This window comes from Barbus barbus (genome assembly GCF_936440315.1).
Source record: "Barbus barbus genome assembly, chromosome: 12".
Lineage (NCBI taxonomy): Eukaryota > Metazoa > Chordata > Actinopteri > Cypriniformes > Cyprinidae > Barbus > Barbus barbus.
In genome coordinates, this window is record NC_136740.1 from 29,999,020 (window position 1) to 30,071,108 (window position 72,089).

The window sequence follows — 72,089 nt, forward strand, 5'->3', positions numbered from 1 at the left end:
AGCACCCCCTGCTGGTCTCACTACCACCTCTTCCAACAGCAACCTAGTTTTCACCGGAGGTCTCCCATCCAGGTCCTGACCCAGCTCAACCCTGCTTAGCTACAGTGGGCATCCAGTCTTGGGCTGTAGGGTGTTATGGCTGTGGTACTGTTTACACCACACTGTTTAAAAATGTGAGGAAATTTATAATGAGACAAAACAACATTTCTATTTCAAATAAATGGTGTTCTTTTGAACTTTCTGTTCATTAAAGAATCCTGAAAAATAATGTAAAATGGTTTCTACAATAATATGAAGCAGCACAACTGTTTTCAGCATTGATCATTTCTTGAGCCGCAAATCAACATATTAGAATGATTTCTGAAGGATCATGTGACACTGAAGACTGAAGTAATGCTGAAAATTCAGGTTTGGTCACAGCAATCAATTACATTTTTAAAATATACTCGCATAGAAAACAGATATTTAAAATAATTTAATATTTCACAATATTTCTGTTTTGTAACTGAGCATTTTTGAGCATGCAAACATAAGAAACTTATTTCAAAAACATTAAAAATCGTACAAATCCCAAACGTTTGAATGGTAGTGTATATTTGTAGTATGCATTTTTTTCCTGAAGGCCATTTATAAATGTGTGTCTGTATCAAAACAGTCATAATTTTGTTTTTCCTGATCCCTGCCTCTGATCCTTAAAATTAAAAAGGCCTTTTTTTGGCTGATTTTCCCACTAAGACTTTTATGTAACTGGCCTGTTCACATGGAAAATGAGCAACAAGGCTTAGTTGCACAAACACACAGACTCAGGTTTGCTTTTGGGCTGATGTATTTTTTAATTGCTCTATTCTGCTTAAAAAGCTGCATCCCATTGTGACAGGTTCATTAAAGAATCAGGGCAGAAATAAGCTGTTAGACCATTTTTACGGTTTAATTTCAATCAATGGTATTTTTGGACTAAATAGTTGTTGAAGACAAGTTTTTTTTTTTTTTTTTCTCAGAAGATCAAGGAAAGTTGGATTCCTGATTATACTAGCTTTAAAGCTTATTCAGATTTGCGATTCTTGTCACCTGGTCTGATCCGATGTTGCTCAGACTGTTCTCCTGCGGTTCTGCCGGCTTTAGGGAGGATTCTGAAGTAGTACGTGGATTCTGGGTTGAGTCCTGAGACGGTGGAGGCTCTGGCCGGCTTTGATTGGATGGTGCAGAAGTCTGATGCGATGCTGAGTTTGGGTTGAGATGGGCTTGAGAGCTCTGGGCCCTTCATCTGGATGTCAAAGCCTTAAAAATACAATGGCACTTTTATTATGCACTGATATGCAAACTATTTGTAATTTATTATTCACAAGCAAAGCTTGAATGGAAGCAACACACGATTATTCGCATGTATCTGTAATAACAGAGGTGAGAGGAACGTCCCATGTTAGAGTCACTTCTGTTTGATCATTACTCAGGAAAACACTTGAATTTGAGGGTCTTAAATAAAAAAAATAAAATAAAAAAAGATTGAAATTGCATATTTTGAGTATTGTATAAATCAAGATAACAGAATGAACAGAACTCAAAAACATGCACTAACTTTCAAACCATTTTAATGTTCACCAGGGCTGCATTTATTTGATTAATAATACAGTAAAAAATAATAACATTGTGAATTATTACAATTAATTACAATTATGTGAATATATTGTAAAATGTCATTTATTTCTGTGATCAAAGCTGAATTTTCAGCATCATTACTCCAGTCTTCAGTGTCACATGATCCTTCAGAAATCATTCTAATATGCTGATTTGCTGATCAAGAAGCATTTCGGATTATTATCAATGTTGAAAACAGATGCACTGCTTAATGCTTTTATGGAAACTATGACTCTTAATTAATTCAATGCATCCCTGCTGAAAAAAGTATTAATTTCTATAAAAATAAAAAATCTTACTGACCCCAAAATTCTAAATAGTAGTGCAGGCAGACAAAATGTGCCTTTAGAAGTCAATATACAGTTTGTTTTGTTGCATTTTAAGTTTTTCCAGTGGTATAGACTTTCATATGGTCAAAAACCCATTATTGGTAATTATAATGTACAATGGATCCATACCCAGTAGTGTAGTTCCCACAGTTTTGCTGCCGAGAGGGTTGATGGCAGTGCAGGTGTAGGTGTCGAGGTCTATGGTGACATTAAAATCAGAAATAAACAGTTGAGTTGTGTTTGTACTGATCTGGTATTTGGGCCCAGTTCGCAAGCGGTTACCGTCCTTGATCCAGTGCACAAGAGCTTGAGGTGTTGCTTCAGCAGAGCAATGAATCACAACCATCGTCTGTTCGTCTTGACTCATGCTGGTTAAAATTACTGGGAAAAAATCCACAGGACCACCTGCAACAATGCATTGAGATAAAGGTGCCGTTCCAATGCCTTACTGTCCTCAAAGCATCCTAATTGAAATGAGTGAAGTGAACTATTTGGAACACTCTGTATACACTGAAGATCTAAGACTTTTTCTATGTACACATAAGGCCTATTTCTCTCAAATATTGTTCACAAATCTGTCTAAATCTGTGTTAGTGAGCACTTCTCCTTTGCCGAGATAATCCATCCACCTCACAGATGTTACAACAGAATTGAACTTCTCTGTTGGAAAAAAACAATACAGTTGTCTATGCACTTCAAACTGGGGTAGCAAAAAGTATTTTAACATCGCGAACACAACGCTGCAGCTTTAAGAGTGGAAAAATAACATCAAGATTAAACAAGTCCCATTGCACAGATCTCCCCCAAAATAATAATGAGGCAACAGGAAATATGCATATGCATATGAAAAAGACAACTTTTTATTGTCATCAAACGATACTGTACAATCAGAGGCGCTTGTGGTAACGTGATTTACTCTCTTGTTATGCTGAGAGACACTGTCCTGTTAAAACTTTAAACAACATAACTAAACTACACTGATAACTTTTTAATTACACGATAAATGACAGGAATCACAGAAAAGGACCATTCAGTTGATTTTGAGTGAATGTATCAAAGAAACAAACTTAATGGCTTATTAATGCATTCAAAATGTTCCCTACAACATTGATGGATTTTGTCTTGAAATACACTGAAAAACTGGTGAGTCCTCGTGGGGACGAATGGCTGTTGATGGAGCAGTGTCTCTCAGCATCCACATGAACATAGAGTCACACACAGAGGAGCAGGTACTACATGATCTACATGGGTCTGGTCGGGATTTGTGACGGGGCCGAACCAGACTTTACTGGCCTCAAAGTTTGCTCCATCACCAGTGATGAAAGACCTAGAGAAGAAAACAACACAGAAGAATGTGTGAATTATACAGCTCTGAATCTTGAAAAGAAAATGCTGCTTATATGCAAAAAAAGGCATAATATTACATAATTCATCATTTATGAAAAATGTAATATTTTATAATATATATTGCTGAGTTAAAAAAAAAATCCAATACAATATCATTAATCAAACTTTATCACTTACAGTTTTTTCACAAAATAAGAATTAATATTTTTCAAACTATAAATATGTATCAGGTTTAATGCACTTAAAAGCAGTCAAATTTAATAAATTGTTACATTTTAATGACAAAGTAGTAAATGTGTCATTTAACTTACAATCTGCAAAGGAGTGGAAAAAGTGGAAATCAGGATTAGGCATAAAATAATGAATGCATGTGAAAATGGGCTGAGAACTGAACAAACAATTCAGAAATCATGTCTTTGTGGCAGTTTTTCACCTGATTAAGTGATAATACAATACATATTATTAAGAATTAGAATTACGTGATATTTTTATTAATGGTAATTTTTATCCAATAGGGGCGACTTTTTGCATGTTAAATGCAATATCTTTTTCAAGGCCTCACGTTTTGTTTCTTTTCATTTATTTGTGCGAATTGTCATTGAGAGCATTTAACAATCACATTATATTCTTACCTTCGGTGTTAGTCTGCACCGCCCCTCCTGCATCTGCTTCCTCTATACTCTTCCAGCCTCTTTCAGTTTTGCCACCAGATCATCGACCGTCTCCACTTTGACTCCAGCTTGTCTCTGAGGAGGTTCATCCACCTTCAGCACCTCCAGCCGTGAGCTCACATCCACTCCCAGATCTGCAGGCTTCACATTCGCAATCTTCTTTTTCTTCGCTTTCTACAGGGGCGCAAAAATGCTTAAACATGCCTTATTCTGCACTTTTTTCCCCGTCCTGTCCACTTATGTTGGTCAATGTTTTTTCATGAAAAGCAAGTATAGTTTACTATTATAAGAGCATTTTTCATTCGAAATTTAAATATTGCTTACATTAAACAGTGATCCCACGGCAAAAGTGCCAGTAAAATTAATAAAATCCTAAAACATCTTACAGTTCACATCACAGATTTGTCATTGACAAATGTACATACCCTAGCGGTAAAAGGTTTGAATAATTACATTTTAAATGTTTTTGAAATAAGTCTCTTCTGCTCACCAAGGCTGCATTTATTTGGACAAAAATACAGTAAAATCAGTAATATTGTGAAATATTATCAATTCCAAATGAAATTAATTCTTGTGATGTAAAGCTGAATTTTCAGCATCATTACTCCAGTCTTCAGTGTCAGATAATCTTTGAAAAATATTACTAATATGCTCAATTTTTATTGGTGCTCAATTATTAATGTTGGTTCTTATTATCAATGTTGACAACAGTTGCTTTTGTGGAAACCGCGACAATATTTACAGGCTTCTTTGATGAATAGAAAGTTCAACAGCATTTATTTGAAATAGAATTGTTTTAAATAACTTTATAAAACACCTCACCAGTACTTTTGATTCATTTAATGCATCCTTGCTGAATAAAATTATTAAGTAAAAAAAAAAAAAAACAGAACTTACCACAAACATTTGAATGGTATGGTTTCACAGTTTCCACAAAAATGAAGCAAAAACTGATTTGAGCAGCATATCAACATTTTAGAATGATTTCTGAGCGATCATGTGACACTGAAGACTGGAGTAATGATGCTAAACGAATTCAGCTTTGCATCACTCAAATAAATTATATTTTAAATTGTAATAATAATCTACAACATTACTGTTTTTACTATATTTATAATCAAATAATTGCAACCTTGATGAGCAGAAAAGACTTCGTTTGAAAAAGAAAAACTGATTTTTTTATCCAAAGTGACTTCTATTGCATTCAAGCTATACATTTGATCTGTTCATGCATTCCATGGGAATCAAACTCATGACCCTGGAGTCGCTAGCGCATACAATGCACTGTAACCATTGGCGATGTGCAGTGTGGCATTACTGTACCATGATGTTAGGCAGTGTGGCGTATCTGGGAGTGTTGAGACGGAGGTCAGCGGTCACCACGGCTGGCAATTTGATCTTAATGGTCTCCAAACCACCATCAATTTCTCTCACCACCCTCAGCTTGTCTTCCTCTATGGTCACCTCAGATGCAAAGGTTCCCTAAAAAAAAAAGATACAATAATAATCCATAAATTGTTTAATTTGGGAGTCACTATCCCCAACTCAGACAAGAAAAAAAGTGACGTAGCAGGCAGCAAAAACATCAATTCTTCTGAACAACTGTAAAAAAAATGCTAGTGTGTTCAAATCCATAGTAATAGTGATGCTTTTCTTCTCAAGCTGTCTGACCTGCGGCCAGTCCAGCAACGCTGCTGTCATCTGTCCAGTTTGATTGCAGTCATCATCTATGGCCTAGATGAGAAATATTACCACGATATCATGAAACCTATTGATGAATATTCAGTCATTTGTTATCATTGTGGCATAATTAACAATCAGCTACCTGTTTACCCAGAATGATCAGATCGGCTTGCTCTTTCTTAGCGAGAGCAGCCAAAATCTTGGAGACCTGCAGGGGACCAAGCGTCTCGTAGTCCTTTCCGGACACTTCCACATGTATGCCACGGTCCGCACCCATGGCCAGAGCCGTCCGGATCGTCTCCTACAACACAGATATATTACTGAAAGGACGCAGAGTAATATTTCCTCACATAGTAAATGAACATAAAGACATAAAACTGTTTGCTGTTGAAGAAGCTGCCATTTTAGTTGGTTTTATATGACATCACAATAGTCAAGTTGGAGATTTCTTATTTTATAAAATTATTTATAATCACTTTTAAATATTTTTGAAAAAAGCATCACCAAGGCTACATTTATTTGATTAAAAACAGCAATATTGTGAAATAGTATTACAATTTAAAATAACAGTTTTCTATGTGAATATGTTAAAATATTATTTATTTCTGTGATCAAAGCTGTATTTCCAGCATTACTCCAGTCTTCAGTGTCACATGATCCTTCAGAAATCATCCTAATATACTGAAACATTTCTGATTATTATCAATGTTGAAACAGTTGTGCTGCTGAATATTTTTGTGGAAACTGTGATAAATGTTTTTCAGGATTATCTGATGAATAGAACAACAGCATTTACATATCCAAGTAATAAACTATCTAGATGTTTATTACTAATTAAAGATTTAGTATGTTTCATATGCATGTGAATGATTGCTTTTACCATGCCTTCAACATTTTTTTTTTTTACAATTAATAATTTCCCTCAGTTTTGGCATCTTTTCAATCACAACCAACAACTTTTGTTAGTGTCCTTCACAAAAATGGAAAAGTTAGCATCCTTCTCCAAGAAGAATCATCAGCAAACGTGAGTATGTCTTACCTGAACCTGCTGAGGACCACAGCTGACGGCCACGACCTCCTTAACAAGCTTCTTCTCCTTGAGTTTGACGGCCTCCTCCACCGCAATCTCACAGAAAGGGTTCATCGAATGCTTGACGCCGTCTGTAACCACTCCTGTGTGGTCAGGCTTGACTCGGATCTGAGGTGGACAGAGACAAAGCACTTCAAGAACATGAACAACAAATGCATCACATGACTTTTCATTCTTAGGTGAACTTTTACTTTAATAAATATCTTCAGCTGTACTGACTGGACGGTGACTTTCACAAAGTAAGAGGCGACATGTTTAACCTCAGATGACCGGTGCGCATACTATGCCAAAGGTGGCATGGAGGACACAGTCTGATTACGATACCATTTCGTAACCCACGGCATGCAGACAACACAGACTGATCCATCTGTAACCCAGCAGCTGATATTAGCAGTACTGTGGCCACATCAATATCCCTATATAAGAGTTACTTTCTGGATCAAAACTGATTTTCAAATCACAAAAACACAAGCTAATATACAACTAACATATCCAGCTCATTGCAACGTGTTATAAACTGCTTTGAAGGGATCATAATGAGACAGATTTGGGATATTTGACATCGCATTGATAGCCAGCCTGATCAATATGACCTGACAATCAATAAATTACAACATAGTAACTCATCTGTTATCGGACTACTTAATAATGGCCAAAACAGAAGAGCACAAAACCAAAGATTAAAGACCAAAAGTATTCAGATCACATTTTTAGATGACAAAATGGAAAATCAAATGCTCTAAAACGGCAACTTATATGATCTTATAATTAATATTGCTAAGCTTTTTTTGTTTATTTAAGATTATTTATTAACTTGCATAAAAGGCAGTTTGATCAAATAATGATAAAGTTGAAGAAACAGAAATATTTTAATATGAAAAACCATCTTGTTTCAACCACGCCATTTCGAAGTGCTCTTACTGCTTGTCATCATTTAATACATCTAATAAATGACAGCATGTCATGCATAATAAATATAAATCTGAACATGCAGTCATGCACATATATAAAACTGCTTATGTGCAATTACATATATTCTAAGACAATAGAAAGAACAAGGAATATTATTAATATTAACATTTATGAAAAGTGTTAAAACAATCATTATTTTAGTATTTAATGCTATGCCATATTAAAATCATTTTGTAACATTATCAAATGTATTATGTCACAGAACAACCCACATTCATACATGTTTATAAAACTACAGCTGAAGCAGAATACACATCACTATTATTAAGATTGCACGTTTGGATCGAATTAAAACTATAATAATAACAACACTGACCTTCATCAAACAACCCAGTTTACATGCATAACCTCATTCAACAGAACAGCTGGCCTAACATCAGCTCTAAAACAGGGCAACTCTGTGTTTATTCTTCATTAAAACCACCTTTATGTGTTTATTGAAAGATTATTTGTTGTATACCTTGACAGCATAATCAATGACCCGTTTAACTCCGACCAGAACTCGGACGCTCATCGTGACTCTTCCTCTGATGATCAACTTCAGGAGGATCCAGCCGGAGCGAAGGCGCTGTGACACCGTTTGGGGCGGGCTCTAAAGAACGCCCGTTCTGTGAGCCAATAGAATTGCTCAGATCAGAGAGCTGTCAATCAAAAGCTGAGAACTGGCCAATCAGTTACTCCGAATGTTCTCGCCTTCTTAAAAGTCGTGTTCCTATGTAAGTAGGTTAAAGGTCGTGTGGCTGTTGTGATTGAACGCAGGGCTGACAGCAAATCTATATTAATGAAATTATTACAACACATGAGGAGAGAAATGAAGATAATAAATGAATATAATCGCAAAATGATTCAGTGAAGCTGCTGGTCACAATGAAAAACTCCACTCAAAAGGACCAGCTTCACTTATTTTTATGCAAAATAAAGAGTTTGAAGTCTAAATATTACACAATGTAGATTTCTTAAAGTTGCTCCAAGTTTCGTGGCAAAAATATATTTCATTTACCATAAGATAAATCCTTTTTTTTATCAGAATATTATTTTTAGGAAGGATTTTTAACAATATTTTAGGCTTAAAATGTGACTTCATAGATACATTTTTAAGAAAATAATATTTATATAATATTTAATATGTATTATGCTGTATATTTCCACACTCCAGTTCAGTTGGTGGCAGTAATGCAGCATAAGCTGGTTTACCATCAAACCTCAGATGAAGAAGAAGATTGTCACGTGACTGGAGTGTTTGTTCCCATGATCAGCTGTGAGAGAGTCAGACTCACTTCCAGCAGCTCAGGGCTCAGGCAATGTCATGAGAAATCTGTCATGCATGCAGGATATTTCATGCACTGTAAGTTTTGTGAATGCACGGATTGAAAAAAATCTGTATTAATAATGCAATTTGATTGTGGAAGCATTGTGCATCTTCTACAGTTGAGGATACCATACTGTTACTGGTCCTCAAAATTGTTTTGTATATTTTAGAGACCAACATCTGTTGAAAAGTTACTATTTTGCACTTTTATGTGTCACAGGAACAAGAAGTTAATATCAGAAATATCAAGAAAAGGAAGTTGTACAAATAGCTGAAGGTATGTCAGTCATTAATCATATTTTTTCATGATGCATGCTTTATTTGTTGTGGTTTCCTCTTTTCGTGACATTTTACTGTATTCCCAAGATATCAGCATTATATGTGTGTGGTTGACATGAAATTTAACACTGTTTCTGGAAAGTCTATGTGCTATAATTTATCTAAAACTTATTTTAAACCCTATTTTTGTTAGTTTTTTTTATTGTATGTTATATATTATACATTATTGTTGTATTAAAAGACTTTTAGATTACTTCTCAATAGTATTACTTATAAACAATATCCTCAAATTTTGATGTCTATGAACTTTTTTGTCATTACCCATCCGCTGTGTGATTTTCTTGATGCAGGTGCAGCAGCCATTCACTATCAGTTTCACACAAACATACCGGTGGACAGGTGAGTTTCATCGATAAATCCTTTATTAGAGTCAAGCTTTTTGATAGGAAGATTAAACCGATGTTTGTCTGACACTTTATTTCTCTGGATAATGTTTTTTCATTTTGACTCTCATGAAATCTGTCAAGTAGCTGTGTGATCTTACTACAAAATTCCCCCTCCCCCCATTAATATATATTTCACATAAAAAAGTCAATTTTTAGGACAATTCATTTTTTTCATTAGTGTAAAAAAGTGTTGTATCGTCTTACGTTTATGCTGATTTAAAATAATAATAGAAACAATATTTTGACTGTAATCTGGTGAGAATCGCCATTGATAATAATTGGAAATAATAAAAAAACCCTCTAAAGTAAAACATCCAGATGCATTATGATAACAAGAAAATAAATAATGCTCCTATAAATAAGATTTATTGTCTTTATGCATATCTTTTTTATTTTATGTGGTGAGATATGACTGGGAAATGTTTTCTTGAGTTTGCAGTCATGTGATTCTAGTCTCTGGCTGGGATTGGCACTGGGCCTGTGTCACATGTCAGTCAGGCGGCGCCACAGAGGATTGAGGGGGGGGTTGTTAAGGGGGATTTACAAATATGTATTCTGTTAGTGAACAACTGTGTCATTCTAGACCTTTAAATTAGATTATGCACAGCTCTCTTCATTGCAGGAATGATGGATGATTGGAGAATTCAGTCAGGAGACACGGGAAATTTCCCATGATCACTTTATAGGGAATTACAGCAGTTTTCTCTAAACATCAGATTCTGTGGCTGACAAAAAACAGCAGAAGCTCTTGTTTTTATGATTATTTTCCTGTAGGGTGTCACCATACTTTAATCGCATCACATTATTCACAAATTTCAGCTGAAGTATCATGACCACATGCTGTTTGGATGCTTGTATTCAAGGCTGAATGTGATGGGTATTTTGATGTTGTGGTACCCCTTTACAGTTTAAAGTCATAGAAAAACAGTACCTTGTTACAGGTCCAAGGTTTGGAATAATTATATAATATTTTTTTTTGTATTGTGAAATATTATTACAATTTAAAATAACAGTTTTCTATGTGAATATATTTTAAAATGTAATTTATTTCTGTGATTTAAAGCTGAATTTTCAGCATTACTCCAGTCTTCAGTGTCACATGATCCTTCAGAAATCATAATATACTGATTTGCTGCTCAAGAAACATTTCTGATTATTATTGTCAAAGTTTAAGTGTTTTTATTTCTTATTTTTATTGAAAATGTGCTACACTTCCATTCAAAATTTCAGTTTTTTTCTTTTAAGAAAGAAAGTAATATTTTTATTCAGCAAGGATTCATTAAATTGATCAAAAGTGACAGTAAAGACAGTTATGTTACAAAAGATTTCATATTATGTTCATTAAACTTTTTATTCATCAAAGAATCCTTAAAAATGTATCATGTTTCCACAAAAAACAATGTTTTTTAATAGAACCACTATTAATAATTGAGCACCAATTATAATTGATAATAACTGAGCTCAAAATCAGCATATTATTATGATTTCTGAAGGATCATGTGACACTGAAGACTGGAGTAATGATGCTGAAAATTCAGCTTTGGATCACAGCAATTTACTGATTTTGCGTTTTTTTTTTTTTTATCAAATAAATTTAGCCTTGGTGAGCAGAAGAGGCTTCTTTCCAAAAATATTGAAATTCTTAATTATTCCAAACTTCTGACCGCTAGTGTTTTTTTAAGACCTGAAAAGGTCCTGGAAATGGGGCTATACATATTGTTCTACAATCATTTGAAAAAGGCACATTAAGAATCAATATTGGATTATTCACATGAAAAGCACAGTTAATCTGAAAGATCTATATTTTAACCAACCCTAGTAATGAAAGTCTGTGTCTTTATCCTCCTCAGGTGACGTATCGGGGTGATTCTAGTCTCAGAATAGCGACTGGAGAGTATAGGTGAAGCCTTTTAATGTGGTCTCTGCATCCAACCTCACTAAATACCAGCAGGTATGGAATCAACAGATGCGTCACTATGGCAACCAGCTCGGTTCCTGCATCAGCACCACTTTTACTTCACATCCCATTCACTTATACTTATTCATTATGTTGTGATGCTCCACAAATCTCATTCAACGCGCAGCAGAACATGACAACATGTCAGAGCAGAAGATGAAAATTACACAAACTCAGCTATAACTAAATAGCCAGATGTTAAGCAAATGTTTGTGGGTTGTAAAATATTTCATGCCTGTTTTCTCCCAGACAGTAATTCAAAACTCTTTCAGTAATGAAGACAGTCCTGCTGGAGAAGATACTGGAGCCACGACCATGTCCATGCAGACAGCAGCTGACCCTACACTCACACAAACAGCAGGTATATACAAGTTTGAGGTTTATAGAATCACATGCAACTTGTTTCATTAGATTGAGAGGTTGTCCTTTACCTACCTGCAAAGCTACAGTACTGTTAAAAGTTTTAGGCACTTGTGTAAAAATGCTGTAAAATGAGGATGTTGTAAAAAATAATGTGAGAAATCGATTTTCTTTATCAATTATCTTCTGTTAACTAAATAAAATCAACATTTGGTTTGACCATCCTTTACGTTTAAAGCAGCTTTTGCCCTCGGTGCACTTGTGCATAGTTTTCCAGGTAGCTTTGCAGGGAGGTTTCTTGAAGCATCTTGGAGACGTTGCCACAGTTCTTCTGGATTTAGTCTGTCTCAGTTTGTTCTATTTCTTCCAGACAGACTGGATGATGATCAGATCAGATCTCTGCGTGGAGCACTGGCTGTTATGCAAACAAAAATATCACTGGATTATTACAATTAATGGCAAAATTAATGTTTGGAAATATAAACTGATATTACCTACTGACACACTACGGCAAAAGATAGAAATAACTGACTTAAAACCATATATTAACTGGTGTTATTGTTATCGGTACATATATAAAATATAACTAAATATATATATATATATATATATATATATATATATATATATATATACATATGCACTCATGGCCAAAAATATTGGCACCTTGGTAAATATGATCAAAGAAGGCTGTGAAAATGAATCTGCATTGTTAATCCTTTTGATCTTTTATAAAAACAATTCACAAAAATCTAACCTTTCATTGGAAAATAAGAATTTAAAATGGGGGGAAAATATTATTATGATATAAATGTTTTTCTCAAATACATGTTGAACACAATTATTGGCACCCCTAGAAATTCTTATGGGTTAAATATCTCTGAAGTATATTCCCATTCATATTCACAATTTTGAGCACTCCAGGGTGATTATGAACATGAAATTATCCAGCCATGGCTTCCTGTTTCACAGAAATATAAATAGGAGGGAAAACAAAGCTCAAATTCCCTTAATCATCCATCACAATGAGAAAAACCAAAGAATATACACTCACCTAAAGGATTATTAGGAACACCATACTAATACTGTGTTTGACCCCCTTTCGCCTTCAAAACTGCCTTAATTCTACGTGGCATTGATTCAACAAGGTGCTGAAAGCATTCTTTAGAAATGTTGGCCCATATTGATACGATAGCATCTTGCAGTTGATGGAGATTTGTGGGATGCACATCCAGGGCACGAAGCTCCCGTTCCACCACATCCCAAAGATGCTCTATTGGGTTGAGATCTGGTGACTGTGGGGGCCATTTTAGTACAGTGAACTCATTGTCATGTTCAAGAAACCAATTTGAAATGATTCGAGCTTTGTGACATGGTGCATTATCCTGCTGGAAGTAGCCATCAGAGGATGGGTACATGGTGGTCATAAAGGGATGGACATGGTCAGAAACAATGCTCAGGTAGGCCGTGGCATTTAAACGATGCCCAATTGGCACTAAGGGGCCTAAAGTGTGCCAAGAAAACATCCCCCACACCATTACACCACCACCACCAGCCTGCACAGTGGTAACAAGGCATGATGGATCCATGTTCTCATTCTGTTTACGCCAAATTCTGACTCTACCATCTGAATGTCTCAACAGAAATCGAGACTCATCAGACCAGGCAACATTTTTCCAGTCTTCAACCGTCCAATTTTGGTGAGCTCGTGCAAATTGTAGCCTCTTTTTCCTATTTGTAGTGGAGATGAGTGGTACCCGGTGGGGTCTTCTGCTGTTGTAGCCCATCCGGCTCAAGGTTGTGCGTGTTGTGGCTTCACAAATGCTTTGATGCATACCTCGGTTGTAACGAGTGGTTATTTCAGTCAAAGTTGCTCTTCTATCAGCTTGAATCAGTCGGCCCATTCTCCTCTAACCTCTAGCATCAACAAGGCATTTTCGCCCATAGGACTGCCGCATACTGGATGTTTTTCCCTTTTCACACCATTCTTTGTAAACCCTAGAAATGGCTGTGCGTGAAAATCCCAGTAACTGAGCAGATTGTGAAATACTCAGACCGGCCCGTCTGGCACCAACAACCATGCCACGCTCAAAATTGCTTAAATCACCTTTCTTTCCCATTCTGACATTCAGTTTGGAGTACAGGAGATTGTCTTGACCAGGACCACACCCCTAAATGATGGCGTGGTGATGGCGCAGTGGATAAGACACATGCCTTTGGTGTGAGAGACCCGGGTTCGTATCCACTTAACCCCTAGTTGCGACCTCTGACATATATAGCAATTGTAAGTCGCTTTGGATAAAAGCGTCAGCTAAATGAATAAATGTAAATGTAAATGCATTGAAGCAACTGCCATGTGATTGGTTGATTAGATAATTGCATTAATGAGAAATTGAACAGGTGTTCCTAATAATCCTTTAGGTGAGTGTATTTCTGATGTGCAGCAAAAGAGCTTCACAAATTAGTGAAGTGGCTTTAAGAAAAGAGCTAGAGCAGTGAAAATTCCCATTTCTACCATCAGAGCAATAATTAAGAATTTCCAATCAACTTAAAATGTTACGAATCTGCCTGGAAGAGGACGTGTGTCTATATCGTCCTAATGCACGGTGAGGAGGAGAGTTTGAGTGGCTAAAGACTCTTCAAGGACCACAGCTGCAGAATTGCAGAAAATAGTTGAGTCTCGGGGTCAGAAAACCTTAAAAGAAAATTGTCAAACAGCACCTACATCACCACATGTTGTTTGGGAGGGTCTCAAGAAAAAATATCCTCTCTCATCCAAAAACAAACTCCAGCATGTTCAGTTATCAGACACAACTGGAACTTCAAATGGGACTGGCTTCTATGGTCAGATGAAACTGAAAAATGAGCTTTTTAGCAGCAAACACTCAAGATGGGTTTGGTGAACACAGGGATAATAAGTACCCCATGTGTACAATGAAATATACTGCTGTATTTTTGATGTTGTGGGCCTATATTTAAAGATTTTATCAAGATTTTATTTTTATTTGTCACATACACAATTATACAGAGTATAACCAGCAGTGAAATGTATTTCTGCTGGAGGTCCTGGACATCTTGTTCAGACACATGGCATCATGGATTCTATCAAATACCAACAGATAAAAAATCAATAAGTGACTGACTCTGTTAGAAATCTTACAATGGGCCATGTTTGGATCTTCCAACCGGACAATAATCCAAACACAAACCTCAAAAACAACACAAAAATGGGTCACTGAGCACAAAACCAATTTTCTGCTGTTCATTTCAGTCCTCTGACCTGAACCCTGTAGATAATGAGCACCGTCATGGAGCTGTGAATCTGAAGGATCTGGAGTGATTCTGGATGAAGGAATGGTCTCTGATCTCTTGTCAGGTGTTCTCTAACCTCATCAGGCATTATAGGAGAAAACTCCTATATTGTTTTGGCAAATGGAGGTTTCAAAAAGTATTGAATAAAAGGGTGTCGCAGCCTTCTTTGATCATATTTACCAAGGGTGGCGATATTTTTGGCCATGACTATATAAATACACGCACGCACGCACGCACGCACACACACGTATAATATATCACAAATAATTTTTACATTTACATTAAAAATTTAGAATTATTAGTGTTTAGTATAATTTATAGTTTTTATTAGTTTTAAATACTTTTTAGAATAAATGCTTTTTGAAAGTCTCATACTCAATGCTGCATTTATTTGATCAACAGTAAAACTGTGAAATATTACAATTTAAAATATCTCTTTTAGTAATTTATAGTGCTGCAATACTGAATTTTCAGCATCATTACTCCAGTCTTGAATGTCACACGATCATTCTAATATGCTAATTTAGTGCTATACACATGCACACACACAATGTACAATGTATGTATTTATATAAATAATATTTTAGAAATACCAGCAATCTTTGAACTCTCAGCCACTCTCTTATCATGATAAACATGATTTCTCCCAGTGGAAGTGAATGTGATTTGAATTTAGTATGTGGAGCAATACAACATCTGTCGTCTCTCTCATTTAGGTCAATTCTACGTGATGATGACTCCTTCAGATGTTCTGCATTCTGCCTCTCAGCAGACTTTAGCTCCACGCACACATATGTATACTGTGTGAGTAAAAACAAAAACTGCATTTACAGCTTGCCACAGGTGTTAGCGTAACTCGATCCATAACAATTACACCTTTACAGGTGAAATAATACAGTGTCTGGGATTAGTATTTTGAATTTGGGATGGGATTTACTCAGGAAGTGATTGTCTGCGGGCTCTTTGTTGCACCGCTGCATGTTTTTTTGTGCCTTGCTCTCCATTTAACCTTGAGATCCCACGAGTACATCGGTGAATCTACTTGAAAACAGGGCTGTTTGTCATAATTCTGTTTTCTGACAGGATCATGTGCTCAAATTCAGTCATAACTCATGGGAGAGCGTGGTTTGCTGTGCTTCCTTTTGAAGGTGCTGTTTTTACATCGCAGAAGCAGAAGTGTGGTGAAAATGGGTGATGCTCACACGTTTGTGCGGTTGCAACATCCTTATCCTCTGAAATAAGCTCAGTAGAAATATCTAGCTGAAGAATGTCGTTGGTGAATGGTGTTTGTTTCAGTCGTTCTTGATTATTTCCTTCTTTTAGGACACAGACAGCTTTTGCAGCTCATGTGACATGGATGCAGTGTAATGAATTGCACAAGAGTCCTAATCGTACTTTCTTCCATTAGAATTGCAAATCCTTCAGGTTATTAGATCCTGGGATAAAAACTACTACAGTTAGAGACTATGGCTTGTGTTCAGAATGGAATATTAATCACTCAGATGCATAGTACAAGTGTTGTTTTTGTTTTTAGTATTTATATGGTATTATAGTATTTATAATTTTTTTTAAATTCTCTTTTTATATACAGTATATTTTCAGTTTTTATTTTAAGTTTAGTTACTTTTTTTGTAATTTTGCTCTGCAATTATTATGAGTTTTTTTTATACTTCTACATAGCTTTAGTTATTTTTTTTATTTATTTCAGTTTTAATTTTAAATATTTATTAATTCAACTTTATTTCAGTTAGTTACCACTGAAAAAAATAAAATATAAATATTAGATAACTTCTACTTAAACAAATATTAGAAATTATTTAAGTTTAACTTAAGTATTTCATCTTAATATTTATATTTTATTTTATTTCAGTTACAGATTTTTATTTGAGTAATTTTTTAAATATTTTTTAATTTCATTGTTTTTAATTAGTTTTTATTTCAATTTTTGATTACTAATTTATACTAGTTTTAGTTTCTTAACATTACCAACACTGCAATATACAATGATAAACTTTAAAACAGTAGTATGCTATGCTGTTGTCACATGAACTGCACTGCAAATTTTAATTCAGCAGGCATCTAATAATTATCTCTGAAATAATATTTTGAAGTGTTGTCAAATATTGTGTCAAAAATTATGTTTTGCTTTGATGTTCACCCAAAATTTTAGCACGTTATTTAGGTCTTACATGATGCATACAGACAATTGCATATTCTGCTCAGAATAAATACTGCATAAATTGCAGGTTGTATATTATTCCTAGTGTATACTAGTGCTATTAATATAAAGAGACGTAGGAATAGACTTCCTGTAGTGTAAATAAAAACATCTTCAGTTTAAATGCACTTTTTGTTGTTTTGCATTAGCACAGATAAACATCTCACTTCCTTCCTGGCGTTTTGTGAGATGTTTTACCCCGTGTTGTGTGTTCTCTCCTCTGCGGTGTGACAGTCGTGACTTGATTAAAGCGTACCTGAGGGAAGATTCACGCGGAGAACAGTTGTGTCATTAGGGTAAAGTCGGGGCTCGTCGCAGACGGCAGCTGTTTGCAGCGCTGCAATTTATAACCTAATGAACACAGCCGATGCCACGACTCCCCTGAGATCAGACGCCAAGGGCAGAGAGACCTTACGCAGATCTCTGCCAGTCCGCACTAATACTAGCTTCAACTTTACAAAGCTGGGACTAGGTTTGTCATACCTGCTAGTGGTTGACCAATATTGGCTTTTTTAATGGACAATACCGATATCAGGAGTGTAGGGTGACTGATGGCAGATTTAATGTAATTAGGCGTACATACATGATAAAAGCAAATGAGATCCACACAACATTGCTGAAATTTTTAATGAACACTTATTTTGAGTTTGAGGATATTTGAGTTGAGTTAACTTCAAATTTGAAGGCAGCACAAACTATTTTTTTTTTACAGTGTACTTTACACAGTATTGACCTGTAATTTAAGTTTTGTGCAAATAGTTTAAGTAAGGCTGACAAGGCTGTCTCTAGCGTTTAAACGTTAAAAGAGGGGTTATACTTTTGTTAATCAATCCCAAAAAAAAAAAAAAAATTTGTTTACTATTATTTCCCAAAGCAGTACATTTTAAATAATAACTTTAGAGATACTGTAGAAATAGAATTGTAATTTTAATTTTACTAAATCGCAGTCTCTATTTTATTTTATGCAGTGTTTGTTCTTTATTTATGTATTTATTTATATTTTTAAATAATTTTTGTTATTTTTTTATTTATTTATCATTTTATTTTATCTTTTAGTTTTTATTCATTCGTTCTTTCTTTCTTTAGTGGTTTAGTTTTTGTTGTTTTTTATTTGAATATATTATGTTTTATATTGTAAAGATAAGATTGCAAGCCTTGTAAAATACTTACATTGAGATATTGAAGCTAAGAAATATATCAAATAATGAATATGCATTTTTTTATTCCATTTTGTGTTATTTAGTATTTGTTCTTTATTTGTGATTTTTGTGTATTTTTTGTAAGTTTTAAATATTGGAACAATAAGGTTGCAGATGTTAAGAACACCTTCACAGAGAAATATGCATATTATTAAATTTTTTCCCATTCTTTAGGAAAATGGACAGTCTGCGCACTCCTAGAGACGAGAGGAGAAGAGCACAACATAATGAAGGTCAGTTATCATAATGTAGTCTTTACTCTGTAAATGAAAGCAAAGTAACATGGCCTGGATAACTCAGATATTTCAGATATTGATACTGAAGATGAATCTCAGCAGGCGCTGATGTAAATCCACCTGTAGAGGCCAGTAGAGGGTTTATGGAATAAACATGTATTGCAATTTTGGACAATATGTCCTAGATTTTGCCTCTGATTGTTCTTGTTGTTAATGTGCAGTTGAAAGGCGACGGCGAGACCAAATCAACAACTGGATCGTGGCACTCTCGAAAATCATCCCAGACTGCAGCATAGACGGCACTAAGACTGGAGCGGTGTGCTGCATGATGCTTTTTCCCCCTAAATGAAGATCTAAACCTCAGTATTGACCTGTTCTATACAACAGATGCTTTGAAACTGCATCTCTCTCTTAAATGCATGGTGTTTCTCGTTCCTCCAGAGTAAAGGTGGGATCCTGTCAAAGGCGTGTGATTACATTGGCGAGCTGAAGCAACATAACCAGCGGCTGCAGGAGAGTTTGAGAGCAATGGAGAGATTGCAGATGGACAATGAGCTGCTCAGACAGCAGGTATGATGCTTTTAATAGCAGCTTAGTGGCAGTTCGGTTCTGACCTTGTCATGTAATCCCTATTCTTTGCATTGACATATTCATTATTTTACGTTGAATCAACATTTTCCTTCAAGATCTCTTTCCTAGGAAACATATTACTTGTTTTTTAAGCCAAATTAAGTTTTTTTGGCATCAAAAACGGCCAAATTTACTTTTTAGAATTCAACAGGCTGTTTTTGCTACTGTGCCTTTAAGACCGTATGCAAATGTCCTTCTGTGATTGGCTGACTTCTTCACATGTGAAGTTCATATTGCTGTTCATCATAGTGGGCTGAATATCTGTTAATATGTTAATGAGCACATGTACATCATAACATCATAACTATTGTTCCCTGAAATCTAATAATGAACATTTTACTCTCTATATAGATATTTTTAAATAATATTTCAACATTTTATGAAGGGTCTTCAAAGTTTTTCAGAGCAAGGAACCCATGATGGATAGAGAGACGGCACAGGAAATCCTGGTGACATATATGTCTGGCCTTCATTAACATGCATATATACATGTTTTGACATCAAAGATCCATTAAAATAAGCATTATTGATTTGCATTACATTTTATTTAATGCGTTTTAATGTAATCGGACAGTAAAATGTTTAGCTGAATTTAGCTTTTGCCCTAGGTTGAAGTTAACTTATTTGTATTCAATACACATTTTAGTTTGAGATCATATCAACATTATCAGACTACTTTTATAAAATACCAAAGAGAGTTTTTCTTCCTTTTTGTATTTTTTTTTTTACCCACAAAATCCAAATATATACTCCAAATATACACACTTATTCAATAAACACACCCATTCATTCAGTATAATTTCACACACAATTTAATTATCAGACTCTGCTTTACTAGAAAGCCGCAAACGTCACTTATTAGCCTGATGCACAGCACCAGAAGAGGGTGACAAAGAGTGGTAAAAAAAAGATGTGTAATCTCCAGTAATGCAACTCTATTTTATTTTTTTTAATTTGTATGATTTTATTTTATACTATTTTGATTTTATAAAATTTTGTTTAATTTTAATTCATATTTTATTGTATACTCGTTTTATTTTTATATTATTATTTTATACTATTTGATTATTTTAATGTAATATCTCTAATATTTATTTGCAATATTTGTATTTTATTTTATACCATTTCATTTTTATTATATATTAATACTATTTTTATTTTATACTATTTAATTTAAAGAAAATTTATTATTTTATTTTTATGCATTTTAATTTATACTGTTTTATATTAATTTGTTACATTCATTTTTTTATTTATGTTATTATTTAATAGTATTTTATTATTTTTATGTAATTTATTTAGTGATTTTACTTCCTGTTGCTCAAGTAGTAAAGTATGCAGTAACTATAGCATTGACACTATTTTTATTTATTTTGTTTTATTTATTTATACTGTTTTAATTTAATTTAATATATACAACTGTATTATATTATTTATTTTATTGTATTGTAAATATGTATAACTTGAAGGCAATGTTGCTTTGCATAAAAGTGTCTGGCAAATGCATAAATGTACATATCTAAAACATATTTAATAATCATTTTCTGTGTTGTTGCTTTCAGCTGGAGGAGCTCAAGAGCGAGAACGGCCTTCTGCGAGTGCAGCTGGAGCATCACGGCATTGACACGATCGCAGACGCCTCGGCACAATGAGCCTCAGACATTCTGGGAAAGAGAATCTGGCCAATCCAGACGACAAAAGGCCCTCAGAATGACACAGGACTGAAGTGGGCCGAATGACATACGCTAGCTTGTGCTCGAGAGTCTGTCTCGGAGACTGGATCCACTTCAGCGCTGATGTCTGATACAGTCCGGCTTGCTACCGATGAGGTCAAAGGTCAAGAAGTGTCCATTAGCACCTAACACCAGGAGCCCATGACTATTCATTCTTCCTAACTAACTCCGAGCTAAACAGTGGGATATACCGTAGTCAGACAGCTTCATTATGTGTTTTTAGTTTCCCCCGCTCTATAATACACCCCAGACATTTTCCTTTTGCTTTTCCTAATTTTCCAGCTTCGTTGCTTTCAATTTTGTCTTCATGCTTTACTTGAAGTATTAGTTGTTTGTTCAATTTAATTTAAAATTCTCCCGGAGAAAATCTGCCGCTTTGTGGTGTTTTGGAAGGTCGTTATGGGATGAATGAAGTCGTGATGAAATGTCATTAGTGGTTCCTGTGAAATTTAGTGTTAAAATCGGAACAAAAGCACCTGCGTACGGCTCCTGCTGAAAGAAAGCTCTGATGCAAGAAAATGAGCTCCGTCTGGGATTATTAGCTTCTTATCTCGGATCACCTTCGGAAGACAGTTCGGAAAGCATCGGCTAATCTAAGAAGCAAATGAGAAAATATTCACCAAGCCTTGTAACTAAACGCTGGACATCTCAGGACTGAAGAAATGTTTGTTATTGTGTGTTAGAGGATTATTCTGTTACCTAATCACCACGACCTCAACATATAGTGGCCTGTCTTGGTTGCTAAGTAGGCCTATTTGCAATCCTCAAAAGTTATCGTTTTGTTCTTAGTTTAGTTGGTTGAAAGTGCTTGAACATTTTGTGCCATATTTATATAAATAGCATTAACAGAATATGTTCCAGGCTGTTATTTTTCTCCATAATTCAAGTCATTATTCACTGATTAACCATTGCTCTCGAATCAAATGGGACGGCAAGAGACAGCCAATTAAATTTTCATATTTGATTTAAAAAGCGACAGAACCGATTTTCAGTGAATCAAGACTTTTTGTTCCTCACATAAATCTGCCAAATGATTTCAGAAAATGTGGGTTATAGTGCCCAAGTTATTTTTGGACTTTATTTTATTTTATTTTCGGGTCTAAAGGACCTGATAAACATGATGGAATGTCTTTGTTGGTAAGAGGGCCTATTTGCAATCCACAGATGTTACAAATAGCCATTTTAGTAGTTTTGTTCCAAACCCATTTACTGTTATTTTTCTCCATAATTTAAGTCATTATTCACTGATTAACCATTGCTTTCAAATCAAATATGGTGCAAAAAGACGTGCAAACCAATGAAGCTTGATGATGTGATGCATTTAAACGTTCCATTTTTTTAATCAGCAAATTTTTTCAGTGAATAAAGGCTATTCCTCTTTTTTAATAGAAAAAAGTTCTATTCCTCATTCAAATCTGTTAAATTATTACTGTTGTTTGGACTATTTTTTTATGGTGCACAGCAAAAAATCCAGAGTGCCATAAACTCTCCTGGGAGTACATGTGAGACCACACTCAAGAGTGTGAAAGTGTTACAATATGAGTGTTAAATGAACACTGAAGCAGAGTTAAAGTTAACGAGATAATTAAGTGATTAATTGAGTGATGATTGACCATTATTGAAGACACCTGATGTTAACGAGCAGAATCACCAAAGATGAAAATCCCAATTTTTATGTCACCATTATAGTGGTCTGCGTTTGCTTTAGTTACGTTTTTAAAGATAGATTTTGTTTGGCTGCTGTAACTGAGGTATAACAGACAGACAAGCAAAGAGAAAAAAGAGTGAGCATGTGATGTTGGTTATGTTTTTACATAACGATCACTTGACCTGAATTAACAAACTCATTTAAAGCCTAAACCTGAAAGAGTTATATTTGCCTTGTTTATAACAGCCCTGTGATTCTACAGTATCCACTAATTAAAAATGATTTCTTGAAAGTTGTTCTGATAGTAAAAAAAAAAAGATTGTTTTAGTGACAAACAGCATAGTCAGAAAAACAAATTAACTCGAATCATTAGAAAACAAGCTACTAAAAAGTCACACACAAAAAAAAGTAAGAATAAAGGAAATTACTAAAGCAATTCAGCTATTAATTTAATCATGCTGTAATGAATCATGGGAGCCATGGATGAATTTTGATTCACCAAAAAAAGCTTTGTAAATTTTGTGTTTTTTAGTGCTCTTGGAGCGAGTGAGAACCACGACGCTCCGACTTTTTAAAAATCCACTCCTCGCTCCACTCCGCTCACATACTCTGATTGTGAGTAACTGTTGCTGTCATGATAGATCTGTTTCAGAACCAGCCGCTATCAAAATAATCTGGCTACGGGCGCGGGCCAGATATTAGTGCTGGCGGGTCACTTTTGGCCGGTTTAAAGCATAAGAAAAAAATGGAAAATTAACAGTTTTGAAAAATTATATTTTATTCATATTTTATTCTATGTCCTCTGTAGAGGACACTATAGGACTAAGTTTTTCTTCAAAATATAATGGCATGAATAGACATCAAAAAGGCAAAAACAATGGGATTTAAAAAAAAAAAATCACCAATACATTTTTAGGTTTCAAGATTTTTTTATTCTAAACTTTGTTTAAGGATGATTCTCAACTATGTTATAAAATATATAACAAAACGATTTGATATACCATTTCATTTTATGCAATATGTGTGTAAAAATGTCCATAAACTGGTTTTCCTATAAAACACAGTGTAGGTTGTATCTAATTTGCATATTAATGTGTTGCTGTTGGGACAGCATGTTGAAAAAAGAATTGTCATAATGGGAGTAATAATTGACCAGATTTTCATAATATCATCTAATATTTCATAACAAAATAGATACAGTGCCCTCCATAAGTGTTGGAACAGTAAAGACAAAATTGCTCTGTTGGCTGTGGAGTCAAGACATTTACAAATATGATTAAAAGATGAATATGAGATAAAACTACAGAATGTCACATTTTATTATTAGCCGTTTCAACACATAGATGTTTTACCAAATAAAAAGAACAGCACTTTTAGAGTTCATCCCACTCATTGACGTATTTTCCTATTTAATTGTTATGTCTCCCAAAATGCATAATAAACATACTTTTAGTCCTGGTGTCCTCTACAGTGGACGTATGAAATGATGTCCTGTTTCATGATAACAGGAAGTCATATTTGAATTTGAAAACCCATAACATTTTCCTGAGATGTTGCTTTATGACAAGCAATTTGAAAATTATTCAGAGTTAAATGACAATTACAAAATATAATCATATTTCCATAAGGATGTAAAATGTTTCACTTAATTAAATTTAACCATCTTTAAAGACCTAGGAGAGGGTGTGGTCATGGTGAAACGTCCAATCATTTAGTAGACTATCTCTATAAAGCCCTGAATGTGCTCTGTACGGGACATCCAGACTTAAACTGTGACATGTGAGGTCTCGGAGAAATTCACTAAAATACAATGTCCACTACAGGAGGATATACAGGGGGTAGTTGGTGATTTAATTGCTACTGTTTTTTGACAAACACCAAGGTCATGTGCTAATTTAATTGCCGTTCATTTTAAATACATTTTCCACAATAATAAAATTAATAAAATAAATTTTATTTGAATACATCACCATCCGAATCCATGAGTTTGATCACTGAGGTGATATGTAAATTAATTTTTACAGACATCCATATGAGAAACGATTACCGTCCGAATCAGGCTTAAGTAAATCTAGCTCGGGGATTCAGGAAAAGCAATATTTTCTCCTCTGCTTGTCTATCTATTATAACAGCCAAGCAAAATCTAACTTAAAAAATGTAAGGATCAAGAACCCAACTAAAGCAAACGCAGACCACTATAACGGTGACATAAAAATTGGGATTTTCATCTTTGGTGATTCTACTCGTTAACATCAGGTGTCTTCAATAATGGTCAATCATCACTCAGTTAATAACTTAATTATCTCGTTAACTTTAACTCTGCTTCAGTGTTCATTTAACACTCATATTGTAACACTTTCACACTCTTGAGTGTGGTCTCAAATGTACTCCCAGGAGAGTTTATTTCACTCTGATTTTTTTTTTTTGCTGTGTGTTTTTGTCTTTTTTGGAGCTTTACACACTATGGTTGAATGGAAAAGAGCTGTATGACAATTCTTAATTTCTTCTTTTGTGATCCATTGAAGAAATAACAACATACGGGTTTGGAGCAACATAAAGGTGAATAAATGACCAAAGTTTTTATTTCTGGGTTAACTGTTCCTTTAAGACATTACAGTGAAAAAAACAAACAAACAAAAAACAATATATGCAACTAAAAATAACTTTTTTTTTTTTTTTGTCCACTGTACTGATGACAATGCAGCTAATAATAGACTACAGCGTCTGTTGTTTCATGTGAATCTCTTCATTCCTGCAAGATATCACACCTTCTCTACAGGACTGTTAGCAGATTGCAGCTTTATGATAATTATTTAGTAATAAATGCTGCCCTTAAAGGCAGTGATTACCCTAGTGGCCTTACAGTTGACCGAAAAATAAACAGTGAGAAATAATTGCAGGAGTTTTAATGACCGTAAACTCTCCTCAGAGAGGCAGAGAAACGTTCCCCTGCATGGCTTTTACAGTCTCTTCAGAAACTTTGCTTCTAAGTAATGGTCTGTGAAGGTCTCATTGACACGGATATTAAGCAGCTGAGGTTATTTAAACCTTCTTTGCCTTTCATATGGATTATAATATGAAGTTTCAGCATCCTAACAGTTTGTAGTAGAAAACATGAACAAATTGTCTCCAGAGCTTAGTGTATAACTGACCAAGCTTTGAGGACGTTTTTGAATGATTTTGGAATTAACTACCGAATTTATTTGTAACAAAAAATAAAAGTAAATTTACATGTGTAATCCATTAACAAACATTATTACACAAAGGCTTGAAGAGAAGCATTGTGGGCTATTGACAATAAAATCATAATTTTTCTCAATTTTTACTTTATTTTTACTAAGTCTTTACTTTTTGGGCTGGACTAACTAACCCTAACTACTGTAACTGACTAACTAACTAAATCAATAAATATTTTAAGACTTGAAGATATTTATTAAATGTCTTGGTATTTATGTGTTTTGTCTAATATGGCTTAAAAAGTTATAAATTTAAATTATGACAAACATTCTAAATTATTTATCTAATTTATTAACTTGTCATGCCATTTTAAGTGATATTTTATGTTAACTTTGTTTGTTTTTGTTTATTTAATTCATTATTTCATTATCCAGGCATAAAAAATAGCCATTGTGGGCTATTCAAATTAACAATAAAAAAAAAATCAGAATTTAATTTATAATATTTTTTTATGGCTGGGATATACAGCAAAAAAAAAAATATATATATATTTTTAAGCGTTTTGAAGATATGTGCGTTTTGCTTGATATGGCTAAATAGTATTTATTTGTTTAAACTAAACATTTTCTTTCTATACTAATTTGAATTAATCAGTTCAATTAATCAATTAATAATTAATCAAGCAAATAATTGAATTTAAGTTTTGAACTGATTTACTGAACCATCCTATGTTGTCTACAGTTGTTTATTACACAGAAACTGGAAAAATAAAAATGCAACTATTCACATTGTTGCTTAAGTTTATATAACCAGCAAATCATTGTGAAAATATTTAATATCGCCGATCCTCTTACTCTAAAGCTTTTTTCAGGTGACTCTGCTGGATTGGCAAGTCATTCCTGTATGCCTTCCTGTGATTGATGTATTGTCTCCAATATTTTAAACGTAGGCCTGTCTAATACAAATGACCTGAGAGATAATAGTTTGGAAGAGGAAAGCGCAGCTTACTCAATCTCTCTCAATTCATAACTGCCTCTATTGTGTCTTTAAATGAGGTTTGAGTCACAGCTGGGACGATTTTATCAGATTGTTCGTGAAAACAGAGCGAACGCTTGGCTAATATCTTTTCTTGTTTCAGACATCATTTATTCTCAACCATCTCGCCGTCTCCAGGGATTCTTCGCTCATTATAATTCTCCTCATCATTCATCATTGTTCACACCTTGCTTAGGAAGTGACCCTCAACTATCGGAGAACGGCACGTGAGACAGCAGGTAATCTCTTATCAGTTTTATCAGTATGAAAAACATAACGCTGCTTTCATTGATCAAATGCCAGATGCTCCAAAACCATTATTAGCATATTAATTTTCTTATGCATGCCATGGATACTCAATAGAGTGCAACAGTTTTTCTCCATGCCGTATGCATTGCAAATTATGTAAGAGTCTCTTTACACTCTCAAACTATGCAATAAATATTAAATTAATTGAATCGGCCAATAAAGCTCATTTGAATTGAATTATAGGCAGTAGGGTTATATTTTCTTTAACTGTGTTTTTTCAGAATATTGTTTTTAAATTATGAAGTTAGAAGACAAAATATAGAAAATGAGAAAAAAATCATGTAAAAATGTTAAAAAACAAAAACAAAATACTTTTTAATTTAAATCCAGTGTTGCAATGTTGTGATTCATCTTGGAGGTTTAGATTTTTTTTTTTTTTTGTGAGCACAAAACCAGTCATAAGTAGCAAGGATACATTTGTAGCAATAGCCAACAATACATTGTATGGGTCAGAATTATCGATTTTTCTTTTATGCCAAAAATCATTAGGACATTAAATAAACATCATGGTCCATGGAGATATTTTGTAAATTTCCTACTGTAAATATAGGTACATCTCAATAAATTAGAATGTCATGGAAAAGTTCATTTTTTCTTATAACTTATTTCAAAAAGTGAATCTTTCTTATATTTTAGATTCATTGCATGTAAAGTAAACCATTTCCAAAGTTTTTTTGTTTTAATTTTGATGATTAGAGCTTACAGCTCATGAAAGTCAAAAATCAGTATCTCAAAATATTATAATATTTACATTTGAGTTTCAATTAATGGCCATCCCTACAGTATAAATTCCGGGTATCTCTTGTTCTTTGAAACCACAATAATGGGGAAGACTGCTGACTTGGCAATGATCCAGAAGATGAACATTGATGCCCTCCACAAAGAGGGTAAGTCACAGAGGGTCATTACTGAAAGCTGTGACTGTTTACAGAGTGCTGTATCAAAGCATATTAAATGCAAAGTTGACTGGAAGGAAGAATTTGGGTAGGAAAAGGTGCACAAGCAACAGGGATGACCGCAAGCTTGAGAAAACTGTCAAGCAAAGCTGGTTCAAACACTTGGGAGAGCTTCACAAGGAGTGGTCTGAAGCTGGAATCAGTGCATCAAGAGTCACCACGCTCAGACATCTTCAGGAAAAGGGCTACCAAGCCACTTCTGAACCAGAGACAACGTCAGAAGCGTCTTACCTGGGCTGTGGAGAAAAAGAACTGGACTGATGCTCAGTGGTCCAAAGTCATCTTTTCAGATGAAAGTAAATTTAGCATTTCATTTGGAAATCATGCTCCCAGAGTCTGGAGGAGGAGTGGAGAGGCACAGAATCCATGTTGCTTGAAGTCCAGTGTGATGTTTCCACAGTCAGTGATTTGGGCTGCCATGTCATCTGCTGGTGTTGGTCCACTGTGTTTTCTGAAGTCCACAGTCAACGCAGCCATCTACCAGGAAATTTTAGAGCACTTCATGATTCCTTCTGCTGACAAGCTTTATGGAGACGCTGATTTAATTTTCCAGCAGGACTTGGCACCTGTCCACACTGCCAAATGTACCAAAAGCTGGTTCAGTGACCATGATGTTAGTGTGCTTGATTGGCCAGAAAACTCACCTGACCTGAACCCCATAGAGAATCTCAACATAGTCTCATGGCATTTACGTACTTGGGCGCACTTTTTAGCGAGACACGAAATACATACCAATAACTACATATTACTGCAGTTTCAGTTTCCTAAAGAAACAAACACTAGAGGCAGTAAAACTCTGACAGCTTTTACTACTTTCCTCACAAATTTACAGAGTTTTGATTAATAAAGCATATTTTTCGCACAATTACTTTAAGAATATCATGTTCCGACTTCAAAACAATATTAATATGCTGGGATCTTTGAAAACTGATGCTTTTGAATGTTGGCATCGCACATATCCAGCCTCGTATCTATGGGTTTTCATAGACAGAAAGTTTGTTCGGTAGCTCACGGAGTACAGAGCCGTACTTAGAAGGAAAGGAGCTCCGGTTTGAATCCCGTGTAACTACGGTCGACAAAACCGTTCAAATCTGCATAAAAGGAAGTTGAATTGGCACGTTTGCATCAATAAATTGTTTTTATACCAGTTTTGAATTTGTTACCACTATCGGGTAGGTTTAGGGTTGGGTTTGGTGCAGGGCATATTTCCAACACGATAGAGCATTAACGCTAGTTACGTATGTAACTCTGGTTCTGTGAATTCCGGATGACTGCCAGAACTGAGAGTATGCGGGGTAGCAATGTTGAGCTTGTAAAACCAGGCAAAGGTACAGGGAGAAGCCCAGGTAGCAGCCGCACAGATATTTGCCATAGAAACCCCTCTAAAAGCAGCCCAGGATGTTGACGCAGACCTAGTGGAATGACAAGAAACACTCCCTGGTAGAGGCTTTTGAGCCTTCTTATATGCCATAGTGATTACTTCCACCACCCAATTTGACACTCTCCTCTTTGATACAGCAGTGCCCCTCCGAGCAGTACCATAACACACAAAAAGTTGATCTGTATTTCTAAGATGAGTGGTAGCAGCCACATAACACCTCAAGGCTCAGACAGGACACAAAAGGTGATCCCTTAACTGGTCAAATTGGGATCCAGACTGAAAAGCAGCCAAACTGATGGACTGATTTATAAACTGAGGAAGCAGAACTTTGGGGAGAAAAGCTGGGTTTGGTCGAAGTACAACCCCAGAATCTTCTGGCCGCCAACGCATGCATAACTCACTAACGAACAAGGCATGCAGCTCACTAACACGCCTTGCCCGAAGCGAGGGCCAACAAACAAACAGCCTTCAAAGACGTCCATCTAAGGTCAGCTGCCTGTAAAGGCTCAAAAGGTGGTGAACAAAGAAAACCAAGCACAAGTGGTAAATCCCACCCCGGAAAATGAGGTTTGCGAGCTGGTCTCAATCGTCTCGTACCCTTTAGAAAACTACAAATAAGAGCATGGGAACCAAGAGATGACCCATTAACCGGTACACGATACGCAGAAATTTCCACAACATATACCTTCAATGTGGAGGCTGCTTTACCAGACTCCAAAACTGTTGTAAAAAGCTTAACACTTTCAGCATGTCACAGCACACAGGGTCCAATCCCCGACTCTTACAACACAAAGAGAAAAAACTCCAACGCGCTGCATAGAGCTGACGTGTGGACACTGCTGCTCTAGCACTAATTATGGTATAAACAACTGCAGGCTCACAATCAATCAAAAGAGGGTTGGACCCAGTGGCCAAACCCAAAGTTGCAGACGAGCTGGGTCCAGTTGCCAGACAGCACTGTCCATCTGTGACAACAGATCCTTCCGAGGCAGAAGTTGCCACGGCCTGCCCTCCAAAAGATTCAAAAGCATGGGAAACCAAGGCCTGGCTGGCCACCGAGGTGCGACAAGTAATACTCTGTGACTGCACTGTGCTATCCTGTGCAAAGTTTCCCACAACAGCGGAAGAGGAGGGAATGCATAAAGAAGGCAGTCTGGTCATTTGTGCGACAGAGCGTCCTGCCCCAACGGACTGGATGTCTCGGTTCTCGCAAACCACAAGCGACAGTGAGTGGTTGCCTCTGTCGCAAAGAGGTCTATTTCTGCTCTCCCGAATTGTTGCCATATCCTCTGCACCACATCCGGGTGAAGCCTCCATTCCCCCGGATACAGAAGATTCCTGGACAGAGCGTCCGCTACTTGGTTGCTTGACCCCGAGAGGTGAACTGCCCTTAGCGATGCTAGACGAGGAAGAGACCACGTGAGGATCTTGCGAGTGAGATGCAGAGACCCGAGTGACCTTGTGACACCTTGATGATTCAGATGAAACACCATCGAGGTGTTGTCTGATCGGATGAGCACATGGCAACCAGCCAGAGCCGGTAGAAAACACTGCAGGGCAAGGAAGACTGCATGTAGCTCCAGGAGATTGATGTGATCCCTGGACTGAACTGTAGACCATTGGCCACAGACACCCCTGTGATTCCATGTCGCTCCCCAGCCAAGGAGAGAAGCATCGGTCATGACCACTTCTCTGCGAAAGGGAACGACCCCTAGCGGTACTTCTGACATCAAAAACTCCCGGTGATTCCACCGCCTCAACGCCTGAAAACAGCGATGTGAGACCACTATCAAGCGATGATATCAGTGGTATCACAGAAGTGGCTGCCGTCAACATCCCCAGAAGTTGTAGCAACACTCTATATTGCAAACTCACTCCCAGCCGGAAAGGAGCAATGAGCTGAAGAATGTTGTCTGCTCGGGCTTGTGATAGGATGGCAGACATTGCACGAGAGTCCAGAAGCATTCCAATGTAAGTGATTGTTTGCATTGGAACCAGGCAACTCTTTGCCTTGTTTACAGAAAGACCCAGCTTCTGCACGTGCTCCAAGAGCAGACTGGTGTCGTGGACAGCTTGCTGTCTTGAGGGGGCACACAGCATCCAGTCATCCAAGTAGGGCAGGATTCGTATCCCTCTGGACCATAGAGGATATAAAGCTGCCGTCATGCACCTTGTGAACACACGAGGGGCCAGAGACAAGCCGAAAGGGAGGACTTTGAACTGGTAAGCTTGGTTCTTGAAACTGAAACGAAGAAACTTTTGATGATGGGGAACAATCGGAATGTGAAAATAAGCATCTTTCAAATCGATGCTCGTAAACCAGTCTCCCTTCATGACAGCACGAAGAACGTCGGCTGCACGTAACATCCGAAAAGGGAGAGTTTTCAGAAAAATGTTCAAGTGCCTCAAGTCTAGAATTGGATGAAAACCGTTGTCCTTTTTGGGAACCAGGAAGTAAGTTGAATAAAACCCGTCCCTTTGAACAAGGGGGTGAACCCTTTCTATTGCTCCCTCAGGGATCTCCAACAGTGAACAAATTTCCTGAGAGAGCCATTGAACGAACTGCATCCCCTATTACTGTGGGAATAATCCTTGAGAACTTTGGTGGTCGGTGTCGAAACTGCAGGGTATAACCCTTGCTCAAAGTAGTCCAAACCCAAGGATCTACTGCCGTCTACCTCCAGTACTGCAGGTGTACACTTGAAAAACGATCGACTACTGGCCCAACCAGATCATGCCTTGTGTGTGCGGCCTTTAGCAGCAATGGGGGGATGCTGACGTGGGCCCCCTGGCACTTGCTGCTGATGTGGTTGAAAACCTTGCGTGTCCTCAGCGACACGAGGTCTCTGTGGACCCGGAGACTGTGGGGTAAAGTGCTGACGAAATCGTTGCTCTGGCATTGTCATGCTATGACGAACCTGAGTGGCCGGTAACTTGAAAACAGGACCTCTGTGAGTCTGGGTCAACTGACGAGTCGTCTCGGACAACTTCACTCTTTTGTCCAGAAGTTCAGAGTCATTAGGTCCAAAGAGGTGTCCAGGAACGATTGGAAGATCTCTTAAAGTTGTCTTGCAATCCTCAGGCAGCTTAGCCTGTGCAATCCACACCTGGCGACGGGCCGCCAGAAGTGTGGCCATAAGGGTACCCAGTTCACGTGTAACATGGCCCATGGTCAAAAGAGCAGTTGGAAGGAATTGAGAAACTGAGGGGTCAACATTCGCAGATTCAAGTGTACTTGTAGTGGCGAGAAGCAATTGACACAATGTGTTCTCAGCGCGGGTTATATATGCAGTAGACTCATATGCCTTTTTCAACAATAAGTCTGTGCGACTGCATTGAACGCTGGGACAATGGACATTGTCTCGTAGTGCCTCATCCGGTGAAACTACCAGGGCAGCAACAGGCTGCTCAATTTCTGGAGCATGGCCCGCACCAATAGTGTCTGCATCCGCCATTGACGCCAGTGTACGAGCAGTCCTTGATCGCCTTTTGGGTACCCTGGCTCCCGTTAAAGCATTAGAAAATTCCGCCATGAAATCCTTACACGGAAAATGAAGATCCAGCTGATGTCTGCCTAAAGAAAACATTAGATTGAGCTGGTTGTGTAGGCGAGCTGTCCAATCCTAAACGAGCAACTGCCATCTGAAGCACAGACAAGGTGTTGTCCGCTGAAGATGGGTTTAAGCCCGAATGGACTGGATCCTCACTAGAGCCCCCAGCTTTTGACAAACAAGTCTGGGTCTCTTGAGGGAAAAATTGTACACCGACGTTCAGATGATCCTGGCAAAAAGATTCAGAAGCACTTGTAGAAAGCACATCAAATTCGGTATGGCGCAAAGGAGAAGAGGAACTAAGGGGCTCTTCCTCCATTCTCCTGCTTGATCGCTCCTCATCCCCCTGTGAAACAGTTGCAGGTGAGATAGGAACCACCGGTTGAAGTGTCTGAAGGAGGCGTTTCAACTCTGACATCTCCGATGAAAGAACCACCACAGTTTTAGAAAGTGAAGTTTCTTCCATATGATCTTTACATGAAGATGCTTTTTTTCTTTGAATGGGGAGCCCCAGCAGCCGCAGATGCACCACGCTTCCGAGTATGAGTGGTAGATTGTAAGTCTGCATCTCCAATCCCTACTGCAGATTTTGGATCCAATTCTGCGAGACGAAGTAGTCTCTCAGACATGGGTAAAAGACTACAATGCAAGCCCGGATCCATAAGGGCTTCCTTTAAATGCTGAATCCCCAAACAGGACGGGCACATGTCATGGCCGTCATCAGGAAGGAGAGTGCTAGGGCACAGTTTACATGTCAAGGGAAAACCAGTAGCAATAGAACTCTGCGCCATGGTCACTTCAAAAACAAATGGGGATTGTCAGCGTACACGCAGAAAAACACTAGCCACCAGACAGCACCAAGAGGCACAAGTGTTTGCAAAGCCTCCAAAAAATGATCCAATCAACAAGGAGCCTTCAGCTTATCGGTGTGAAAAGGGAATGATAGCACTGAGAAGCAGAGTGTTCCACAAAATCATATACACGTGATACCATAAACGGATGACCGTAAACGTTTCAGCAAAAAAAAAAAAAAGTGTGAGTGTTCAGTAACAATTGCAGAGGAGAACCGTCAATACATTAATGTAGCTGATATAACCGCTGGAACTGCTGGAACCGCTGATATATTGTTAGCTTGGTAAAAAACACTAGCTACCGGGTGGAACCAAGAACCATAAGTGTTGCCGAATATAACAGGCCAAAAAAACAGCTCACCAATGTTGAAGAAATCCAATCCAAGATCCTTAGAAGCGAGCTGTCACAGCTTGAGAGGACGATGACTCACTGCTCCGGTAAGCTGCACTTGACCGCGCGAGATCACTGAAGAACGACCTATCTTAGTCATGTGAGAACGCGAAAGAGGTCGAATACTGAGCCGTGGCTCATGTCTTCGAGGATCTGCCTATGTCACCATGTGAACATTTTGGTATATTATCTCGACCTGTCTAGCTGGCGCAGCGATAATCCACTAGTGCTTAAGCACCGCCTCTGGCGGTCAGGAAGAATGAAACTTTTAGGGACAGAACCCGGATATTTGAATTCTGAACTGCCGCAGTACGTACCTGAAGCAACGTAATAAAAACACAGCAATTCGTACCTATATCAACATAATAATAATGTGCCAGGGTTCACGTATTTAACCTGTTTTAGCGCCACTCAGTGGACATTTCTCTTTGAAACTGCAGCGAAACGTGCAGTAAGGTACATAAAATGGTGTCGCACAGAAAGTGCACAGAGGTAAATATTTTTATGAGACCAGGTTGCAACCTAGTCTGAGAATCTATGGGGTATTGTCAAAAGGAAGATGAGAGACACCAGACCCAACAATTCAGATGACCTGAAGGCCGCTATCAAAGCAACCTGGGCTTCCATTACACCTGAGCAGTGCCACAGGCTGATTGCCTCCATGCCACGCCGCACTGATGCAGTAATTCATGCAAAAGGAGGCCCAACCAAGTATTGAGTGCATAGAAATGAACATACTTTTCAGAAGCCTGACATTTGTTTAAAATATGCTTTTTTTAAATTTATTGATCTTATGTAATATTCAAATTTTCTGAGACACTGAATTTTGGGTTTTCATGATCTGTAAGCCATAATCATCAAAATTTCAAGAAATAAAGGCTTGAAATATTTCACTCTATGTAATGAATCTATATAATATATGGGTTTCACTTTCTGAAATGTGACAAAATATTGACCTTTTTCACGATATTCAAATTTTATCAACTTAATTTTTGATTAGTAATATGCATTGCTAAGAACTTCATTTGGACAACTTTAAATTTCTCTCAATATTTAGATTTTTTTTGTACCTTCAGATTCCAGATTTTCAAATTGTTGTATCTTAGCCAAATATTGTCCTATCATAACAAACCATATTTATTTATTCAGCTTTCAGATGATGTATAAATCAAAATTTTACAAAAACATTGACCCTTATGACTGGTTTTATGGTCCAGGGCGACATGTTATAAAAACATAAAAAAAAATATTCAAATCCAGTATTGCAATGTTGTGATTCATCTTGGAGGTATACAATTTTTAGAATAAAAAAAAAAAAGAAGAGAAAAACATGTACAATTATATAAAAAATATTTAAAATCTAATTTAAAAAAGAAAGAAAATATTTAAAAATTGTTTTCATTTTTTTCAGTTATATCCAAGGTTGCAATGTTGTGATTCTTCTTGGAGGCTTAGAATCTTTGATAAACCAATAGGAAAAATACTGCAGTGCTAAAAAAAAAAAAAAAAAAAAAAAAAAAAGTGGCATCCTCATATCCTTGATTGCCTCATTTCTGTTTTTTTTTTTTTTTTTTTTAGGTCATCTCTCCTTCACCTTGACTTTCCAGCCGTTTGGTGTCTGTCTTGTCTTTTGGCACGTCTGTGAGCTGCCGGTCAGACACACATAGGCAGGCGTCTGTGTGTCCGCTGCTCTGTTTGACGTGACTGATCTATGGACCCGTGTCCCGTTAGAAAATCATCGTCCCTGCCGTCCTGCAAATACATAAACAATAGAATCGCCTTCATGGATGCTGCTTTAATTGTGTTGGCTTGATAAAGCCAAAATACTGTTGTTGTACTTTACTTGCTATGAGTTTAAATTTCGAAATCCTGTTCTAAATTAGTATGCTTCATTTTCATAATCGACCATACCTAAGGTTTTCCTTTATAGCAGGCATCCTCAAATCTGGCCCACTCCTGCAGAGTTTAGCTCTAACCCTAATCAAACACACCTGAGCTGCTAATCAGAGTCTTCAAGATCATTAGAAAATCACAGGTAGGTGTTTGATCAGGGTCGGAGCTAAACTCTGCAGCAGATTGGCCCTCCAGGGAAAGATTTGAGGAACCCAGCTTTAGAGGTTTTGCCTAAAGGTTTGGGGCTGATAAGATTTTGAATGCTTTCGAAAGAAGTTTCTTCTCACCAAGGCTGCATTTATTTGATCAAAAAGACCGTAATATTGTGAAATATTATTAGAATGAAAAATATTTTTATTGGGTGTCACTTTGTGACATTTTGCTCTGGAAAAAAAAATACTTGCATTTCTATTTTGATATATTTTAAAATGTGATTTAACCCCACCCCCCCCCCAAAAAAAAACATTTATTTTTTTATTTATCGTTTTCCCCCGTTAAATCTGTGCTACTTAATTTTTTTTAAGTATTTAATTAAATCTCTTGTAACATTATAAATGTCCTTACTGTCACTATTGATCAATTTAATGCTGAGTATTATTATTATTTATTAAAAATCATACTGAACCTAAACTTTTAAATGGATATTTAATTATATATATATATATATATATATATATATATATATATATATATATATATATATATATATATATATATATATATATATATATATATATATATATATAACAATTTTATTATTTTATTAATTTATTTTATGAAAAGCATAAAGCTGCTTTCTTTGATCAAACTATACAGTTGTTATTAGCATAATTTATTTTATTCATGCAATGCCTTGGATCTTCAATAGAGTACAAGTGTACTTTCCACACCTTAAGCATTGTAAATGTAATAAACTTTAAATTCATTGCATTTTATATTAATATAACAATATAGTTTTATACTATAATCTTAACTCTTTTTTTTTTGGCATTTTGCATTTTAGATACTTAAAAAAAAAATCCAAATCAGTGGTTGCAATGAAAAAAACATGCATCTATTTTTCTGCAGTTTATGAAAGGCTTTTTTGTAACGCACAGTGAAATGATGTAGGATTTGAGCCTACAAAAGTCTCGAGATCATGGGTGACTCTCAAAAGCATACAAAAGCGATCAGTTTGGCGTGTAACAGAGATGTTTGGGGCCGCCGGAGTCCTCGCTGTATGGGTGTGTTCTTGCTGAAGGACTTGATTGTCGCAGCTGAACTGATGTCAGAGCGCAGTGAACCCATCTGCTCGCTGCTGCCCAGCTCTTTTGTGTGTGGAACGCCGCTTCAGCAGAAGCCATTGCTCTGTGATTAAAGGAGAGGAGCTTGTCGCTCTTATTTATTCATACAGGTTCATGCCTCTATTCCCCACTGCCTCTCATCTAGTCTTGGTGTAGAAGCGCTCTTCGATTTTCTCCAGAAGAGCTGGTGGGGTCTCACTTTACTGAGCAGCCGAGTGATTTGGAACGGAAGGCGATGCGCTGACTTCCACTTCACTTTTCTGTGAATGTTCATTGCAACAGCCGACTCATTGTCTTTTGCAAGAATAAATGCGAAAAGGTCGAAAGCAAACACATTTGGACGAGTGCATTCGTCTATAAAATCAATGTACCTTTTATTTAGTAGGCTGGATGAAAATGAAATCTGATGGCGCTTGATGAAAGAAGCGGAAACTCTCGAATATCAGGTCAGGCGGTGGGATGAAGGCTAATATAGCCACAGAACGTGGGAGTCAAATATAAAATAGGAAGAAATATGAATAAACAGGAGGGACGACAAAAGGGTGAAATGGCATAATTTGGACTCAAAGTGAATTTGCAGCAGGGTTTTGATTGGACGTGCGATCTTTGACATCAGCAACTAAAGATAAGGAAGGCATTTTCTTTCTTTTAAAATTTATATTTATTGTACTGTCCTAAAATGTATGGAATAGATAATTGTGTATATTAAAAAATCTAAATCTCAAGATAAAGACAGTTTTTGTGCCTTTTTTCTATCTATATATTATATATTATTATTTTGTATTTACTGTTGTTTTTTTTTTTTTTTATATTTTATTTCCTTTATTTCTTATGTTATAGAATTTATATATAATTTTTTATTTTTGTATGTATTTGATTTAAATAACTTTCATTTAACTTATTTTGTCTTTATTTTTATTTTATTTCCTTTATTTCTTCTATAATTATATTATTTGTATATTATAGTAATGTAGTAATATATTTTATCATTTGCTTTTTTGTTAAAATTTGTTTTATGTTTATATTATATTTATTTTGTCTTATTTATTACTGTATTACTTATTTTGTTTCTCATTAGGATTTGTTCCACAATAATTATAGAAATTATTTTTACTTTCTTTCCACTGTTCAGTCAAGATCCCTTTATTTCACAACAGATGTAACACCTATATAATCTGATTTTGACATTTTATTTCCCAGATTATCTTCCTGTTTAGTGGGAAATCCCTTCTGAAGCAAATCGTTCTCACAAGATGCCTATTAATGACTTTTTTCAGTATTATTAGCTGTTATTGTTAAGGTGTGATTGTGCAGGTGTGATTGGTCAAAAATGCTTTTGGCTCTAGGCTTAGTGACGTGTCTATGGAGGTTCATTAAATATTATGGTGCCCTTTTGCTTGTTGCTTTATTCTGAAGCCTGAACATCAGGTTCAGCGGCTATTCAAAGATACTGGACTCTGTTTTATTCTCCCATTAGCTGAAGATGCTTTATTTAATGGTACACACTGTTCTGCATTACTTCCACCATCTGTTATTCTCCAGCAGGGCCAGAAACCCCTTGACTGAGTCAATCAGGTGTTGAAGGTCAAGTAGCTTCATTCACCTCGCCACAATAGAGACCTCATGTACCATTAAAATAAAAAAAGCTTGTTGTCTACTATAAACAGAAATGGTGAGAAGCCGTTCTGCATGACTTCATGTGCTCATCGTCTTTTTTTTGTCCTATATTGAGAAATAAATTGAAAAAGCAAGCAAACGAATAAAAAGCCAACGGCAACAATTGTTGTGTTGTGAAACTAGCTGTAAAATGAAGACAGAAAAAGCACAACAACGAGCACCTTGCCTGTGTAGGCAACATTTCAAGATTTTTTTGTTGAAGAACTGACTTGTACATTTAATATTTATTGTTCTGTCCTAAAATGTATATATGTGTATATATACACACATATATACATGCATGCATGTGCACAAACAAACACACACACACACACACACGAAGACTTATGACTTTCTGCTAAAGTGATCTAGTTACTTTTAAATTTTTTATTTATCAAGCTGTCCCTAAATTATATTATTTTTCAGCTTTAAAGCTAGATCCATCGAACTCCTAATTCAGACTTTTCCAACTTTGGATGATTTTTCCCCTAACTAGATCAGACAAGATGCACTTCTGACATAAAGACTACAGGTCCTTTTCAAAAAATTAGCATATTGTGATAAAGTTCATTATTTTCTGTAATGTACTGATAAACATTAGACTTTCATATATTTTAGATTCATTACAACACAACTGAAGTAGTTCAAGCCTTTTATTGTTTTAATATTGATGATTTTGGCATACAGCTCATGAAAACCCAAAATTAATCTCAAAAAATTAGCATATCATGAAAAGGTTCTCTAAACGAGCTATTAACCTAATCATCTGAATCAACTAATTAACTCTAAACACCTGCAAAAGATTCCTGAGGCTTTTAAAAACTCCCAGCCTGGTTCATTACTCAAAACCGCAATCATGGGTAAGACTGCTGACCTGACTGCTGTCCAGAAGGCCATCATTGACACCCTCAAGCAAGAGGGTAAGACACAGAAAGACATTTCTGAACGAATAGGCTGTTCCCAGAGTGCTGTATCAAGGCACCTCAGTGGGAAGTCTGTGGGAAGGAAAAAGTGTGGCAGAAAGCGCAGCACAACGAGAAGAGGTGACCGGACCCTGAGGAAGATTGTGGAAAAGGACCGATTCCAGACCTTGGGGGACCTGCGGAAGCAGTGGACTGAGTCTGGAGTAGAAACATCCAGAGCCACCGTGTGCAGGAAATGGGCTACAGGTGCCGCATTCCCCAGGTCAAGCCACTTTTGAACCAGAAACAGCGGCAGAAGCGCCTGACCTGGGCTACAGAGAAGCAGCACTGGACTGTTGCTCAGTGGTCCAAAGTACTTTTTTCGGATGAAAGCAAATTTTGCATGTCATTCGGAAATCAAGGTGCCAGAGTCTGGAGGAAGATTGGGGAGAGGGAAATGCCAAAATGCCTGAAGTCCAGTGTCAAGTACCCACAGTCAGTGATGCTGGTGTTGGTCCACTGTGTTTTATCAAGGGCAGGGTCAATGCAGCTAGCTATCAGGAGATTTTGGAGCACTTCATGCTTCCATCTGCTGAAAAGCTTTATGGAGATGAAGATTTCATTTTTCAGCACGACCTGGCACCTGCTCACAGTGCCAAAACCACTGGTAAATGGTTTACTGACCATGGTATTACTGTGCTCAATTGGCCTGCCAACTCTCCTGACCTGAACCCCATAGAGAATCTGTGGGATATTGTGAAGAGAAAGTTGAGAGACGCAAGACCCAACACTCTGGATGAGCTTAAGGCCGCTATCGAAGCATCCTGGGCCTCCATAACACCTCAGCAGTGCCACAGGCTGATTGCCTCCATGCCACGCCGCATTGAAGCAGTCATTTCTGCAAAAGGATTCCCGACCAAGTATTCAGTCCCGGCGCCATGGGCGGGCAATGGGGGGCCTGGCCCGCCCTGTGAGTCACTAGTGCCCGCCCTGGACGAGCCTGCTGAGTAAAGAAAACTTTGTACTATTCAAACATCAGTTATTATTTATTTACCCTTGCATTGAGAAAAAGCGGAGATCTGTTTCCTCAAGGCTGTGCGCGGCGCTCAATCTGAAAGGAGGCGGGGTGGAGTTACGAGTAGAGCCCTGCATTTCGGCCCTGGCCCGACGGGCCCCGACCTTTTTACGCCTCTAGGGCCGGGCTTCGGGCCAATTTCCACGTCATAGTTCAGACGCGGGCCGGGCATCAGGCCTGTTTTGGGTTTCTCCTTATTTTATATTGTAGACATCTATCCATTGGCGATGAAAAAAATTGCCGCGCTGGTGGAAACAACACGAGACGTTCCGTGACTGAGAGCAGCTCGATGGTGTTTAGTGTCCTGTAGCAGCAGCAGCTGTTCTGCGTTCAAATGCATGCAATAGGCTAAAGCTTGCTGCAAAACCCCAGCAAACATAACCATGAATGTGTCTGCGGGAAATAGTAAGGAGATATTTGAATTATTTACTACTAAACTAATGTTTTCTGAGTCTGTGTCGCAAGGATGAAGTTACTGATCCTGACTCGCCGTCTCCTCATTAGATGCGCCTTTAGAGAGAAATGCATCTTTATTGATTATGATTAAAATTATAATAAAAGAGCTTTTGTTTTCATTTTTTGTTTTTCCGTTAAGTGATAATTTAAAGCTTTCTATAGATATATTTATCATGTCTGTGAGGCATGTATTCGCTCAGCTTCGGTTCATTTTTGTGAAGCGCTCCTGTTCAAGACGGCAGAAAGCGCATCATGTTTGTTTTCTTTGTTTTATAAAAGAACTACCTTTTGTTGGTATTGTGAATGCACACAAATACAAGTAGACTCTTTACAGGTCCGAATGATGTATTACTCCTTTATCAATAAATAAATAAATAAATGACGGCGTAGGCTATTTTAATTTGTTTCCACTGAAAACAATCCAAGTGTTTGTCATGTCCTGCAGAGCGCGCTTTAGCTTCCACTCTCCGCACAAACTCAGATATAGGCTAGCGCACATTATTATTATAGCGCAGGTTTAATGTTTAAACATTAGTATATACTTGAACTGTTTTAGTATATCTATAGATTTTATTTTAGGCAAGTCGTGATGATATGAGAAGGCTAAATTTATCAAACATAGGCTATGATCAGCTCATGCCGCTGGCCGCTTGGTTGTTACTTTAAAAAACAAAAACTTATAGGCTATTTAACGAACAAAAATGCTCCAAACGTTTTTCTAAATTAACTTAATAAAAAAACAAAACGAAATATGATAATTTTGCCATTACACACAAAACTAAACAATTTTAATTGCCGAAACAGTAATTTTATAAACTGTTTTCGGATCGGACTTGGGCTAGTAATTCTGATAAGCTGTCGGACGTGGGCCGGGCTAGGGCCTAAATTTGAGGCCAATTCAGGGCTCTAGTGCCCCCCCCCCCCCAACCCAAACGAGTTACTGTGCTCCCACTTTCCATCCTCTCCCCTCCTTGCTGAACGTGATCGATTTCAAAAGCGAAAGTGAAACCAATAAAACAGCGCACATAAGAAAGCGATTGCATGCTTTAGCGAGCGTCAGCGACTCACCCCCCCCCCCCCCCCCAACCCACACACACACGTGATTTGTGCCCCCCCTGGAAATTCAAATGCCCCCCTGATGGAGGTGCCCTTGCAAGTATTGAGTGCATAAATGAACATAATGGCCATTCTTTTATTGGTCGGATGAAATATGCAAATTTTTTGAGATAGGAATTTTGGGCTTTCATGAGCTGTATGCCAAAATCATCAATATTAAAACAATAAAAGGCTTGAACTACTTCAGTTGTGTTGTAATGAATCTAAAATATATGAAAGTCTAATGTTTATCAGTACATTACAGAAAATAATGAACTTTATCACAATATGCTAATGTTTTGAGAAGGACCTGTATATTAAATGGTAAACAGCATATTACAGTATGTTGCCTTCTAAGATAAAAAAAAAAAAAAAAAAAACATTTTTCATGCTAATTTCTTAGGCAGAATCACATCTCTCAATTATGGAGAAGACAATTCCAGAATGCATTGCATCAATCTTATAAAAAACAAGGATGGTACATTTCTTTACCCAATTTTTCTCATTTTAATTTGCCAAACAACATGCTAACATTAAAACCTTTTAGAATAAATTGTTAGACAAATCTTTTGCATTTCAAATAGCTCACTTTTCTTGTGATTTAACACTTCATTCACTTTTAAAATGCTTGCTTCAGTTTTATTATATGCAAAGTAACATAAATGCATATTTATGCACAAAAAACACCTAAGACAAACTATATTTGCAAAATCTTTAGAAAATGAAAGGGGAAACAAAACATGAATGTTTATGGTGTAAACTAAACGTTTATTGTTTTTAACAGGAATAACCCATCAAATACATAAATCCAAAAAGGCTCACTTTTCAGTTGTGATGTTGCCTATGAAGACAGCTGCATGTATTTCTAAAGAAAACAGCATAAAGTAGGTGTGTTTTGATGGTTTTAGATGGGATTTGGTCACAGTGCAGCTCTTTAAAACCAGCAAAACAACACCAACTAGTAGACCAGCAAAAACCATCTAAGACCATCAAACCACCTTTCTAGCAGCTGTTGTTTCTGCTCACTATTGACTGGTTGCTTTCACCTGCTTTCATTAGAACAAGCTTTTTGTTTAGCCTGGATATCGATCGTCATGTTTTGGTGGTGATCTGTGTGTTTGGGAAAGTGCGAGTGGATGAGTTCTTGACCGAGGCGGGATCCGTGCAGGTAAGAGAGAAGGAGAGGGGTCATTGGCCCGGGACAGAGGAGAGAGACTGGCTGTGGCGCCTGTCAGGTCGACAGCAGCGTCTGCATCTGTTTGAGCAGAAGATCCTGGCTGATAGCGCTGGCGTCGCTCTCCAACATACGCACAGCTCTTGAGAAAGACTGCTTATCCGGGAAATACTGCAAACACCAACACCACAGCTTGTGCTACACTGTTTTTGAGAGATGATGCAAAGTAATAATGAATCAGGGTTTTGAAAGGGACCCTTTTTTTCACATAAATTAATCAAACTTATTAACTAAAAACATACAACTTTAATTATCTGAAATAAAATACAAAAACGTATTTTCTTAAACTTATTGTACTAAAAAAAAAACTAAACCTGAATAAAATTGTAAATAAAAATGACCAAAAACAGAATTTACAAAAATTAAGAAAAATGATCTTGAACTTATTGTCCTGAAAAATAAAACTAAACCTGAAATGACAATAATTAAACATTTTTATAGGCAAAAATTAATCCTATTAAAAATAACTGAAGCACACAACTAAATTACAAACAGAAAATATGAAAATCAGAACATATGAAAATAAGAACAAATTCATAATACTAAAACACATACATTATATAATATTCAATATTATATAATATACAAAATTTCCAATACAATTCAAATTCGTTTTTAGAGTATTTGTCACAATATCAATATTTGTGCCATAAAATATAAGTACAGACATGACTGAAACACACAACTAAATTACTAAAACTAAACATAGTAGAAAATCTAAAACCAAAAACTCATTCAAAATATATAATAACTAAACACTAAAATAATATATATATAAATATTAGTGTCTCATATAGATTAAAAATAGATCTTGTGATTTAAAATTAAATAACTGGCTTCTATGTGTCATTGTACTAAAGCAAAAGCAAATTATTAAAAATATATGGCCATCTAGAAAATATTTACTCTGTATTTAGCATTTATTTTTTTCTTTTGCCCGTTAAACATTTTTCATAATTAAATATCAGCTTTACAAACATTTGTGCCATAAGCAATCAACATTTCTCTGGAAACGGCACAAATACAAAGAATATGGGATATATTTTTTAACATGAACATTGCATGGAAGGAGAAGTTGTTACTGTTTAAATGCATTACATTATATTTTTTTTACCTCTTAGTTTTTCCACAGACATCCTGGCATCTCCTTTGTGGCCTCTGTTATGCTCACTTTGACAAATATCATCCAGGTATTCCATGCATACAGGATATTATCACACTGTGCACAGTATGCATATGGCATTATTACTGCGGTGCTGCAGTTCTGATTAAAAAATAAATAAATAACAGGGAATTCTCATTGTAATGCATTTCATGATACCCATGATCATAGATTATATAAAGAGCATTTACTGTGATTTATTATTAACGGAAAGAGAAAACTTCATCACCCACAAAGTGCATTATTCAAGCAGAATTTAAATCAACATTCCCCAAAATGTGACCTTGACTGGTCCTTTATTTAATGGAAATTTTTCCATTAAGACAATAATAAATTGAGAGACGCAGATGGTTTGGTCTGTTTTATGGCGATTTCATCTGCACTTTAAATTCTTCAGAACAATAATTGAAATCATTATTGATGTCCATCATGAGGCCGTTGTGGTTTATATTTATTGACAGACGCTGGCAGAAGGTTATCTGACGTTTACACACCTCATGAATTGTGTGAGGACGAGACACTCTGTTATTAGTTTATCTATACATCAACATACGTGATGCTGTACAATAACTGCGTATTTACACTTATTCTAGTGTTTCTCATTCATCACGCGTGTCTCATAACTCATGTTACATGTATCACACTTTATCATGGGATTTCCTATAACCAAAAATAAAAAAATACATGGTCAAGTTTTACATTTTCTAACATGATAATGGACTTGTATAATAATTTTATAATATTTTATACTGAATCTATTAATAGCCCATCTAGCAAATTAACTTTGTATTCAGTTAACAGCATTTATTTTTTCCCTTCTGCCCATTATTAGAATATTAAGCATCTTCATTTTCAAATAATTCAAATTTATTTGTAGATCATTTTTCATAAATATTAGCTTTACAAAAGATAAAAGGCATATAAGAAGGAATTATGTAAACGGTACATACAAGAGAATATGGGACATATTTTCTAACATGAATGTTACTGTTAAAACACATTACAATACATTCAATTATGTAGCATTTTTTTCTATTTAATGATTGCATTTTTTTATGAAAATGTATTGAAGTGTTTTATTTTTCTATTTTATTCACATTTTTTATAAATATTATAATATTTTATTTATTGTCCCTTTTTTATTTTGGGTGTCATAATGAAAAATCATGAATTTCTCTTGGGGGAGCAAAAATGTCAATATATATGACAAGAAAACTGACAGCAATAAGGATTATATTGATTTAGGAGTTTGAAGGAAAATGTCATTTAAAACAGAATTTTTGACACTATATCATTTAAAACTGACATTTTATCAGTTCTTTTGCTGTGGAGTTCATGTAAACTAACATGGAAATTGATTTATTAGTGCAATGCTTATTGGTTATCAAAACTACGTCTTGATTCATTTATTCATTCAAGCATTCGTTCTTTCCTTCATCTCTATACTGGAGGTATGCTGCTGCTGAGAGTTTCCAGTGTTGTGTAAGAGCTGACGGGAAGAGTCATGCAGGTCAAAGGGCTCTCTGAGCTCAGTATAAATATCAGAGCAGCACCCATCATAGGCAGAAGAAAGAGTAAAGCTTACAGAAGAACAGATATCATCCTCTACATCAGCTCCTCAAGAGAACAGCCTTCAGCGTTACAGAAGTCAAAATGAAGTTGACACGTGTGGCTCTCACTGCTGCAGTCGTCATCGCATGCGTCTGCTTCCTCCAGACAGCAGCCATTCCCTTCAAACAGGTGAGTGTCTGCGCTGAAACGACATGGACGGGTGCATGCAGAACCATCAGTATTAGTATTTACTTTCAATGCATTATATATGCATGCTTCATACTAAGTCATACCATGAAACCATCATATTAGACATCTTAACATGTCTTACTGGTGAACAATGTCATGCAGCTTCAATATATTTTGACATGTGATCTTGTTTAGCATTATCACTAATGATTTGATACTGTAATGAAAAACACTACCCATTTTAAAGTCTTATCTTCTATATTTCATCAGGAGACTGAAGATGAGCATCATGTGGAGAGTGAAACACCACAGGAGAACGAGCATCTGACAGAAACTTCACAGGAACAAACTAATCCAAATCCTCTGGTATGTAACCAGCTCAGATTTGTTTTATTTTATAATATATATATTTCAAATGAAATGTAATGAAACGCTTTTCTATGTTTTTTTTCTTATTAATTTTATTTCTTATAATTTTATTTTTATTAAATCTAATTTAATTACACACATAATTGTAAATTAATGATTTAATTAAGTTTTAATTTTTATTTATTTTTAACTAAACACTTTTTATTTTATATTATTTATATTCTTATTTAAATGATTTATTATTTAATATTTTTTTTATCATTGGTTTAATTTAATATTGTTTAAATTATTATTATTATTTTTTTTTTATTTTTATTTAATCAAATACTTTATATATTCTACATTTGGGTCGTTCCAAGCTGTAAAAACTATTATGAATTAATTAATATTATTATTAATTAATATGCAATGTGATAATTCTTGTTCAAATTTTAATTTAATGTGTTTAGGAGGTCCTAAATAACATGTATTTTCTTTCCGCCCCTCCTTTAGGCGTTCTTCAGGGTGAAACGTCAGAGCCATCTGTCTCTGTGCAGATACTGCTGCAACTGCTGCCACAACAAAGGCTGTGGATACTGCTGCAAATTCTGATCCTGCGGGGGTTTTTTTTTTTTTTTTTTTTTTATAGTTATTACCAAGTTCTGTGTGCTCAGGTAAAGTGTTTCTTTGAAACTAACTTATTTGGACTTTTGCCTTCAAAACCCCTTCTGAAATGATTTTCCCTGTGGCACCATGTTGTTTGAAACGGGTATAAATGCAGACTTTGTCTCCATGCATTCTGCTTTGTAAAAGTTGCAGCTACTGAAATTTAACTAACAATGAGAACTCACCTACTTTTGTTAATGCTTTTATGATTTTGTTTTATACATGTATATATTTTCATGCCTGTGTACAATGATTATTTAGTAAATAAAATATTTGTAATAAAATGGTTTTACATTGGAACTGGTGTTGTTCGAGGTCAGTCTGTGGTGAACCTCTAGGGGGCGCTAAACACCTAAACACACACCTATATGAGGCAGAAATGCTGTATTTATGCACCTCAGAGACATTAGGAGCCTACAGCAGAGACACCAGCTCTGTTTAAAACCTACGACCGGCATCTTAAATTAAATCGAGCCCCATAAGTGACACTCAAATTATATCAATTATATTATTACATTATAATATTATCAGCATATTCATAATGTTATTATATACAATATAATATATATTTTTTTAAATGATTAGGTTCTTATTTTGATTAAGTATTTTTAGAAGTAATGTTATTTCTTACTGATTTTATAATTTGTGTGTGTGGGTATAAGAAATAATATTAATATTAAGAGTACCTTTTTAATATAATTTTTTAAATTTTAATTAATAACTTTGTATTTTATTTTACATTCTTTTACACACATACACAAAGTATAAGAAATGAAAGAGAATTAAACATTTTTTAAAATTTATATTTTACATAATATATGTGCTACATGTTAGGCAATTGCATATACATCTATAAAAATAATACTATTATGATATAAATAATTAAAAGATTTAATCTAAATATAATTTTTTAACCTTTTAAATAAATGTTAATATTATTAATAATTAACATTTTTATTTTATTTTAATCAATGACTTTAATTAAACACAACTATTGATGCTATATATATATATATATATATATATATATATATATATATATATATATATATATATATATATGTGTGTGTGAACCTGGACCCTGGTATATATATATATAATTAGACTAAACAATTTTTCATCAGTATCTTTGATATTCAATGACATTTATTTTCTCTCTCTCTTTGTTTGAGACTGTTGCAGTTTTCTGTCAAATACGTGATGCTGCCCAAATTTTTAGCCTGCCTTTGCATCCTTAAAATACTCCCTAGAAAGGTGTCTGAATAGATTTTATAACAGACACTGTGAATTCAGACACGTAAAGCTTGTGTTTCTAAAGTGGCCTCTCAAATCTCAACAGCTTTTTCATCATATATTGTATATAATTTATACTGAACTTGTGTCAGCGGCGTTATTCAATATGCTTGAGATTCCTAAGCAGAATGGATGAAGACTTTAATCAAGGCCACCAACCACCAACCACCAACGCAAACATGCCGCCTGGCTCTTCGTTATGTCGATTGCAGGCAGCACCTGGAGTCGTTAGTTTTAATTAGTACAAAGAAATGTTGGCAGTCGCTCTCTTTCCTTCTCTGTGTCCGACTGATGAGGACCTTTTGGTGACTACAGATTTATTTATTTTGTAATATGTTTTTGTATATATATATATATAGGAATATAACACATCATTATTAAGTTTTGGTCTGAAATTTGGTCATATGAATCATGGACTATCATATACTTTTTTTTAAAGAAATGACTTTCATTCAGTAAGGATGCATTAAATTGATGCATCAAAAGCAATAAAGACATTTATAATGTTACAGTGTTTAATTTATGTTGAACATTCTATAAATCAAACAATCTTGAAATGTATCATGTTTCCTCAAAAATATGAAATAGCACAACTTTTCAACATTGATAATAATCAGAAATGTTTCTTGAGCAGCAAATCAGCATATTATACTGATTTCTGAAGGATCATGTGACACTGAAGACTGGAGTAATGATGCTGAAAATTCAGCTTTGATCACAGGAATAAATTAGGCCTACATTTTACAATATATTTACAACTGTTATTATTTATTACTGTTAATATTACACCCCCCCCACCACCACCACCCTTCCTGTGTTTTATCAAATCATTTAAAAATGAAGACTTGGTGAGTAGAAGGGATTTTTAACCCCAACTTTTTACTGGTAATATATTTTTTTTCTTTTTTCGGAAGACTCAGAATCTAATACATAAAAAGGAAAACTTTTTTAGTATTATTTATTAAAAGTAAAAAAACTAATATATATATATTATTATAATAAAATATTTTTCAAATTACTTAATTCATATTATCCTTTTTGGACTTGCATGGTCAGCATGACCTCTTATTCTTGTCTGCAAAAAGAGCTGAATATTCATTGTGTTCGGCAGGAATTTTAAGTGAAGTGACATACTGCCAAGTATGGTGACCCATACTCAGAATTCGTGCTCTGCATTTAACCCATCCAAAGTGCACACACACAGCAGTGAACACACACACCGTGAACACACACACAGCAGTGAACACACACACCGTGAACACACACACGGAGCAGTGGGCAGCATTTATGCTGCGGCGCCTGGGGAGCAGTTGGGGGTTCGGTGCCTTGCTCAAGGGCACCTCAGTCGTGGTATTGAGGGTGGAGAGAGCGCTGGACATTCACTCCCCCCACCTACAATCCCTGCCGGCTGGAGACTCGAACCCGCAACCTTTGGATTACGAGTCCAACTCTTTAACCATTAGGCCACGACTTCCCGCCAAGTCAGCATAATACAGATTCTGAATGACATGAGGGGAATAAATGATGACAGAATTCATTTTTAGGTGAACTATCACCTTAAGACCAGTGACACTCCAGTAGTTTCATTGGTATGTAAAGTCTTATCTTGTTCCAACAACTGGAACTTCACAGCAGCAGCTCATGGATTCTGGCTCGTTCCAGAACGCGTGATATCGGCTGTGTGATTTGGGTTCTGTCTGCTCTCTCTGTTTTGCTCTTCGTTCAGGATATACTGTATCAAGTCCCTCCATTTCACCATCTGCTCCTGTTACTGCACTTCATCTGCATCTGCTCAGAAATTTTAACACTGGCCAAACACAGAACCACATAACAGTGCAGAGATTAATATACAGTATAAAGGCTGGTCTCTCATGCATAATTTAGCATACGCATGTGTTTCGCAGCCACAAATTGAGAGCAGTACTAAAAAGCGTTTTTATATGACTATGATATTACACCAAGGCCCTCCTCGAGTGAACCACATGCCGGTATTTCCTGCTGTTTTAATGCTGAGTTTCTTTGATCTCACAAAGTCGAAATACTTGAACAAGTTTATGAAGTAATGTAAACATAGCAGAACCAAGGATACGTGCATAGTTGCAGAAAACACCTGGGTTTTGGTTAAGTTTTCATTCTTTCTGAAGGTAATGACTGAAATGTTGTTTGACCAATAGCGTGCAGGCGTCATACAGAATCGAACAATCGTGGAAAGCAAGAAAACAGGATCTACAGTGAACGTCAAAGCGATTTAATTATGCGTAAATAAGGAGATGGTCCTAACTGCAGAACACAAGATCCAAGGGGCGTGGTTGGATCTAGATCCAACTCCTCCCACCTTACATATAACTGAATCTACCCGTCTCCACCCCCTGATCCCTAAACCTATCCATCCCCACCCCCTGATCCCTAAACCCATCCATCCCCACCCCTAAACCCATCCATCCCCACCCCTAAACCTATCCATCTCCACCCCTAAACCTACCCATCTCCACCCCTAAACCTAACCATGTCCACCCCTAAACCTACCCATCTCCACCCCTAAACCTATCCATCTCCACCCCTAAACCTAACCATCTCCACCCCTAAACCTAACCATGTCCACCCCTAAACCTAACCATCTCCACCCCTAAACCTAACCATGTCCACCCCTAAACCTACCCATCTCCACCCCTAAACCTAACCATGTCCACCCCTAAACCTACCCATCTCCACCCCTAAACCTAACTATCTCCACCCCTAAACCTACCCATCTCCACCCCTAAACCTAACCATGTCCACCCCTAAACCTACCCATCTCCACCCCTAAACCTAACCATGTCCACCCCTAAACCTACCCATCTCCACCCCTAAACCTACCCATCTCCACCCCTAAACCTAACCATCTCCACCCCTAAACCTAACCATGTCCACCCCTAAACCTACCCATCTCCACCCCTAAACCTACCCATCTCCACCCCTAAACCTAACCATGTCCACCCCTAAACCTACCCATCTCCACCCCTAAACCTACCCATCTCCACCCCCTAGATGTGGATCCAACCCCGCCCCCTCGATCTTTGTTCTGCAGTGAGGGGCTACTTTAAATAAGGACTGAGTTTGGAAAAATTAAGGCGAATCTCAGACATTTTATGCAATGTGGTCATCAGTTATTCCGATATGCATTCACTTAACCAGTAACATTTTCAAAGGAACCAAAGACTATTATCATTGTACTTTATCGTGCGTTATTCAGCTGGAACTTACACTGGAGGTTAATGCAAAAATGTAAATGTAAATACTGTCATTTTCAGGTACACTATTGGTCACAAACTATTCTATTTTAAATGTATGTGCTGTTTCAAGTCCACCCTCTCAGTCATGCATAATCAAGTCAATGCATTTTCAAATCAAGGTTCATTGTTTGTGTGTCCTGTAGGAATGAACTTCACTGACACTGAATAATTCACTCAAAAAGACAAAATCCTGCAGTTATTTACTCACTATAAACCTCTATGACTTCTTTTATTTATTCATGGAGCACAAAAGGAGAAGATAGTTTGCAGAAATACAGCACACTAAGTTGTTACACTACAAAAGGGACAAAAACACAACAAAATGATCAACAAAACAATCAAAGAAAAATACCTAGTCATGTCAAGTGAGAAAACAAAGGAAAAAACATGTATTTAATTTTTTTATTTTAAAAAAGACACATTCTTAGATATGCTGTACATGCATTTTTCTTCATTGAGGGCCATTCAAAAATAGCTGAGTATTATTTACGTGTTATTTTAGTTTAGTATTAATAATAGTTTTAATGATTTTTATTTATATATTTTCTGTCTTCCTTTCAATTTTTAAAGTTTTAGTAATTCTTATGTTAGTTTTTGATATTTTTATTAGTTTTTTAAATGTCTAAATAGTTTTTATTAATTTAATTTAAATTTTTAGTTATCTTACATCTTAATACATCAAATTAATAACTAAATAAAACTAAATAATTATATTAAAAACTAGTCAAATTTATAAAATGTATTTTATTTAAATAAAAATGAAAGTAATTTTTATGATTTTAATATATGTGGCCCTGGAGCACAAAAGCAGTCTTGAGTCGCTGGGGTATATTTGTAGCAATAGCCAAAAATACATTGTATGGGTCAAAATTATCCATTTTTCTTTTATGCCAAAAATCATTAGGATATTAAGTAAAGATCATGTTCCATGAAGATATTTTGTAAATTTTCTACCGTAAATATATCAAAACTTCATTTTTGATTAGTAATATGCATTGCTAAGAACTTCATTTGAACAACTTTAAAGGTAATTTTCTCAAATAGATTTTCAAATAGTTGTATCTCGGCCAAATATTGTCCGATCCTAACAAACCATACATCAATGGAAAACGTATTTATTCAGCTTTAAGGTGATGCATTACTCTCAATTAAAAAAAAATTGACCCTTATGACTGGTTTTGTGGTCCAGGGTCGCACATGTGTATATGTGTGTGTGACCCTGGACCCTGGTATTTATATATATATATATATATATATTACATAGTATATTTTGTTCAAGACATTTCATGTGCATTTTAACTGATCTCTGACAGGTTTCATTATATGGAAAAGAGCAACTGGGACATTCTGATGCTTTTGTGTTGCACTGAAGAAAGAAAAGCTTCAGAACGACATGATGGTGAGTAGATGATTTTCTTATTCGAGTGAACCATATGCTCGCATTGGGATGCAGTGCAGGTGATTGTGAAGTAACACAGAGGGGTAGAATGGTCTAATATAAGTGAGTCACAGTGCTGCTTTGTTCTTGCTGACTACATCACTTCAGTAGGCAAATGCGTGCAGCACCGCTCCTGCACAAATAACTCAAAGCAAAGCAAAAAAACCAAAACACGGCTCATATATTCCCCCTCTCTCTCTCTTGTCCAGCTGTCTATCGGTGCACGACCTCTTTCATTCCAGCAAAAAAATAGTCTATTCATTTGTCTCGACCAAGATGCATTATAGTAGCTGTTCAGAATGTGCAGAAGATAAGAAAAACAAGACAAGATGTTTGTAGATGTGATTCAGTGGGACAGGAGAGATTGAATTTGCAAATATAGGGCAAGGTATAGGAAGTATAGGTTCTATTGAATATATAAACAGAAGTGAAGCGGTAGCTGCTTGATTCTTCAATTACTGCAACTTTTCGGTCCCTGGGAAAACTATGAAAACAGTCTATAATTTTAAATGATGTAATAGCTTTAAACTTTTAATGACTTTTTTGTTGAAAGTTTAACTTTTGGGTTTGTTCCCTGACTAGACTTTCCCCTTAATAGTGAGTTCATTAAAAAGTGTTCAAATTATGGGCATTCAACTTTGCAGTTCTTTGTGAGAACATTATTATTTTTTTTGTTTATGTGAACAATTTGTATTTTTATTTTTATAACAACAGAATTGCTATCCCCAATACTGCTGCCATTAGCATCACAGCAAGCATTTTAAACACAAAAGAAATGTATGTATGTATATTTATTTATTTATTTAAAGTGTGAGGCTGGCACATATTAAATTACAAATATAATATATATATTTTTTTTTACTTTTATACATGATATAAAATCATTTTAAAATAATATTTTTTTATATTATAATCTGAGAGTTAGTCTAGTTCAATCATTTTATTTAAATTATTATTTTTATTTACTTACAATAAGAGGCCTGCTGCACATATTGAACTACAACTATAATTAAATTATTTACATGAAATAAATATGAAATAATTTGTATATCTAATCTAAAAGTATGTCCATTTCATAAAAAAAATATTTATTTATTTATTTAAATGACTGAGAGGTTGGCACATATTAGATGAAGTTTTGTAATACATATAATATAAAAATATTTAAAATAATTATTTTAAATCATAATCTGAAAGTAAATCCATTTCATGAATTAATTAATTAATTTATATGTGAGGCTGGCACATATTATATTACAAATATAATAATTTTTTAAATCTTCTATATAATAGAAAATAATTTTTAAATAATTATTTTGTAATTAGAAATATAATTAAATAATTTAAATTTTTATAGAAAATTTAATTTTTTTATATCATAATCTGAGAGTGATTCCTTTTCTTAAAATTATTTAGTTATTTCAAGTGAGAGCCTGGCATATTATATATTTTAGAGAGACAAATATTATTATTATTATTATTATTATTATTAATTTTATTTATTTATTTCTGACCCTGGACCACAAAACCAGTCTCAAGTAGCAGGGGTATATTTGTAGCAATAGCCAACAATACATTTTGGATCAAAATTATAAATTTTTCTTTTATGCCAAAAATCATTAGGATATTATGTAAAGATCATGTTCCATTAAGGTATTTTGTAAATGTACTACTGTAAATATATCGAAACTTCATTTTGACTTGTAATATGCATTGCTAAGAACTTCATTTGAACAACTTTAAAAGCGATTTTCTCATTATTTTGATTTTTTTTGCACCCTCAGATTCCAGATTTTCAAATAGTTGTATCTTGACCAAATATTATCCTATCCTTGGATAGCTTGCCAGATCAAAAATATCAAAATACTCACACAACCAATGTCCATACATTGACAAAGAGGCAGACTTTGACAGCAGAATAGTGCAGTTTCAGCATCTACGAGCAGGGGCCAACTAACCTTGACCTCTTTGTTTAGAGTCCATATAAACTGTACATTCAGAAGATCAACCAAAATCTGTGCATGCAAACACAGTACATGTGATTTTGACTCGTACAGTGTGAAATCAAACAAAAGAGTAACACACGTGCACCTCTATACCGCCAGGGGAACTGTCCTAATTACAGTCTTTGTCTGCACTTTTGCATTCGCTCCAATTTGTAAACTGCTCCCTGTACCGGAGGTTTAGAGAGCATCTGCACACATCTTCAAAGCAGCAGCTTAATGGCAGCAGCACAGCACATTAAGCAATCATCTCCTGCGCCTCCGAGGAACTCGTGCTAGGTGATCCGGGCCGTCTTCTGATCGCTCCTTCACTGTGACAAACATGATGAGTCAGCGCGCCGATGGCCATCCCAGGATTAGCATTAATGCAAGACATGAGTTTGCTGCAGGGTTGGGGCGAAATTCACAATTTAAGAATTGATTATCTTTTGATTCGTGAGTCTGGAAATGAATCGAATTGGTCACATCCCACAGGATGTCGAATTGGAATTTGAATGGAAATGGCAGGAAGAGGATGTTATTAAATTGCATTGCAATGAAATTCAAGTCACGCAGCTCTGGAATTTCATTTGTCCAACACAAAGCATAAATAATATTTGCTTTACTTTTTACATTTTTAAGATTGTGCAGTAAATTGGAGCATTGTTCTTTCACAATGGTCCATAACAGGGGTTTTGAGTTAAATTAAGAATAATTAAATTAAATATGTGACCCTGGACCACAAAACCAGTCTTAAGTGTAAATTTTGCTAAATTGAGATTTATACATAAGCTGAAAGTTGAATAAATAATCTTTCCATTGATGCATGGTTTGTTAGGATCAGACAATATTTGATCGAGATGCAACTATTTGAAAATCTGGAATCTGAGGGTGCAAAAAAAATCTAAATACTGAGAAAATCACCTTTAAACTTGTTCAAATGAAGTTTTTAGCAATGCATATTACTAATTAAAAATTAAGTTTTGATATATTTATGGTAATACATTTACAAAATATTCTCATGGAACATGATCTTTACTTAATATCCTAATAATTTTTGGCATAAAAGAAAAATTATAATTTTGACCCATATAATGAATTGTTGGCTATTGCTACAAATATACCCCAGCGACTGAAGACTGGTTTTGTGCTCCAGGGTCACATATAAAATATAAGAAGTTAAGTAAATGCTAAATAATATATTTTTTGTGGTTTAAATATGTGTAAACACACACTGGAATAACTCACGCATATTTTTAGGGGCTCCGTACATATTAGATTAAAAAGATTATTAAAAAGATTATTTACACAACTTATAATTATTCTTTTATGTAAAGTGAGAGGCTGCACATATTAAATTACAAATATAATACAATTTTTATATAAAATAATTTTTAAATGATTTTTTTGCATCATAATCTGAGAATCTGAGAATGTTTCATTTCTATAAAGGATTCATTTTTATTTCCTACTGACACACTACAACAAAAATTAGAAATAAATGACTTAAAACCATTTTTTAGCCGGTGATACTAGTGGCCTAAGGCTTTTGCACAGTACAGTATATATATATATAGTTTGAATGACTTATTAAATAATTAATTAATTAAATAAATAAATAACCAAACAAACAAATACATAATTAATTGATTTGCAAGCAAGAAAGAGGCTGGGACACATTAGATTTCAAATATAATAAAATGTTTTAAATATTTATACAATATAAAATATTATAATAACAATAATATAAAATTATAATAAAATTAAAATTTTATGTCATAATTTGAGAGTAAGTTCATTTAATGTCATTTTATTTAATTAATTAATTTATTTATTTAAAGTGAGAGGCTGCACATATTATATAATGCAATGTTTATACAAAATCATTTAAACATTTTTTTTTTCATGATAATCTAGAAGTAAGTCCCTTTCATAAAAGAAATGCATTTTTATATATCTTAATACATGTTTAAAAAGCACTTTAGGCAGTTGGAATAAATTGCAATCCATTTCACTATTAGATGCATACATTTGAAATCCAATTCTGCATGCAGTTGGTCATCTCAAATCATGTTTAGGCATTCTCAATGTTTCTAAGTTTGCTGAGTGGGCCTCGGATGAGCGCTAGCCGTCCCTTCCAATGCCTTTTTTTGTGCATCCATGCCCCACTGGAGCTTCTTTGAGTTATTTCCATGCAGGGGTGCAGAGACACCTAAACAAATGGGTCTTTGGTGGAATTACGCATGCGGCTCTGCTGAGCGCCATACTGCGCGCTGACTCAGCTCCCGAGAGCATTGCGGTTTTTATAGGTGAGCAAGCAGCCCCCTCCACCTGCCCTGCCCACTTCATCATCCCAGCGCTGCTCATCGACTGCAGCTGCCATCTCCACGTCTTCCACCATCTGCATTCACACACGTGGACACTGTCACAGATGCGGGGTCTCTCCGCTCCCTCCAAAGAGTTTCCCAGCCGTCTGTCAGTCTAGCGTACAGTGCCAAATGGAGATGGACCGCAGTCTGGATCAGACACACATGCAGCCAGACCATGCGATCTTCAAGACCGCTAGAGTAGTCAACATTTTTGGCCTTGAGCGTGATTTGCAAAATGTGTGACATTGTGTGACAAAGGAATACTTCAGCAAAAATTTAAAATCTGTCATATTTACTAACCCGCATGCCATTCCAAAACCATTTCCTGTTATTATATTATATTATATTATATTAGTCTTCTAATACAGTAGATTTGTATGACTAAAATATAAGTCTATGTTAGTATATTTTTTGATCACATCAGATTAAAACTTTGTGGCAATCAGTTTGTTCATGAAGAATTTCAATTTTTTATTTCAAAATATCTTTTAAGATTATGACCACTTTCAGTTGATTTTTATAAATCAACAAAGTCATATTCACAACAAACTCAAAAATATTATTCGTTCACATCAGGACAAAAAGTTCAAGTCCTGTAAAAATAGTCCCAATATTTTACGTACATATACATTTTATTATTATATTATATATTATATTACATATATACATATAAATAAATTTTATTATTATATTATATCATATTATATTATATTATATTAAAACTTTTGAAGTTGTATGATGGACAAAAGAGGACATACAGTATCATAAAATAGTCACTTTTTTTTTTTTTTTTTTACAAATATTATATTATATTATATTATATTATATTAAATTAATATGGTAGATTTTTATGACCAAACTTTGTCATATTCAGTAAAATCTCTAAAATATTATTTGTTCTAATCAGATAAAAAATAGACAAGTACAGTACATAAAGTATCATAAAATAGCAAAAAAAAAGAATATTCCCAATATTTTACATATTATATTATATAATATTATATTAAGAATTTTATAGTTAAATATTAGATTTTTGACCAAAATGTAAGTACTAATTCTCAGTAAAAATCTTACACCTCAGTAAAATCTCTATAATATTATTTGTTCAAATCAGATTAAAAAAATGTGGCAATCAGTTTGATCATGCATAATTTTTCTCAGTTTTAGTGGATGTTGACAGCTACTATATATAATTTTTGTCTGTTATTTGTTTCTTTATTGACATTAACTTTACGTAGGGAACAATACGGATTCTTATCAATACAATATTTAATAGAATATTAAATGTTTGTTTTTTTGAGAATGATTAGCAAGATATGGGGCATTACTTAAAGAATATCATTTTTTTTCCCTCTGTGGGGAAAAAAGAACAAAAAGTATAATGAAGGAATAGTGTAAACAATAATAATAATAAATATATATATGTATATTACAGCTATCATGTTATACTCATTTTGTCTTCTAGCTTTTTATTCCTCTGCTGATATTCATTTGATAAAGAGAGCCATATGGATTCTAATCAAATATAAAATATGTAATTATTAGCACATTTTATGCTTCTTAAAAAACACCTGCTGGTTCTCAGACAGAAAACAGTGTATTACCCAAAGCCATCAATTGTCTAGAAACCTGTTTCCCTGCCCCCACTTGTGTTGAAGAGCCTGTTCGGCGTGTATGTGCCGCTCTTCGCTCCGTGATCCTCTGTAATGTGAGTCACACACGTACATGACTCTCTTCTTCCACACAATGCAGGCCACAACACTGCAGTCACATGTGCCACCCCCCTAGAAATTTAAATGCCCCCCTGATGGAGGTGCCCTGGCACCGGCTCTGCCCAAATCCACTCTTAACGGCACGTTCCACGGCTCAGACATCTCTTAGATTAAAGCAGAGTGATCCAGCTCGCTAGCACTTTCCTCTCACACTGCAATGATTTGCAAACTGATTACCACATTGAAACAAACAGCCATCTTATCGTTTTCTTTTTTCCCTGAGAGAGGTGTATAACGAAGATGGAGGAAGAGACTGGCAAATAAAAAGGATGAGGAAATTAGGGAACACGCAGAACGAGAATAGGCCATAGATGAGGGCTTCAAACAGGAAGGAGGCTGGAGAAAGAAATGGATCTTATCCAGAAATTGATAACAGCGTGCCAAGCGCTTAACTGGAATAACAGGCGAATGAATAAAAAGGATTGAGGGAATGAAGTAAATAAAACCACTGAGGTCTCGTAATGTGAGCGCTTCAGATGATGTGTAAATGCTGGAGGCGAACGAGCAGCTCGAGGATGGGAATCGAGGACTGGATTCATTTCAAGAAATGCTGGAGTGATTTGCATGATGGACAGTTCTGGTAACGGTTTTGGAATATCTGCATTTTTTCACTAACGTGGACGGAACACTGCAATGAAATTCAAAACCGGCTTCAGAACTGTTGTCATGACGATTAGAACACGGCTTGTTTTCTGTTAACAAGCATCTTTATGATTTCCGTCATTTAAAAATGTTTTCTTACAATTTAAATCCAAACTTCCCCATAAACTTCCATTTGGATATATTGCACTTTCATAGACATTCTCAACAAATATATGCTCACCAAGGCTGCATTTATTTGATAATAATAAAAAAGAAATATATATATATATATATATATAATAAAAACAGTAATATTGTGAAATATTATTACAATTTAAAATAACTGTATTCTTTTTGGATATATGTGACCCTGGACCACAAAACATAGGGGTCAATTTTTTTTAAATTGAGATTTATACATCATCTGAATACTGAATAAATAAGTTTCCCGTTGATATATGGTTTGTTATCGGACAATATTTGGCCGAGATGCAACTATTTGAAAATCTGGAATCTGAGGGTGCAAAAAAAACCCAGCGACTTAAGACTGGTTTTGTGCTCCAGGGTCACATATTTATTTATTATAAATATTATTTATTTCTGTGATTAAAGCTGAATTTTCAGCATCATTACTCCAGTCTTCAGTGTCACCCTTCAGAAATCATAATAATATTCTGATTTGCTGATCAATAAATATTTCAGATTTTTATCAATGTTGAAAACAGTTGTGCTGCTTCATTTTTTGTGGAAACCATGTTTTGATTAATAGAAGGTTTTTATTTTAAATATAATTTAATCTTTTGTAACATTATAAATGCCTTTACTGTCACTTTTGATCTATTTAATGCAACCTTGCTGAACAAAAGTATTAATTTATTTTAAAAAATTGAAGAGACTTCAAACTTTTGATTTAATGAAAATGTATACATTTAATTGTATTTCAGAAAAAATAATTTTAAGGACCACAATGAAAGAGATATACCCAAATTATTTGTTTCTTTTTTTCTTTTCTTTTCTTTTCTTTTCTTTTCTTTTCTTTTCTTTTCTTTTCTTTTCTTTTCTTTTCTTTTCTTTTCTTTATCAGGGACAGTATTGAACTAAATGCGATTAAAATTAAATTAATGTGATTTAAAAGAAAACAAATTCAACAGATAAATACTTAATTTTTAACACTAATATCTCTATAAATGTTCTCCAATTTAATTTGGCAACCAGATGCTTAATTCTTTAGAGGAAACACAAAAACAGAAATGAAAGGTATTAAATTCATTGAGTCTATTCCCATCATGGGTTCTTCTAAATGATAACTGACTAAAAGTATTTATTCTTAGTGGTACATAACCCGTTTCAGATTTAGATGAAAACTTCTAACATCATAAATAATTCTTATAATTCTTATAGCAGTCTATCAACCAAATATACTTCCTCAAATGGACTAAAAGCACAAAACCATTCAGTGAATTCAGAATCAGAGCCATTCAGATCCCCATCCCTCGATGCAGGAGGTGTATTTACCCTCAGTATAAGGTCCAGCTATGGTCCAGGGATCTCAGGTAATTTGAGCGATTACGCCACGTGGGCCAGGCGCTCTGGGAAGGCTCCCTGGTGAGGGATCGTTTCCCCGGCCTGTTTAGAGAAGCTGGCAGCTGCTTGAAAGATGGATGGATCCTCTACACCTAGCTGTCTGTCTCTGATCCGCTGCCACCCAAGGTCAGCCAGCCGAGAGGCCTGAGCGCAGGAGGAAGGAGAAAGAACCAGAATCCTGAGGAAGACACTTCATTTAATCTTGGATGGCTAATTTTGCCAAGCTTTGACCTGATTGTCCTTGATGCTGCATAAACAGCCTGCAGAAAGTCACCAGCAGAACCGATGACATATTTTAAAGAGAAGTACAGGAAGCTAGTGATGTGCAGTCTTTTGTCGTCATGGACAGAACTCTGTACTAAAATACTGGGATTGTAATGACAGTGTTTGCTATATCGCTGGATCTAGCAAATCTACAGCAGCAGAGCAAAATAAATGGTTTTATCGGCGCTGTGAGCTTGCTGTCTGAATTGAACATGATGATAGAGAAAGAACAGGAACCTCAAAATAATATACAGACAATAAATAGACAACATTGCTGTTCTATCATCCTTGCTGGTTAAATGCAGCAACAAACAGCACAACCAGTCTAGTCTAATTGACAAATTGGATGATTTAATTAATGTTGTTTTATTTATTCAGAAAAAAAGTCTTAAACTCTAAGTCTTAAGTCTTAAAACGTGGGCATATCTGGGACTGTCAAATGAAAAGATATATTAATTTGATTAAATGCACAATATTCCAATTAATTTAATTACAAATGAATCATATTGTCATGCCAATATTTGCTGAAAACAACAAAGGAAAGACATTAGTATAAGATAAGGACATTATAAAATATTGATATTGAAATCATTAATATGCTATTATAGTTTGTTAATATTTTGAATTAGATTTTATTTTTATATTTTCACTATAATTTTAGCTAAAGTGTAAGTATTTTTGTTGTGTGTTTTTGAAGTTATTATTATTATTATTATATTATTATTATTATTTATTTATTTATTTAAATATGTCTACACTGTAAAAAATGATCGTGATTTTAACGTTAAAAAACTGTGAAAATGCTACGGTAAAAACCTGTTACATGGTTAACGGAAAGTTCCTGTAAAAATTACAGGGAAAAACCGTAAACTGATGTTCCCAGAATTCCCTGCGTTCCATTTCAAATTCTGTTTGAATTTGACGTTTTTTCTTTGAAATAACTATGTTTCTTCTTAGTTTTTTCTTATCAGGTATGTTTATTAGGGTTGTATGTTACATCTAATGTTGTTAAATTAATGTTTATAGCATATTTCAGTTTAATGAGTCTCACCATGATGGTGTTTAGTGCTTGTGTGAATGACACCGTGCACCTTCTATATATTCTATTGTTTAAATGTTGCTTGTGATGGGCTTTGGCTCATCATGTGACTTTCTCATCATCATCTGCATTTGGTGGTTATCAGTGTATTTCAAAGGAACAAAACAGATTTCAGTACTTTAATAGGTTTGTATATTAAGATTATATCAGTAAAGAAATTACGGTGTTTAACTGTAAATTTAAGTTAAAACCGTAAAACCTAAAACGTTGCTACCGTATTTTTACGGTAGAAATCCGGCAACCACAGCTGCCAGTTTTTTACCGTAAATTTTACGAATTTTTTTTTACAGTGTAGGTTTTATTTGTTTTGGTTTTAATTATGTTAGTATTTAAAGTAAACAAAAACGAGAAATGTTGAAATAAATTTACGCTATATATATATATAATTTACAGCAAATAATTAAAATATAATCTATATTAATCAAATTAAATTAAAGTTTTAATTTTGAAATATCCGAAATATATATATATATTCCATTAAACATTGCTTGTTTTATCTTTCATATAGATAGATTGATAGACTTTTTTTTATCTGAGTGATTTTTAAAAAATATAACAATTTGTTGTTGCATTCAAGCAAGATGCCAATAGAATTAAGTGTCTTAAGTGTCTGTATATTAGATTATTTTGAGGTGCCTGTTCTTTCTATCTCATCACAGTCAATTCAGACAAAAAGCTCCCAACTCAGAGAAAACCATTTATTTTGCGATCTTGCTTGAGATTTGCTAGATAGATAAGTCTATCTATCTATAAGATGAAATACTTGGTCTATAATGGCAGTGTTGCAGCGCTGAATCAAGATTCAAGATTTTTATTCCTGTATGTGAAATCTTGAATCTTGATTCAGCGCTGCAACAAAAACTGCCATTATAGACCAAGTATTTCATCTTATAGATAGATAGATAGATTTATTATGAAATTAATTTAATATACAGCTACTTTTGAATGAGTGAGTGAATGCCAGACTGTGTATTTACAGCATCTATCAGCAGGGTCTAATAGGGTCATGCTAACCAGCCAATCCTTGACCTTTGACCTCATCCCTCTTCCTGCTCTCTTTCACTATCTTCAATCTCGCTTGTGTCAGTTTGCGGTCCGTTCTCTCCTCTCAGTCATTGATCACGCCTGCAGCGTTGTGATGCGGTGTGATGTGCGTCTCTGCAGGAGGGAGGCAGATCAAACGCTTTAATTACCGAAGACGCCACTGGCTGCAGGCGCTAATCGCATAAACAGAGCAGGTGAGAGGCGGATGAAGGTGTCGGTGCCTTTACATGACAGATACACTCACAAGCCAATGCCACTGATGAGTCAGTAACATTTGCATGAAGATGTAATCATATGCACACTACAAACATTAGCTAAACAGCAGCGTTCACAAATGAGCAACTGCCATACTGCTGCACGCTCGCACTGCAATGTAATTGAGCTCTTCCGTGCACATACACACGTACACAAACATCCATTTTCCACCCAGCTTTTCAACCCTCATAAATTGCAGGCCTGTCACATCGAAACATTTAAAGTTCTGTCTTAAAGGGGGGAAAAGATTACTTACTTCCAGAAATTCCGCAAGTGCCTGGTGGTCCGTGCCACCATTTACATAATCAGCATTATTATGTTGTGCGTGGAAAACATCAGGCAGAGGGAGGGTTGGCGTACGCTAATTTGGATTTTGCACAGAGTCTGGAGGCTGCTCTGAACTCTTTTGGGAAGCGATGCGATGAGGGAAATGGTCCTATCAAACGGCACCGCAGACTGTAATTTGCTATAGTTTGGAAGCCTGATTATATTTCAAATGGGTGAACACGGAGAAGGAATAAAACGTATGATCTGTGCATGTATTCAGTGACCTACAACATTTCTGCACTGGGAAAATTAATAGAAGTGAGAGGAATATTGGCAGTGTTTAGTAAAACAGATCATACAAATCAGAAAACATGCAATGGTAAATATGCATACATCTATACTACCAGTAAGTTACTCTAAAACAGCAATTAATTAGCTATAATTACATCTTCAACGGTGTAATTAGATTACTGTACTAATTATCCGCTCTAAAAAGTATTGCATTATGTATTAAGATACTAAATCCCATATCAACCTTGACCAGTTGAACATAATGACATACTAACAGGCAGGTTTCTGTGTGCGCGTCAAAATGCCTGTCTTGGTGAGTTTTCATGTAAATACAGTCTGTTAGGTCTTAAATGAAAGGAAGGACATCGGATGTGGGCATTATATTGGATCTGTGAATACGGTCATAAAGTGACAGCAGCCTATTCATCAAACAATAAAAGAAAAAGAGAAATTTACTCACTGCGCTATACACCAAATAATTTGATCTTTAATGAAAATCAATGTATATTTCATTCAGCCTTGTATTTTATATTTGATTACTTTATTCAAAAGTTTCTGCATTTGTATCTTTGTTCTCTTGTATTTATTTGTTCTATTGCTTCTCATTTGTTTCTTTGTTCTGACAGTTTACTTGTACCTCAGTAAGCATGAGAGATTTTTACTCATTTTAGTTGTAGGGCTACTATGTTTTATTGCTCAGTAACGTGTAAAATACTCTTAAAAAACCAACACACAATTATTAAAAATTAATAATAATAATAAAATCGTGGATCATAATCCTTCCCTGAAAAATCATGATTTTTTTTGTTTGCCATATTGCTCATCCCTGCTAGGAAATGTAAATATAAAGTTTGTAAAATATGACACATGCTTGAGTGAAAAGAACAGTTGTTTACATAAATTGTTGACATTTGACTTCTCAGAAATGAACAATACAGACTTGCTCTCCAGACCAATATGTCTTGGAAATGCAAATACGGATAAAGTCAAGTACAAACAAAAGGGTTTTACCAAAAAACCTTTATTTAAACATAAAGCATGTTTGATATTGAATCTCACTGCCATGTTGGCTTGTAAGCTCATTCAACACAAGAATACATTTATAAGAATGACTCAATGACCTGGAGGCTGTGTAAAACACCAGCTGTTCTTTGCAAATGTAAATATATTAAAAGGTAAATAAAAAAGACATCTTTTTAATTTGTTAATGTCAATATATATAATAATTAGTGCTGTCAAACGATTAACCACGATTACTTGCATCCAAAATAAACATTTTTTTGCATAATATATGTGTGTGTACTGTGTATATTTATTATGTGTATATATAAATACACACATATGCATGTATATATTTAAATAAAATATGTTACGTTTATAAATTAAATATATTTATAGATGATATAATTGATATGAATAATAATATATACACGTAAATACATGTAAATATTTTCTAAATATAATGTCTATATATATATATATATATATATATATATACATAATAAATATACACAGTACACACACATATATCATGTAAACAAAAACTTTTATTTTGGATGCGATTAATCAGTTGACAGCACTAATAATATATATATATATATATTTTTTTTTTATAACAAATACTTTTCTGACTTGAAAAATTATACAAAAATATATTAATATAACATATATTATTTTTTATGTTTATATGTTAAAATAATACAGTATATATTTTTATTAGATATTCTAAAATAATATTAAAATTATATTGGACATGTTGACAAAGCAAGTATAAAGCTAAAATCGTATACAATTTGAAATAAAGAAAAAAGAAATCCTGATTTACAAGTCTGTGACAAAAGCTTGACTTATGAATATTAATTAGGTTACATGAATGGACTGTCCATCAAGGTTATCTAGCAAATGTAATATTCTTTGTGTTTCGTTTACAGTTCATGCTGCATGTCATGTCTGCTGGTATTGCGATGACTGCAGATGAAAATGCAATAAATGTTTCTCAGAAAGCAAATAATGAAACACCATCCCGCAAGTAGAGAATTATCATCCGGCATAAAAGAAGCCATCAAAAAAAGTGTGACAAATCCTGTGAAAACAAATAAACCCAGGCAGGTTTTTTAGTTTGTTTGCTGCATGTGTTTTATCGCTCTCTTTATTCTGCCCTTTTTTTATTCTAAATATGCCGTCTATAGCAGCTAAAAAGCTCTGCTCTTTGCCTGTTGTTGTCCAGCATGCTGTAAAGTGAATTCTTTTTTTTTACTGGAGGTGATTTTGCTCTTTGATTTTCATGGATCAATCGCTCAGAAGTGCTTTTTCTGTCCTTTTCTCCTGTGGCAACTCAGCCCAGATGGGTGGGAGAGATAGATAGCCAGAGAAGATGTAAAATATGAGTTCAGAAAAATAAAAGCAAACATAAAAATAAAGCGAGGGCGAGATAGGGATGGGATCTGGGAGGAATAATAAAGTGTGTGGAACAGATGGAGTTTGAGGCAGCAGTGATGTGGGGCAGAAGAATAAATATTTATGTCCTGTAATGTTTCTGCATGACAGATTCTATATAAAATTGAATGCAGTGCCACGTCTGAACCATGAGAAATGTGTTGGTAATACAACGAACGCGGCACCAATAAAGCACATTTGGGATTTGAACGAGAGTGAGGGAGAAATGGAGAGAAATGCAGAGAGAAAGAAGGAAATAAAGAAGGGTTGATGGTAATGGGATAAATAATGGAGGATGTGGAATAGGGGCGAGAGAGGATAAAAAATGCTAATATTTGTGATTTTAAAAACATATATACATAGTGGGATGTTAATGAGATCAGAATATTACTGATTTGATTTTTTTATAGATGAAAATGAACACAGAAATAAGGAATAAGCAGAAAACAGAGGCTCTATTTCAAAACCTATATAAAATACAATATGTATGCATATTTCTAATATCTAATATAACATCCATGTAATATAACAAGTTTCCTGCTTTGTGTTGATTTATACATGATATATAAAATTACATGTAAAAACAGATGTTATGTATGCAATTTTATATATCATGTACTGTATAAACAAATGCAAAGAAAGCAGAAATCATAATATTATATGTATTCGTTATATATACACACACATAGTACTGTATAAATGTTTACAAAATAATGTAGAATTAATATAATACTCACAAATTAGATGTGTGTGTGCATATAAGAAAAATAGAAGCCATTTAATGCATTGTGATGAGCTGAAAAATATCAACATTTCTTGGATTTAAAACAAAAAAGTACATACATGCTACCACACATACTAACACCGAAATCAACTGTTGAACCGAACGTTCAAAATCAGTCGCTTATGATGATGCATTTCACTTAAAAGGCAGCTGTCTATATAGGCGGTACATCTCAGTAGACTTTGGAACAGAAATATCAGAGTAAAACCTTTTTATCGTGCTAATAAAGCTTTTCAATCACAGTCTGGAGGCGAGAGAGAGATCCGTCCAGTAGGATGATCGCATTAGTGAGAGGCAGGAGTTGGGCCAGTGTGTCAGAGGTCATGTGATCGGAGCAGCGCCGCAGGAGGGAGGGATGCTGGGAGGAATGGAGACAAGGACCATTAACCCCGAGAACATACCTGAGCACTGGAGCTTCAGAGCGTGACCGCGTACATCTCAACTGTGAGAGGCGGCAGATACTGATCATCCTGCAGTTGATTTATAAAGGGCAACCGATTCAGGGCTTATTTCTCTCTGCTGGAAAGTTCATGAATACCCATGCTGGAACAGTACAGCCTTTACCGGTTGAGCTGGTTGACAGGTATCACCATGCTGTAAAACTAGTTAACTAGCACGGTCCTCCTGGTTGACAAGGCAGTTTCCTATAAGAAAGAATTTCAAATGAGATCTCATTAATCCTAATCTATTTAATCACATTGAGGCAGGAATGTGATTAAATAGATTTTACTCCTGAGCTTCAGGTACACAGAAAAAATTATTCAGATATTACAAGTAAATTTCACAAACAGTTACAAAAAAAAAAAGACTTCAATTATGTTTATTTACAACTTCAAAAGATAAATAAATAAATAAAATAAATAAATAAAAATAAAATAAATAATTTTTTTTCAAAGTTGTAAATGTTAACAACGTTACACATTTAGTCAATTTTTACGGTGTGTACTGTACAATTTTTTTTTTCAAAGTTGTACTGTAAATAGACATTTGTTACAAATTTTGTAAAAGTTTACAGTGCACACTGTAAAAGATGATTTGTAAATTATGTAAATGTGTTGCAAATTTTACAGTGTACACTGTAATAAAAGATCTTCCAAGTTGTAATTATACATTTGTTTGTACATTTTTACATTTCACACTGTAAAAATAATTTGTAGAGATGCATATATAAATGTGTTATAAATTTGGTAAATTTTTACAGTGTACAATGTAAAAATATTTTTTTAAATCTTTATTTATAAAAAGTGGTGAATAAACATTTCTGGAGTAGGTTTACATTAAATAAAATATTAGTCTTTCTACTTCAAAATGTCATGTTTAATTCAATACTACTTGCTAGAATGATGCTACTAGGTGAAATTAGTTTCATGCAGAATTGTAAAACTGTAAATTCTACACCATTTTTTAATCTCACATACAGTATGTCTCCTTAGTTTCAGAAGAAATGTCAACGAATGTCTCAAACTGTGTTTTGTCAAGTTACCAAAGTCTGCTTTGATGTCAATACGATCTCAAATGTTGATATTTGTACATTTGGCAGATGCTTTTATTCAAAGCAATTTGCAGTGCTTTGCAATTGCATGTGCTTTTTAACATTTTATCAAGTATTGCTTTTATATCTCAGATTTTCTTAGCTATATTTCAGCTGCACTCCCAATTGTGTTTCTGTTTTTATTTCTTCAAAGTGGTTTTAAAAGAAACATCTGAGACAAAGTTCTGAGAAAAATCATTTAATAGCTGAGGAGATTCAGTCTCTTCCTCATATAAAGCAATCGTATGACTTTTATGGTACTTTTTGTCTCTTATGGTGCAAATAGCCATCCATTTTCATGGCACAGAAAATTGTGCCCTTGGATGTTCTGCCTAACATCTGCTGCATTTCATAAAAACAACAAAATAAGGTGAGGTCGGAATGACATGATGGTATGACAAATACTCCTTTTCTTGATGTAAACAATGGCACTTTGAAACATACACATCCCTATAGTGTTGAAAGCCTGAAACAGCACAGGTTGTGAGTGTTGGTCAGACAGATGCAACGGTCTGTATGTGTTCATTGGCAGCGTTTGATGCTATAGGGGCGATCAGTGATCCGTGGACGCCTGTCCTTGCTGCTCGACTCGATGGAATCACTATAAGTCACTGGCCCATGTCTTCTAAATGAAGGAGGAGAGAGGAGACGATGGAAGCTGAATTTAGGAACAGATTGAGGCTCTATTCCAAAACCCAGAGCAAAAATATATATTAAAAAAAGACTTTTATTCAACAAAGATGCATTACAATGATCAAAAGTGACAGTAAAGACATTCAAAATGTTACAAAACATTCTGTTTGAACTTCCTATTCACCAAAAAATCCTAAAAAAGTATCCTTTTTCCCCACAAAAATATGAAGCAACGCAACCATTTTCAACATTGATAATTATGAGAAATTTGAGCAGCAAATCAGCATATTAGAATGATTTCTGAAGGACAACGTGACACTGAAGACTGGAGTAATGATGCTGAAATTCAGCTTTGATCACAGGAGTAAAAGTACATTTTAAAATATATTCACATAGAAAACAGTTATATTGAGTAATAATATTTTATAATATTACTATTTTTACTGTATTTTTTTTTATCAAAAAAAAAATTCAGCCTTGGTGGGTATAAAAGGCATAAATTGCTCTGCAATCAATTTTGATTCACATTTCTCATGCACTTTTGCATAACCAGTGCAGTGATGTTATTGTTAATTAAAACTAAAGCTACTTTTCCATAAATGAATTGAAGCTGAAATAAAATAAAAATTAATATAAATATTAAACTTAAAATTATAAATTTTGCCTAGAAAATCTGAAAAAGTAATATATATAAAATATATACAATATATTAAAATGGCTAAAATTAAAATAAAGATAAATACAAATGTAAAAATGAAACTAATAAAAATGCAAAAAGCACAAAACAGAGTTACTAAAACCTGAACTAAGATAACTGAAAATTTAAGATAAAAATCAAGCTTAAATAAAAATAAATAAATTCCCAAGCCCGCCGCCGTCCGCGGCGAAATTAAAGCCGCCGTTCGTGGCTCCCCAAAGCCCATCGGTGGAAAGGATGGCAAGCCCGCCTGCAGAGAATATGGCAAGCCCGCCTGCAGA

At 35.1% G+C, this 72,089-nt stretch overlaps 3 protein-coding genes across 4 annotated transcripts; 2 read left to right on the forward strand and 1 right to left on the reverse strand.

Moving 5' to 3' along the window:
• Window positions 1-2,802: 2,802 nt before the first annotated feature.
• On the reverse strand, window positions 2,803-8,315 carry LOC306877747 (electron transfer flavoprotein subunit beta-like). The gene is made up of 7 exons (XM_079429688.1): window positions 8,188-8,315; window positions 6,705-6,863; window positions 5,808-5,966; window positions 5,654-5,716; window positions 5,306-5,464; window positions 3,944-4,156; window positions 2,803-3,291 (listed from the first exon to the last, which is right to left on the reverse strand). Exons 1-6 carry the CDS (start codon window positions 8,239-8,241, stop codon window positions 3,986-3,988), a joined length of 765 nt encoding a protein of 254 aa, XP_079285814.1. The 5' UTR covers window positions 8,242-8,315; the 3' UTR covers window positions 2,803-3,291; window positions 3,944-3,985.
• Window positions 8,316-8,932: 617 nt separating this feature from the next.
• LOC306877748 (upstream stimulatory factor 2-like) lies at window positions 8,933-22,795 on the forward strand. 2 transcript variants are annotated; one of them, XM_079429690.1, is made up of 10 exons: window positions 8,933-9,072; window positions 9,257-9,313; window positions 9,666-9,714; window positions 11,612-11,712; window positions 11,968-12,079; window positions 16,107-16,194; window positions 18,982-19,040; window positions 19,265-19,359; window positions 19,485-19,613; window positions 21,236-22,795. In XM_079429690.1, exons 5-10 carry the CDS (start codon window positions 12,034-12,036, stop codon window positions 21,323-21,325), a joined length of 507 nt encoding a protein of 168 aa, XP_079285816.1. In that variant the 5' UTR covers window positions 8,933-9,072; window positions 9,257-9,313; window positions 9,666-9,714; window positions 11,612-11,712; window positions 11,968-12,033; the 3' UTR covers window positions 21,326-22,795. The 2 variants fall into 2 exon arrangements, with proteins under 2 accessions (XP_079285816.1, XP_079285815.1); XM_079429689.1 differs by having other exon boundaries at window positions 8,937-9,072; window positions 11,991-12,079.
• Window positions 22,796-47,057: 24,262 nt separating this feature from the next.
• Window positions 47,058-48,365, forward strand: LOC306877751 (hepcidin-1-like). The gene is made up of 3 exons (XM_079429695.1): window positions 47,058-47,201; window positions 47,472-47,567; window positions 48,063-48,365. Exons 1-3 carry the CDS (start codon window positions 47,115-47,117, stop codon window positions 48,159-48,161), a joined length of 282 nt encoding a protein of 93 aa, XP_079285821.1. The 5' UTR covers window positions 47,058-47,114; the 3' UTR covers window positions 48,162-48,365.
• Window positions 48,366-72,089: the final 23,724 nt, after the last annotated feature.

What these genes read in the sequence shown, in the direction of transcription:
- LOC306877747 (XM_079429688.1), bottom strand. Translation starts at nt 8,241, where the DNA reads ATGAGCGTCCGAGTTCTGGTCGGAGTTAAACGGGTCATTGATTATGCT. An exon ending in TCATTGATTATGCTGTCAAG is followed by an intron (nt 6,864 to 8,187) that starts GTATACAACAAA and finishes TGTCCACCTCAG; the next exon opens with ATCCGAGTCAAGCCTGACCA. An exon ending in GTGGTCCTCAGCAGGTTCAG is followed by an intron (nt 5,967 to 6,704) that starts GTAAGACATACT and finishes TCTGTGTTGTAG; the next exon opens with GAGACGATCCGGACGGCTCT.
- LOC306877748 (XM_079429689.1), top strand. Translation starts at nt 11,675, where the DNA reads ATGTGGTCTCTGCATCCAACCTCACTAAATACCAGCAG. An exon ending in ACCTCACTAAATACCAGCAG is followed by an intron (nt 11,713 to 11,990) that starts GTATGGAATCAA and finishes AAACTCTTTCAG; the next exon opens with TAATGAAGACAGTCCTGCTG. An exon ending in AAGAGCACAACATAATGAAG is followed by an intron (nt 19,041 to 19,264) that starts GTCAGTTATCAT and finishes GTTAATGTGCAG; the next exon opens with TTGAAAGGCGACGGCGAGAC.
- LOC306877751 (XM_079429695.1), top strand. Translation starts at nt 47,115, where the DNA reads ATGAAGTTGACACGTGTGGCTCTCACTGCTGCAGTCGTCATCGCATGC. An exon ending in CAGCCATTCCCTTCAAACAG is followed by an intron (nt 47,202 to 47,471) that starts GTGAGTGTCTGC and finishes ATATTTCATCAG; the next exon opens with GAGACTGAAGATGAGCATCA. An exon ending in AAACTAATCCAAATCCTCTG is followed by an intron (nt 47,568 to 48,062) that starts GTATGTAACCAG and finishes CCCCTCCTTTAG; the next exon opens with GCGTTCTTCAGGGTGAAACG.